The sequence below is a fragment of the Poecile atricapillus genome, chromosome 1, assembly GCF_030490865.1.
Source record: "Poecile atricapillus isolate bPoeAtr1 chromosome 1, bPoeAtr1.hap1, whole genome shotgun sequence".
In the NCBI taxonomy this organism is placed as follows: Eukaryota; Metazoa; Chordata; class Aves; order Passeriformes; family Paridae; genus Poecile; species Poecile atricapillus.
The window spans coordinates 135424479-135496567 of record NC_081249.1 but is presented as its reverse complement, the minus strand read 5'-3'; the positions used below and the strand labels follow the sequence as shown (position 1 = coordinate 135496567).

The 72089-nt window shown below is 39.9% G+C and overlaps 1 protein-coding gene across 1 annotated transcript; it reads left to right on the top strand.

Annotated features, from left to right (window-relative positions):
* The first annotated feature begins 14043 nt into the window (after nt 1-14043).
* On the top strand, nt 14044-70752 carry MUC2 (mucin 2, oligomeric mucus/gel-forming). Its single transcript, XM_058848310.1, has 63 exons — nt 14044-14113; nt 15728-15992; nt 18414-18528; nt 18672-18762; nt 19141-19250; nt 19471-19687; nt 20112-20237; nt 20928-21045; nt 21368-21506; nt 22046-22156; nt 23152-23221; nt 23586-23723; nt 24115-24279; nt 24849-24943; nt 25819-25949; nt 26604-26855; nt 27412-27464; nt 27736-27845; nt 28256-28407; nt 28840-28978; nt 29391-29501; nt 29806-29985; nt 30977-31216; nt 32467-32623; nt 33431-33559; nt 35459-35609; nt 36305-36348; nt 36922-37122; nt 37472-37501; nt 37866-38271; nt 39627-39844; nt 40914-41072; nt 41820-42428; nt 43080-43310; nt 45285-45899; nt 46563-46793; nt 48146-48283; nt 49431-49658; nt 50738-50896; nt 51644-52134; nt 53296-53401; nt 54044-54184; nt 55323-55505; nt 56253-56432; nt 57486-58303; nt 59462-59636; nt 60505-60752; nt 61894-62077; nt 62200-62404; nt 63042-63220; nt 63458-63460; nt 63846-63915; nt 64229-64329; nt 64489-64520; nt 64695-64869; nt 65500-65604; nt 66186-66226; nt 66820-66942; nt 67407-67505; nt 68159-68287; nt 68950-68989; nt 69265-69394; nt 70497-70752. The coding sequence occupies exons 1-63, from the start codon at nt 14044-14046 to the stop codon at nt 70750-70752; spliced, it is 11118 nt and encodes a 3705-aa protein (XP_058704293.1).
* Nucleotides 70753-72089: the final 1337 nt, after the last annotated feature.

Genomic DNA, 72089 nt, shown 5'->3' with positions numbered 1-72089 from the left:
AGTGCTGAGTATTGGTGCATTTCTCCCTTCCTACAAAATACGTTGTTTTTCTTTATATCCAAAAGAAATTTTCTTTTTTTTTCTCTGCACTGAGTAGTGTCTGCAACTAAGCAGAAAACACTGTGCTAACAGAATTCACTGTAGTAGCTATAGACTCAAAATCCCATCCTGTTGCACTGTGTTAGGAACGGTGATAGTGACAACACAGACTCTCAGCTTAGTTGCAAAGAGAGAGTCTTTTTATTCTTCCAGCTCTTCTTTTATAGACAGTTCCGAGAAGGTCCGAAAAGGTAAAGTGAAAGCGATCAAAATAGGTCATCAAACCAACACATCACCGTCATTGGACAGTTAGGAACAACACCCCTTGACTATTTCTTGCAAGTAAATAACAAGGAGACAGACAACACATGCAAAGGCTGTTTTCCTTCTGTAAGGCCTGTTTGGATTCTTCCTTATGATTTCACTTTCCAGACTGAGAAAGTTGTGTATTTGACTTTCCTACAGGCTCAAGCTAGTGCCTGAAGCCTACAAATCTGTTATTTGACCACTGTCAGCTCCCACACAATCCTACTTTAGGGAAAATGTTGGTTACATGTTAAGAGGAGGTCAGTGCACTTTTTATTATTCAAGCAATACAGGAAAAGTTGGAAGTGGAGGAAGTAGTCCAGAAAAGGAAAGAAGATATGGCTATGAGAACAGAGTATGTGTCTGCTTAGCAGTATCCATGCACAGCAGTTAAATGTTCAAAAGAGCTATGTCTTTATTTTCTCACAATGTTTTTTCAAAGATGCTGGAATAGACTCTTGAAAACAACCACCTGGGAAGAAAAAACACCCTCACCCCCCAAAATCTTTTAAGGTTGTTTGAAAAAATTTTTTGCTGATCAAATTGAAATGAAAATGATGAAAAAAATGATTCTTTCTGGAAAATATCCACCTTGTCTGTGACTTCTCAAGTCACTCAGACAACTGTGGGACAGGACTGCACTCACCTGGTAGCAGCCTTCCAGTAGGTAAAGGGGCCTACTGAAAGACTGAAGTGGGACTTTTCACAAGGGCATGTGGTGTCAGAACAAAAGGGGAATGGCCTTTACGTGAAGAAAAGTAGGTGTAAATTAGATAATAGGAAAGAACGTTTTACTGCGAGGATGGTGAGGCACTGGAATATATTGCCAAGACACATTGTGGACTTCCTGTCCCTGGAGGTGTTCAAGGCCAGGCTGGATGGGGCACTAAATAACCTTGTCTAGTGAAATGTATTCCTGTCCATGGCAGGGGGGTTAGAAGTACATGATCTTCCCTTCCAACCCAACCATTCTATGAGTCCACAATTTGCCCAAACTCGTGTTTGTGTTCAGCACCATGGCCAGGGCAAAAGGTAGGGGATATGTAACAAGGACAACAGGAGTATATAAATAAGTATAATAAAAAGTAACCTTTCTGTGGATGTGTTGGTGGGTGTGTATTCAGTAGATGATCAGCGAGATCTACCAGGCATAAAACTGCTTGATTTCCTCCTTCTCTTGATAGTCAGTCATTAACTCTATGTTTGTTTCTCCTGTAAGTCAGAGCTGACAGTAAGGTAAATGGCACCAAATTTAGAACTCTTAATCAGAAGTGAAAGACAATAATGCCCAAAAGGAACTATGGCCATGTCCCCTTCAATAGTGCCTTACTTAGCTTCCTCTTTAGCACCTCAAGTAAGGAGTTTAAATGTTTATTATAAGGAGCATATTCCAAGTATGAGAAAAACACAGGAAGTGCAAGAAACTCAAAACTGAATCTGAAGATGTAGTTTTGCTTTAGGTAATGAATAAATAATATTAAGGATGTGCGTGATTATGCTTCTCTTTCTGCCTCTGTATCAAATATAAATATGATCTTCATAACTCATGCCCTTCCCCACCCTGCCCATTGTTTAGTAATCAATGGCATATCCCCTGCAAGAAAACATTTGTAATAAAACTATGTGTGGAATCTTTTGGAAAAGGAGAGCGATTCTTATTTACAAAACTTCTAAATGAGTTTATTTTATTGTCTTCATTCCTTCTCTACTGAATTTCACTTAGTTGCCCTTTCACACCCACATTTTGGAAGCATTGAGCTTGGGTTGCCAAGTTTTACCAGGTTTGGCCAGGATTGTTGATGTGCAAAGCAGAGGACAAGAGACATTGCTGTCAATGTCCATTGCATTTATTATTTTTCCTTGATTGGTGGTGACAAACTACTTAGTACAGATCTGTATATTCTTTTGTAGTCTTTGGCTGTTAAGACATGATCATTTGTTGCAGAATATGGCTTATTTCACTTTTCTGAAATCTTAGATCTGATTGCTGCTCATTGTCTGTTTCCCCCCAGTTAAGTTATATGTCTTTAGTCTGTTTTCTTGGTGAACTAATGGAAAAGGAATGGAATATGTGACATGGTGCTACTTATTTCCATCCTGATCTCAGGATGCAGATCTTCCACTGTCAAGTCATCTGTGCTGTGGTCTTAGCAGAGTGCAGGCCTTTTTTTCCCTGGAGGTAAACAACACAATTCCACTTTATCCCTGGTAGCAGCATCTTGAAAAAAGTGTTCTTAATCATAATTTTGGGCTGTTCTTTCAATCCTAGTTCTACCACTTCTTCCAATGCTTACACACATACACGTTCTTTTTCATATACATTCACATTCCTACCACCATCATCTAGGTATGGGGCTAGTTCTAAAAATCACTGATTTTTAATGTGTGACCCACACTCAATGGCACCTCATATATAAGATATACACTTAGCAATGGAAAAAGTGGTGTAGGAAAATACGGACAGCCATAGTCATCCATAATGTCAATAGCTGTTCATATTCAATCAATGAGAGGCATCTGAAGACATCCAGGGTCCTTATAAGTGGTTAACAGAACTAGAATATTACAGGTGAACATTCTGACCTTTTATAGAAAGAAAATATGCTTCTTGGAATGGAATGACCAGAATAAGGATTGTCTCTATTACTGCTATGCTTAGCCATGCTGCTTTTTTTCTCATTCCTAGTCCTTTTAGGTCTATTTTGGTTTGTACTATTCACCTATTTGAGACTTTAATACGGTATATGTAAGCAGCTACAAGATCACTCCTTATTTTGATTTAATTTGATTTTTTCATGGGCATTTCCCATTTTTAAAGTTAAATATTAATCTGATGTTAATGGCTTTATTACTCTCACAGGTATTGAATTATGTACATTAAAGCATTATTAAAGTATTTCATATCTCCACTCCTACATGTAGCAGATGAGTCTCCACAGGAATACATTGCAGACCCAGTTCTCTGTGCTTGATACTCAGATTTCCAACATTGCAGTTCTGGTAGTCTCTGCCTTAGTGAAAATCTTATTCTTAGCTAATGTCCATGGACAAGAAAAACAAAACAAAAAATCTCTCCAAACAACCCCAACCTCTAGCAATTAAAGAAAAATGAACTGTCATTGCTATAAATGTATTGTTGAGAATCTACACAGCAAGTAGCTTCTACAAAAATGTTGATAATGTAGCTAAAAATGCCTCCTTGACCCTGCTGTTTTGGTAGCTGAACAATTTACATCCCACAAGGATAAGCCTTTAACTTGTAACAGACAGCTGTTCTGAAGTCGGTGTGTAACATATGGATCAAGGTGTTGAGCCTGTAGGTGCTCCAAGGTCTAATTGTCCTTTCTAACACTGTGTCTCTGTGAGGTATTACAGAGGAGGTTGCAAGCTCAGTCATGGAACTGGGGAGGTATAGAGAGATCAGGCTCTGTCTCACAGAAATATATTTGTGACTAGCAATGCTCATGATCTTGTGAATCTTTTCATTAGGATTTCCATAGAATCAAGATAAGGTTCCCAGGAAACCGTACTGGTTTTGTCTGGGATAGACTGAATTTTCTTCGTAGTGTCTGGTATGGGGCTGTGTTTAGGATCTGTGCTGAAAACAGTTGATAACACAGGGATGTTTTAGTTATCCCTGAGCAGGGATACACACAGAGTCCAGGCCTTTTCTGCTTCTCGCCCATCAATGTGGAGACTAGGGTCCACAAGGAGTTGTGAGGGAACACAGCCAGGACAGCTGACCCCAGCTGACCAAAGCAATATTCCAGGCTATATGGCTTCATGCTCAGAAATGTAAAGTTGGGGGAAGAAGAAGAAGAAAGAGAGGGATACATTTAAAGTGTGGGCATTTTGTCTTACCAAGTAACCGTTGCATGTAAGGTAGTCCTGCTTTACTATTGGTTCACAGAATTTTACAGTACTGAACTTTTTCTTTTTCTTTTTCTTTTTTTAAAATAGCTTTTGTTTTTTTACTGTCCTTTTGGTATTTAGTGATTTTTGTATTGACACAGTTTCAGACAGGAAGTAGTTTTAGTGAGATGCATTTGACTTCTACATAGGGTAATGATAAATGAGAATATGAATGGTGGCAATGAAAGATACTAAGTGTTTTTTTTCTTTTTTTTTTAATCCAAATTACAGTATTTAGGCAATTCTTGTTCTGACATACAAGTCTTGGATTTAATGCAAATATCTGACATGGATTCTGTATAGAGTTAGAAACTGAAGTGTTTTATTCTTTTAATATTAATGATGTATTCATGTCACTATTTTGCTCTCTTCTAGCTAATCAAACTAGAAAGCTTTTTCTTAAGTTTCATGTAGACTGTGCATGTACTCTCACCTAACTCATGCTCATGACTCAGTAGCACGCAGTAATCTTCAGTTCACATCAGACTCCTTTTATATTTTTTACATTTACTTTGTGAAATGGGAGTTGCCAGATTGTATGGGAGTTTCTCAGTAATCACACAAAGAGGATACACCTCCTTAGTCAATTGGAGAATTTATTATGAAGGTAAATGCCAAAAGTTAAGCATCAATCACTTCCAAGTTCATCCAGGTGTGCTTTGTTTGCTGGCCCACTTTAATACTATTTATATAATCGGAGTCAAGATAACATGCAGGATTATATATAATTACTGTTTAGCTTCATAAAACCAAATTCTGTTAGTTCAAAATTTGTGAATTATTGCCAGCACCTTTCATGAAAATGTGATCTAGTCATTGACATATAGGATGACGTAAATTTCTCTTTTTGCATGCACTTCCCCCTCAGTTAAAAATTATTCCTTTTGTATTTGTGGTTTATTTTGGCTCAGTTCCACATACTAGCTTACATGAGAGAGACCTAACAAGTGCAGGGTCATGCCATGAAAATGGCATTTTCAGCCAAAGAGGGAGATTTTTCTAGGACAGCTACAAAGTAGCTCCTATTAAAACTTGAATGATCCATATTTGTAATCTGTATTTCCATTTATATTCTGAGTGTTTAACATAGGTTTGTGTATAATAAATACTGTCATTTGTATAAGTAGTAGCAAAATAAAATCTAGTTCATCAGTCAGTTCAGGAGTATTTTTTACTTTGATTTGGATGACTCAATCTGAAGCATGTGATGACTAAACAAAGCAAAAAAAAAAATCCCAAATTTAGGGAATGAAATTAAAGAGTTGAAAAACAGGCTTTTCTTTGACATATCTGTATCACCATAAATTTCTTGCAAAGAAAGGGAAAAGTCCACTTCCAAATGCATGTAACATTAACAGAAAACATTAATTTTTCAGGTAAAGCCTAGAAGTATGATTTACATTTTGTTTTATTTTATTATAATACTCTTCTTCAAGAGCTCATGTGCCTGTCTCAGTCTTTCAATTTCTGTAATATCCTAAGCTATGTTGAGCACTTTGTAATAAATCTACATTAAAGTCTGACCATTTTTTAATAATTTTTGTTGTTTTAAGCACTTTTTCTGAAGGATAGATGATTTACAGAAGAATGTTCCCCTCTTGTCAGAGAGTGCTTGGATTCAATACCTTCAGAATAAATTCCTAATTGCATTGTTACGGACAAGCATGTTCAGTCTGGCCTAAAATACCAGAAAAAGATTTTTATTAATCATATGGCCTTCTGAGAGAGTGAACAGATGTTTCTGTAATAATTTATGTACAGGTGTGTGGTACATGGTAAGATTTTGGTAGCAGGGGAGCTGTATGGGGGTCTCTGTAGGAAGAGACTTGTACAGCCCTGTGCAGGACACAGGCACTGGCCAGCTGGCTCCAGACCTAGCATAACACACAGCTGAACCCATCAGCCACACTGGTGGCTTGGAAATATATTTATGTGTTTTGAAATCTTTTAAGAAAGATTGGAAATATATTTAAGAAAGGTTAAAATGCTCTGTAGCAATTAGAGAGAGGAGGGAGAAATGTTCTGTCGATGAGAGGGAGTGAGATAGCTGCTGGCTGAGGGTTTGCAGTCAGCCAAGCTGAACCCATCATAGCTGGAAAAATGAAGATTCTTTGTGTCTAATTACAGATTTGCTAAACTACAGTGACACTTAATGCAGCATTGGTGAAGCACTGTTCTGAACCTGAAACTTTACTCTAGTCTCTGTCTTGGGAAAGTACAGGTAAGATATTATCATTTATCTCACAGACTTGCTTTAGAGTTAATATTCTTATTAAGCTATTTGCCTTCAGCAAACATCTCTTACAGAGTTTTTATGATATTCTTTTCCTCTATAATGTTTCTAACCTACGTAAGCATTGCCAGAAAAATAACTGTTCTTCAGACTGGGCTGAGAAAGGGGATTGTACTCTGTTATCCATGTTCTCCATGTTTGTTCACATCAGCAATATTTTGTTGTGTTATGTTGTTATGTAAAGTCTTACTGTCCAGGTCAAAATAAGAATTCAGCTTTATTTTTTTATAATGTTTTTCTTTCCATAATCTGAGAAGCCTCTTTAAAGGTAGATAGCCTTAAAAAATTTGGGCTTATATCCATTCCAAAGTTTCTGTTTCCATGAGCTATATCAAATGTTTGGATTAAATGCAATCACATCTCTCCTCCCTTTTCTCATCAGTGATTCCCTCTAATTTCTGCATTGTACAGTCATGCTCATTCCTGCTTACCCGGTCTTTGGAAAAGTGACAAAAGATATTCTGTGCAAAACTGAAGTGTTTCAAAATTAGGAGAGAGCCTTAGAGCCCAGGGATTCAGGTATTAAAACAGAATTGATCAGTTATAAGGGACCTACAACAAACATCTGGTCCAACTGTATTCTCACAGGAAGTTATAGAGTCATAGAATGGTTTGGGTAGGAAGAGACCTTAGAGATCATTTGCTTACAATCCCCTTACCATGGGCAGGGACAACTCTCACTAGACCAGGTTGCTCAAAGGTTGCTATTTAACCTGGCTTTGAACATGCACAGCGATGGGGCATCCACAGCTTATCTGGACAACCTACCCCAATTTCTCATCCAGTTTCTCACACCCCTTAAAGTAATGAATTTCTTTCCAGTGTCTAATCTAAATCTACCCTCCTTCAGCTTAAAGTCATTCCCTTTTGTCCTATCACTACATGCCCTTCTAAAAAGTCTCTCTCCAACTTTCTTGTAGGTCCCTTTTCAGTATTGGAAGATGCTTTAAGGTCTCTCAAGAGTTTTCTCGCAGCTGCTTTTTTTTTTTTTTTTAAGATTTTCCTTTTGCCTGGTGCAGACATCTCCTTATTCAGAATGCTGGATGTGTTATACATATTGGGACAGGAGTTTTGTGGAGGTGCATATATCAAAACTCTGAGATAGTCTAATGCTCTGGGTAAAAGCTCTTTTGAACATTAATTACCCATAATCTGAAGTTATAATCAGATTTTTTATACAGCCCTTACAAAATTGGAATATAAGTAGACGCAGTAGGTGTAATGGACTGAATAGCACGGACTGTCAGTCTCACTACTGGCATTTCATAGTGCAGATAATTGACTTCTGAGAACTGACATTTGAAAAAGCAGCAGCTGAAAAGGAGAATCATGAAGAAATGCCCAAAGTATTTTTTAGTTTTGCTTTCCTTTTCTTCCCTTTCAAAACATACCTTAGAGTAATCTGATTCAAATTTTGAAAGTGCATGGCAAATAAAGAGTGCAAAATATCATGGAAGTGTGTAAAGGAAATTTTTTCTCAGGTTGTCTAATTCATCAGCTCACAAAATATTCTTCTATATACATTGTTATAGTCACAATGTTGCTCTGTTAAAGTGCTGTATTGACAATATTGTCTTTTTGATGACTCAAATTTTAGTTATAAAGTGATGTTGTTAGGAAATGTGCATGGCAGCTGGAAGACTTGGATATGAGTCAGACGTATTCTCACATTTGACGCAGTTATTCCCTGTCTTGCAATACAGAAGGCACTATTAACTACGTAACTGCCGACTTACATAACAGAAAAAAGTTAAACTTTACCATAACTGTGGCAAGTTTGCTCTTCTTTTGCAGGCACAGCAAATTATACCAGCAGGATTGCAGAATTCAAGAAAAGGAAGACTAAAGATTCTTAGCAATTTGTACTTCAAATGAGCTCAACTTTTCATAATGTCCTGTGGAACCATCACCATACCTTTACCATGACTCAGAATGTTGTTTATCTAAGCTGTTTGATACTAAATCTTAAACTTATAAAAATCTGTCACTTCAGTAGAGCTGTTGACTGTGGGCCATAAACTAAGCTATTCCATTAAGAATTGGGGAAAAATGTGAAAAGTTTAATCTATCAGCCAGGTGACTAGGTTGGGCATGCTGAAAAGTACAAGAATATACTGTGTTGAGCAGTAATATTTGAAGTGTCTTTCATAAATCCTTGTTTTGAAAACTGAAAAATAACTTATAGCAAACATTGACTTGGAGGCAATATTGATAATGCTGCTGCAGGAAGAGAGAGTGAAAGGTTCGGTCTCCAATTTTTTGAGACAGTGAGTCTGATTTTCCATATAAAAATATTAAGTAAATGCAAATTTACTTCAGTTCCACCTTCAGTGTTCCACATCTCCTTGATATGTGAGCTCCAATGAGAGAGCACAGGTTTAGGTACTCAAGTTTTGTCTGGAATATTTTCTAGCATCTTAGTGAACTGTATTTTCAGAAAAAATCGTCTCCAGAAGACAGAGGGGAAGAAAAGCACATTTTGCAAATATTTTTTTTTTCCCCACTTTTTCCTGCAGAGAAAATAAAAGATTTGGAAAATCCTGATCTCCTGGGGCAAAATTACCAGAGTATGGTATGTGTATTACTAGAGTAAGGTATGTGAAATGTAATTCCCTTGATGCCTTTTCCATGCCATCTCTTCTTGGCTCAGTCCATTTCCCTGTAGTAAATCTCACAGATCCTTGAGCAAAGCAGAACTGCTCTAATATTATTTTAAGTTGGAAAATATTTTTCCTTGTGTATTGATGTAGAAGCCTCTGTGCAGAGGCAATTTGAAGACTAAAATTTTCTAGAAGTCGAGTGTTGGTAGGAAAGCTTACTAATTGAAGTTATTTCCTACATCTCTTCCTAATCTTCAGTAATTGTGTGTCACATGTTTATCCCCATTTGTATCTAACTGGAAGAGAAGGAAATGTTTTGCAATTTTATTCTCAGAGGATGAGATGCTGACTTCCAAAGAAGGAAGTACTATGAGTGGAAAATGGATGCTATTCTTAAAATTTCTATGCCAAACCACTTAAGGAAGGGCATGTGAGAACATTATACTGCAGCCAGCATCAGCAGATACCTTACAATATTGTATTTGTTGGAATGAAAAGTAATGCCCATAACCCAAAGGCTGCTCAATGTTACAGTGATGAAATTAATTCTGTATCAGGTTTACATCCATTTAAATGTTGACTCCTTTTCTGTTGATAATTTTGGATTAATCTGTTGGCAGTGTGCATGTCAAAATGAAATTCACCCACATTACTTCTATGTCATTGCTTTAACAGTTTCATTCACTGTTCAGCCTTCTGCTGCCTGTCTCTGTTGCTTGTTAAGTTTTTGTCAAGATGTGCTGTAGAAGGCTTAAATGCCTCAGTGAAGGAAATACAGTGATTGTGTATGATACATCTCTGAATTCATAATTTGGCTAGATTTTACCAGAGCTATTTTAGAATCACTGCGAAGAGAGTTCCAGCAACCCAGTTCAGACAATCTGTGCTTGAAACAAAAGGAGTGATGTGTATATTTTGCAGTTGTATGGTCATGTGTAAGGCTGTGTGTGCTCTGGTGAAATTCTGAGGGTGGAAGAACACTGTGGCCACTTCTGCAGAACAGCATTACTGATAGAACATTGCTGCTTGGTTTGGCAGCCTGTGATCAGCAAGTCAGGACTACAAAAGCAGATATGGAAAGGATCTCAGTCACCAAGTGTAATTGTACTTTTTGAGGTATTTGTGCAGTGGTCCTCCTGCGATTGCTGTGGCAAGACTGCAATTAGATTTCCTCTTGGTATGTTAACTAATAGAAACAGACCCCACATTCTTTAAAATTTGTTTATTCTTCCTAAAACAATAAACCAAATCAGGTCTCAGCTGAATTCTATCTTAAAGTTATATAAATTATAATATAGGCCCTTTTCTTCTGCAGTGTGATTCAGAATGAAGATAATCTTCCATGTAGAATCTCATTTTAAAAACAAGTATATTGCAAAATAAATTTACCCTGTAACTAAATGAACGTTAAAGATTAGCTATGTTGATGGAACGATTGAAAATAGTGTCATAAAAGTTTAAGGGTAGGGAAACAATGCATTGACATAACCATGACTCAAAACACATCTTTTATCTCTGTTTCTGCATCTGCTGCTATAACAAACACACTTGACATGCAACCAACTTTTCTTTTTTATGCTTTGGAATTTAGCAGTGATTGTTGTAGCACTAGTGTTGGGGCTCCTAAGTCAGACATATAGTGAAAGCTTATGGGAAGCTGTACTGCTACTCACGGGTTTCAGGAATTTTAAGAAACTGTTAATACTCAGCTGTGGAACCTAAATATGAAAATCCTTCTTCTCGTCACTAGTTCTGCTGCCTCTTGCATAGTGACAGCATGCAGAATTATAAGTAATATGTTTGGTAATAAAAGCACCTGAACACCTGAAATTGGAAAGAGGAAGGTGACTTCTGATTAAGATGACTAGAAGCAGGCATGGCATGAAGTTCCACAGAATGGTCAGCTCAGGTATAGATAACTTATATAAGCTTGAGGCAAAAATAATAATGATGAAGTGGAATTAGCTTTGCTGCAAAATGGTTGGTTACTTCAGGTTGTCAAATAATTTATGGTAAATACATTAATGCATACATACAGATGTTATCTGTGTATTACCAGTAAGGTTCTTCTGGATTAAAAACCTTTAAGGTAGCTGAGCAAGAAATAAACCAGGCTCTGATGTCTACCTCAAAGACTGATTATTTCTGAAAGACATATAAAACAGATGGTAGACAGGATCATTACCCTTCTGTCAATAAGGAAACAGAGACAGTATAGTTTAGGACACCTTCTAATGCTAGCAAAAGTACAAATACCTAAGATTTCTGGAGATAAGAATCTGTCTTTATTTCTCTTCAGATCATCACAGCCATGTAAGCTCAAGTGTGAATTCTGTAAGAGTGGTCTGACTCCTTAAAGATATGTTGATGTTCCTCATTCCCCAGTTTGGGATGTCACAGCTGGCCACATATATGTCAGAACAATGGACAGTGGGAAGTTGTTGGTCACTCTGAGAAGCAAAGACTGCAGAAGGAAAATTGTCCTGTGTAACTTTATAGCTCAAGAAGGAATCATGCTTCCTGTACAGGCAGGACAAAGCTGGAGCAGAGTAAATCAGTCTAAAATTTAGAGGTGCTTAGGTAAAAATAGCTCTTCTCCTACACAGAATATATAAAAATGATAAAAATACCGGCACATTGAACTGAGATATGGTGCAACTTCAGTTGAAGGATGATGACCTTTCCCAGTCCTGACAAATGAATGAGACTGGTTCCATCGGGATCTAGAAGTTTTGTGGCAAAGAAACCTGAATAGAAAATATACAAGTTTCTAACTTACATCTGTCAGCATACACATCCATTTTAATCTAAAAAGGGTTCAGGTTTGCTGTGTACATGGAGTTGCTGTATAGGAATTAAGTCATGGAAACCCTTTTTCTTCTGAGGTGATAGTTCTAGCCAGGAGACTACCTAGAAAAACACGGGGAGGAAAAGAAAAGCTCAAAATACAGTCCTTTGGGAATCTCCTAAGTGTTTTTAGAAAACACTTCCAAACTAAGATTTTTGGTGGCATGAAAGACAGAAAATTCCAAGTTGGGAGATGTCTCTGAGATATCATAACAACTTAAGTCTGGTAAAGTAACCACTGAGGAAAGATCTCTGTAGACTGTGTTTTTAATTTGTTTTCTATGAGTGGTTGTCTCTAACCAACCATTACTATTGTAATTATTACTATTATTATTACATATTATTACTATGTGTAATTATTGTAATTATTACTATTGCTAATTATTATTGGGTTTATTTTTGTTTTCCAAGAAGGAAAATAAAGTTATAATCTTCCAGTGTTAGATTCATGAGGGAGAAAAGGGCTACTACTTAATTTCAGCCAGGATTATTGAGTGATACACTATGTAAGGGTAAGAGAAGTGCAAATTTGTATTCTCAAACAGAGAAAGAAAAAAATCTAAAACCTTCTGAGATGTATTGAAGGAAAACAGGAAGATGTTCAGATAGAGTCTAGGCTATAGTTGAGATAAAATTATTAAATAAAAAAATCAGCTAAAGAATATGCTTTTATGATGAGGATGTTTCTAGTTGACTAGAGCAGTCAAAAGGGCTAAGTAAAGAGTTTCCTTGATGTTTTGAAAAATATAAAAGTTCTACTTGTAATATAATTAATGAAAGTAAGAAATATTTTAAAGGATCAAGAGGATTACAGATTTCTGTTCACTGCATTGAAATTTTTTTGACAAGAAAATGTAGAGACTGGGCTGGGAGCTTTAAGAAGTAAACCCTGTTAATGCTGTGAAGTAGATGTGTTACAAGATGTCTTGAAGGAAGTGTGCTTAACCTCAAGGAGCCTGTCTTTTGTATTCTGAAGAGAGTTGCAGAAAGACCTTCTCAAAGGAACTTTTCAGCACAAAATCATGTGCATGTGAAAATCTGCTATTTCTGAAGCAGCATTCTGAACTGGTTCCTGATTCTGTTTTCTACTTTCTTCTACCAATGACCCTCCCATCTTTCTCTGCACAAAGCAAAGCTGATCCTATAGCTTTTGTAGGATCTGATGTGTGACAGCAGACTGTAAATTTATCATTTATGTAAAAAGTAAGCCAGAATGAAGAAGAATGTTTAGTGGGATTAAGGACAGTAATATTTTCCATTTTTCCTTCTTTTTTTCGCTTTTTCTCTAAAGCTAATACTATGTGAGAATCTCTCCAACTTTGATGGAGATTCTGTTGCACCATGATAGGGTTTGAAGGAGCACCTCTTTTACTGTAAAATTCTTGAACTTACTGTGTCACCCAGTCTCAATTATGTTTTGGGCAAAATATGCAGTATGAGCAGTATTTTGGTTTAAATGTTCCCAAGAGCTTTTAAAATTGAAGAAATCCAATAAATGCCTGCAAAATAATTTTACAACACATGATGTGCCATTTTATTTGTAAGGGTTACTGTTAATTACTAAGAGCTTCACAAGCATCAATTAATTTTTTACAGAAATCATTCTATGTGATGATGAAAAATGAAAAAATTCTTTGATTTTGAAGCCTTTATTTTAGGGTCTCACCTTAAAATGTCTTCAAGCGATTTCTTTGTTCAGCCACCCCAAAATTCACTGTTTGTTATGGGAGTTGCTGAGGGTTAAACTTGGCGTGAACATTTGAAGGATTTAAAAGCACAGCATCCTGTAGATGAAATAGAGCAATAAAAAATTACATGATTACTGAATCAATATTTTACTATTTCCTTATGCTGAAATCCTTCATTTATGGTGAAAAATGATTGTCTGTTTACTTCTTATCTTCTGCAAATATCACATCTGTTTTTTCACCCCTCCTCTTGCCTCCTCCCTTTGAATCTCCTCCCTGTGATAGAATCAATTGCCTCAGTGGGTATTATAAAAAGCCAAGTTTCCAGTGGAGTTCCCATTCACCCTCCTTAGCCACCATGGGGCTAAGAGTGGCCAGCCTCTTCCTCCTCTGGCTGGCTCTTTCCTCTGCTAATGAAATAAAGAAAGGTAAGTTCTAGAGATGGAATGGTAGCAGATTGCCTCCTGGGAAAGGGAGAGAGTTAAAATATCGCTGTGGAGCTGGAATGAGGCAGTCCGTTTAAATAATATTCTGGAGTTTGAGGACGCCTTAAATTGCTTAAGCTTTCAAATATTGAGGCTGCATTGCGTGGACCAAATTGGTAGATACTACTTTCTTTGGAGAAGTTAGTGCCTGTATCTACTGCATTGATTTCTAGTTTGATATGCTTGGAAAATACTTTCAGAGTTGCTTTTCTTTCCATGCATTGAGTCTTTACTAGGTATGGCAACAACTTGACAGAAAGGAACTGTAAGACTTTGAGAGGTTCATTTTTAAAGCAATGAAGGAAATGGATGATTGTGTCTTCTGTTACTTTGGAACAACATAAGCTGGTCTTCAAAAATGAATGTAATAACATTGAAAAAAGCTAATTTTGTCATTTAGGACATTTTAAATCCTTTTCCAAAAGCTCTAACTTACTGTATTTGCCGTAAAATTTGAAATAATGGAATGGAGCACTCGTACTGAAAACTGCTTTTTAGAGAAAATGGTGATGAACTATATCCAGTGATCAGGTTTGGGCTATTGAACTTGGTCTGTTGTGTCTTGAATTCAGCAGTGAATTCAACCAATGAAAGCTTTACCTTGGATTTGGTCTTCCAGCTGTGAGCTCAAGGGAGGATCTCTGTGTAGCCTTCCTTCTGGGGAGGGAAACATTCCTGCTTGGCTGGATGTATCTGGTATGATTGATACCGTCAAAGTATAGTTACCTAGAGGTGTTCTTAGTAGTTTTGCTTTCTCATGTTAAATGATCCAAGAAAATCTTGTGAAGATGAGAGATATATCAAGATTCCCAAGGAGGCTCAGCTTTTATGATTTGCCCCTAACTTACAGTATCTGGAGATTCATCAGATATTGTGTTAATTTGTATTATTTGTTGGTATAGATGGCAGGGAAAGGAACAAATCATCTTCATATTTTGCTATTGCAAAAACTTTTTTATTTTTCTCCTCCTACTATGGCTATTTTCTGACCTATCTTCTGAAAAATTTCTGTCTTGCAGCAATAGGAATCACTATTGCTTTTAGGAAAATAAATAATTCAATGAAATCTCCTGTTGTGCACAAGCCCTTTCATAACCTTTAAACTATTTGCCTTCCAGAGTAGGTAGTACTTTCTTCGTTTCCCACCTGTTTTGTTTCTAGTACATGTTGCACCAGGGAAGAAGATGGTTCTTGGAAAAATTTAATATTGATAAAAATAATACTGTGATTCAGAAAAAAATCATATGCTTGGCACAGAAACCAAGTTAGTGGTCAGTATTAAGTTTCCTCACCTCATGCAGATAAGTTCCTTCTCCTTAGTGAGGATTATAGGATATACCCTGGTCTCAGAATTATTTACTAATATCTTATTCACCTTTAAAGATTTTAATATTTTTTGTTGACCTGGCAGATACTTGATCAGGCTTGAAATCTATGGAATCACTGTGCACATAATTGCAAGTGGCTCCTACTGTAAAATGAAACACTTACCTTTTTTAACACTAGAGCATTTCTTGCACTTCTTTTCATCTCTATTTCTTTTTCATCACTTAACAGGAAGGACAAGAAGCCATGGCCACTATGTCTGCAGCACTTGGGGAAACAACCATTTCAAAACTTTTGATGGAGACGTCTACCAGTTCCCTGGCATTTGCGAGTACAATTTTGTTTCCGACTGTCGAGAGGCTTACAAGGAATTCTCTGTCCACATCCAGCGTGCTCTCAACAGCAATGGCCATCCTGAGATCCAGTATATTCTGATGAAAATCAAGGATATAATGGTCTACCTCAAACCAAACCTGGTTGTAGTGGAAGGGCGGATGTAAGTTCTTTTACTATAATGGTGTTCAGAGAAATGTGCTGGGAAGATAAAAGCAGAATTGATTCTTTATACAACTGTCTGTGTACCATTGGAGAAACTGCTACAAAGGATTTCCAGAGACAAACAAAAAAAAAATCTTTTTGAAAGTCAGCATTAAAATTGCTTTGGCGAGGGGCTTTAGTTTTAATTGTCATTTCTACACTGGCATAAGGGATTATTTAAATGCAAGTCAGGAATAGGTTTGAGTGAATTGTTCTTCCAGTTGTGCAGAAAACAGTGCAGATTATGAGCCAGATTTTTCACTGTTTTAAAATTACATAACTTCATTTTATTAACAGCATCATCTTGAGTTTTACCTTAGCAGATGGTCTAGCAAATCCTTGAAAAGTAAATGCATTTCTCTGTGTTTTTTTCCTTTTATTTTCTGAGAGAAGAGGGTAGTTTTTTCTGATCTTCATTAATAATTCTTTAAGATCTGATGGCCATTTCTCAAGGGAGTTTAATAGATATATCACAGGTCAAAATTTACACTAATTTATCTGTGGCAATATGTACTTTTTTCAGACTAAGCAGTGTTATTTTTCTCCTTCTATAACATGATTAAACAAGAAACTTGTCTGACACCGTTACTGATGCTAAGTAGTGTCTTCACCTAGTCTTTCCTATCATTAATGTATCCTTGTAGTGTGTGCATTTATACTCTGAAGCAACTCATGAGTTGCTTCATGAGTTAATTAGTATGTTTTAGCATAATTGAAAAAAAGAGAGCTTTTTATTTGTCATTGGAGAACTCAGTTTTGCCCAAAATTCAACTTTTGCTCTAAAGTTCGCAAGCCACTGCAATGAAAATATGTTCAAAGGTTGAAGGTAACATTCAGTTTTCCAAAAATCATGTTAGAATGCATGACAAAATGAAAGAAAGTTACAAAAAATTAATTCTTGCCTCAAATTGAAAAAGCTCTTAATTGTGTACTCAAGTCTTAAAAAGAACTCCATGAAAAACAAGTTAGAAGTCCTTTTAAAATTGTTTCTCTTAAACCGAGCCATTTTTGTCTAGATAAATTTTACTGTCATAAAACAACAGATCCCTGCTGAACAGGTTTTTCTGCTTGGATTGAATTTATTTTTTTGTAGAACTTAATTTTCCGTATTGATCCTGAAATGATAAATGATCAAATGTCATGTAAAATAGCATTTTGCAGTGCTGAAGTGAAAACTGTGAAGTAAAAAAGTGTATGGATTAGCCTTCAGGTACCTGATCCACTGATTGATTGAATGTCCTACTATTAGAAAAAAAGATAAATATTCCATTCTGTGATATTTAAAAGCTGAAAAGATGTCCAAGATTTTATGCTCCCCCTCAAGAAACATAATCTATCAAGACTTCATTGTTTATTGATGAACAATGCCGTCAAAAGCAGAAATAATGATCTCTGAGTTTTTACCTAGATGTGTAAGTCATTTGGACACGTTAAAAAATGTCTGATGTAAATAGCTGTAAAAACCCTAGTGACAAAAAATTAGGAGATAAAGCTCTCCCAGTCAAGAGATTAGTTAAGAGATGTGCATACACATGCATGAATCCTGATGGATAGAAATTACATTGATTAATCTGTACAAAATTAACCACTTATTTTGATTGGATTCCAGTTTACATTACTGCTGTTTGAACAGACTCTAGTCCTCTAGATTTTATAGGATAAGACTGCCTGCCACAATCCTTTTATTGCTGAATGAAATTCAGCAGTTCGATTTACTTGTAAGACATGAATTGTTATCACAGAAAAATATCTACGCTCAGCCCTCTGCAAACTGTCTTCTGTCACCATTAATAAGCTCAGTCCTGTACACTTAAAACTAAGTAGCTAACTACTGAAAGAGCTACTGAATTCCTCTTAACATTCTCCTTTCTTTTCAAAATTTTTTTGGCAGTCCCTGTAACTGCCATTGCATTCTGAACTCTCTCTTAAGGAGGCAGTTCCTTGCAATGGAACATTGATTCTCTCTGAATTGGCTGAGATATTTTGGTAAAGAAACACTGTAAATTATGTTGTAGCTTGTTTCATTGATGTAAATTATTAGTGAGTGTTTGAACATCCTCTGTTAATACCACAGTGATGATAGTTTTTCTTTGATTAATTTAAAGACGTCTGACATTTTGGGTTTTTTTGAGTTAAAGAGCCCGAAGTGTTGGGTAAGCTTTTCCTCTTAAATTGCTTTGCCTTTTAAATGAGTTTTTGCAATGAGTTATTGTCCCAAGTGTCAGAAAGAGAAGACTTTATGCCTCATTAAAACAAGGCATCCTGTGCAGTTAGGATCAGCTAGTCAGACTAGTTTCTCTATTCCTTGTGGTATTTGGCTTCTTACAGACATTCACCTTTAGGTTTCCTAACTAATGCAAGGTCTGTGATTTTCTTCTAGTGTGAAGACACCTTACTACACCTCTGGTGTCCTTATTGAGAGCAATGAAATTTACACCAAGATTTATGCCAAATTAGGCATGGTTTTGATGTGGAACCAGCAGGATGCCCTGATGGTATGTATGATCAAAGTATTTTTAATTGGTATTTCCTGGGTTTCCTGGGATATTTCTCTATCTCAGTAGGAAAAAAAAAAAAAGGGAGGGGAGAAAAGGAGGTAAAAAAGTTTACGTTTTTCTTTTTTCTTGTTGTTATTTAGGTGGAGCTGGACAACAAATTTAATAACCATACCTGTGGTCTCTGTGGGGATTACAATGGAATTCAAATCTACAATGAGTTCATCAGTGGAGGTGTGTCATCCCACCATACTGACAGCTGTCACTGAAGATAGGCTGACAAGCCCTGTGCATGGAAACACAGGAGAGCAAATTTCACTTGAGAAGTTTCTGTGATTGCCCCAGACTAAACATTAAGTTCCAGTGCTGCATTCCTGATCTAAATTTATTCTGTTCCAGATTAATCTTTTTGTTCTTTACTAGCCTTCTTTTCCTGTTTCCCCTTTACATTTTTGAGCACAGTTAGACATCATTCGGAGCAGGTACCTGTGTCTGACAGGCATCTTTGGTATCATAGTAACTGTTTCCCTTAATCAATAGAGTTTCAGGAATCAGGTGCTCCTTGTCAATTTTTGGAGCTCAGAAAGTTCTCTTTATGTTTTTTTCTCATAGATGCAAGCTACAACTCAATTACATATGGGAACATGCAGAAGATCAGCAAACCCAATGCCAAATGTGAAGATCCAGATGAAACTCAGGCTCTTCCAAGCTGTAATGAGCATGTAGGTATTTCTTGTGGTGAACTTTATTTACATGGGCACATGGAGACATCCTTGTGCAGCAGGGAGTTAGTTGCAAGGAGCTGGAAGGACTCTCCCTTCCAGGATAAATGGTTACTTTTTCTTAGCTGTTCAGAAGATAACAGGTTTTTTTCAAGATAAGAAATGTCCAGAAGCTCAAATGCTTAAAAATCTCTTAAACATTATTCACCTTCCTCCTCAGCGTGATGAGTGTCAGAGGTTGCTGACTTCCCCTGCATTTGCTGACTGTCGGCTACGTCTAAATTTGGAAATGTACATCCAAGCCTGCATGCAGGACAAGTGTGCCTGTAATGGGAAGGAGGACTCCTTCTGCCTCTGCAGCACCATCTCTGAGTATTCCCGCCAGTGTTCACACGCAGGTGGCCGCCCAGGAGAATGGAGGACACAGAACTTTTGCCGTAAGCAGCTACACAAATTTTACAAAGATCCAAATGTTTCATGCATGTAGAACCATGAAATTTAAATTCATTACTTCTTCGCAAAACTGTTGGCATGTATTATAAATTTCATACTGGTAGTGCTAAAAATATGATGTTCTCCCTTTTTTTTCCTTCTGTTACTTTTGCTATTAAGAAATATTTTTCAGCACATTCTGCTCCCATTAAAAAAAGTTAAGATTTGATGCTGCAGGAGATGGGAATAATTTGATCAATTTGAAAGCAAAAGAAGTAAATATAAAAACCAGTTCAGAACTAGATGAACATGCTTTTCCATGTGGAGTCTGGCTTGAGACACCACTGACTTGAAGGGCGTATGATTTGTGGGTTTCAGGAATGATGGACTTAAGTCAAATAACTCATGGTGTCTTTCTTATTCTTTCAGCCAAGAGCTGTCCTGCTACTATGGTCTATAGAGAAAGCAGCTCACCCTGCATGGATACTTGCTCACACTTGGAGATCAGCAGCCTTTGTGAGGAGCACTACATGGATGGCTGTTTCTGCCCTGAAGGCAAGTGCTATTCTAGCTGTTGCATCTGGGACAAAAGCAAGAGCCCTGGCTAAAGGAGTCATACTAAAATACTACATGTAGTCAAATAATATCTTAGAAACGAGAAGTGATACTCCTTATTTCCCCCCCTAGAGGAACATAACTGTAAAATTTTCTAAGGAGGTAGTAATTGATTAATTAATCAATTATTTTTTAGTTCAAACATATGAACACATTAAAAACCTGCTTTTTAATTCTCAACTAGTGGGATTTTGATACTATATAGTAAATAATGCATTTTAAATTGAATAGTTCTGAGACAAAGGAGACAATGGACATAATTTGCCCAGAGAGTGGCAATGAGGGACAGCAAGTAAAATTCTCAGGCTTGCCGTCAATCTTAACTTTAGGAGAGAAGATTGCAGTGGTAATCTTCACAGACAAAAAGACTAAAAATCTAAACATATGACATTCTGAGATTGTTCTTATATGCTTGCAATAACCTTTTTATCTATGTATAGTTATAAATAAACAGGCTTGGATTTTCAAAGCTGAATAGAAGTGCTTTCCATCTGTCTTATATTAAAAAAAATAGAGACAGTATTCTTCACAATTTAGATAAACTCAGCCTGTGTGGAAAATTAGAGTTTTTCCTCTGTGGAAATTGCTTATTTGAAAAAGAGCTGCAATATTTGATGTTGTATTTTATAGGAACTGTGTATGATGATATCAGTGAAAAAGGCTGCATCCCTGTTAGCCAGTGCCACTGCAAACACGGTGGAAAGGCGTATGCACCTGGAGAAAGCATTTCCAAAGAATGTGAAGAATGGTAAGGATTCTAGTTGTTTGACGCATGTCTTTGAATGATTGTAAATGGGTTTGCATTTTTCAAATTACCAGTTGGTCATAACAAATGGCCTGAAAAGACTCTGAATTTGATGTTTATGTTGCATGTCTACAGAACAAAATTTCTGAAAAGTTTTCTTGATTCTATGGCATATGTCAGAGGGAAAATCTCAAGGAAATGGTCAAGGATACAGTTCTAAAACACCTGGGAATAGCTTGCTGGTTGCCAGATACACAGATACTTTCAGTGATGCCAGCTCCTGTAACAACTACAAGCATTTTTTGTATTATTTGTCTGTTTATAGCACCTGTAATTCAGGCAGATGGACCTGCAAAGATTTACCCTGCCCAGGCACATGCTCAGTGGAAGGAGGTTCCCATATTACCACCTTTGATGGGAAGAAGTACACCTTCCATGGAGACTGCTATTATGTGTTGGCCAAGGTACTGTGTACTGTGTACTGTGTACTGTGTACTGTGTACTGTGTACTGTGTACTGTGTACTGTGTACTGTGGGGATGCTCTCTTGTAGAATGAAGCACATTCCATAAGGCCACTTCCATAAGGCAAGGAAAGCAGAAATGCTGGAAGTTGTACAAGAAAATTCGGGATTTAGCTGTAATAGCCCTAAGGGGAAGCTGGGGACTTACTGCGATGGGTGATGAACTCAGTGAAATAGAAGACTGCCTATGCAGTCATTATCCAGCGGAGTCCTTTGTATTTAAGAAGTCAAAAGGTGTCAGGATTAGACGTTCTTGGCCACTTCTGTAATACCTATTTCTGAGTCAAAGTCAGGGAGGGAAAAGAGGTAGGCAGCTGTTTCATTCATCCCTAAAATATCTGGTGTCCATTCTCCTAGAGAATGAGGAAAATCTTGAGCGAAGAAGGTTATAATATGACTGATGAATTTAGTCTTCGTTGTGGAAATCATCTCATGAGATTTTTAATTTGACAAATGGAAACTTCTTTCCCTGTGACTGTAGGATACTGCAAATGAAAGTTATGCTCTCCTGGCAGAGCTGGCTCCCTGTGGTTCCACGGACAAGCAGACCTGCTTAAAGAATGTTGTGCTGTTAGTGGATAACAAAAAGAATGTAAGTGCTGTTCTGTGGATTCTGCTAGATATGTTGGAAATTAGCGTATTTCCCTTAATGTGGGTGAATACTTTTTTCTTCTGGAGTCATTACTGTGGAGAGATAAGGAACCTCAGGCAGGTTGACAAACAGCTCAGGTTTCTGCCTTGAGAATTCAAAATAAACCTAAACTTAAGTAAAGATAAGACTCAAAACAACTGACATTTCCCCTCCCTCTTTCCTCTGCTCTGTGCAATATGATTATTCTCACAAAATTCCAGGTGTCTGCAGAGAAGAGTAGCATTCTTCTCTCCCTCATAGTTTTTTTCTTAATTCGGATATGATTTTGTAGATCTAATTGAGTCTTTTTCAGAAGAAAAAGACTGTCTTTGAACGGTGATACAATCCAACCTTCTCAAATATTCACTTTAGTATTCTTTGTTTATGAGAATATATAGACTATATGTGTAATTTACATACATATACACATGATTTTCTTCACATATTTATGGATTTCCTTGTTCTTGCTGGCATTAATAGAACATAAGAAAACCAAATCAGGATCCAATAATTTTATGTTTCTATATGTACAGAGTAGCATCCGAGGAAGTTTAATAAACTGCTTTCTTACCATGTCAGAATCATATTAACCATCACACAGAAGCTGTAGCACATGCTTTAATAAGGAATAGGAACTTGCTACAGATTCTGAAGACCTAATATTTTCTTTTACCTGCTGAAACCAAAATTCCCATTATAAATGAGTTTTTCCTTCCATTATTGCTGTGAATTCTTGTAGGCAGATGTAAGAGAAACACTGAATAGCAAGACGAAACCTTACATATACCCTCTAGGGCTGCTTCCAGGTTCAATTTTCAGATAGATTTTTCCTTTCAAAAATTTGGAGTTCTAGATAAAGCCTAAATGTGTCAAATGCACTTCCTGTTAATTTTCTTTGTATTGGTTCATTTTCCTCAGTCCCTGAAACCTCATTGATTCTGTTTGCCATTACACAGGTGGTGGTTTTCAGATCAGACGGTAGCGTGCTCCTGAATGAGATGACAGTCAATGTGCCTCATGTGTCAGGTAAGGGACACAGCCTTGTATGTCAAGTGGCACACACCCGACTTCTCATGTAGGGATGTATTTTTACAGAGGCAAAAGTGGAATAGAGGTATTTAGCACTTTCCAAACCTGGTTACATGGCGTGGACTTTCTCATTTGGTTCTGATCCCATAGATCAGTCAATATAAGAAATAAACTTGTTAAATTTGTGAGGACCAGCATCATATCCAGTTGGTCAGTGATTTTTAAAGGAAAATAATTATTAATGTGATCCTGGTATCAGAGATTTCATACTGGGTGATACATGAGAATCTAATAAGAAGTGCTTTGGCTTTTGGCAGCCTGTGTGTCTGTTTACTACAACAGTTCATGTTTTGTTTTTCAGCCAGCTTCTCAGTATTCAAGCCATCTTCCAGCTACCTTGTTGTACAAACTTCTTTTGGGCTTCAGATGCAGATCCAGCTGTTTCAAGTCATGCAGCTGTTTGTGACTGTGGATCAATCAGTTAAAGGAAAACTTCAAGGCAAGTGTCTATGCAAATGCGAAGCAAAGCTGTGCTGTTTCACAGCTGAATAATCACTCTTTATGAAGGATTACTCATGCTACTTGTTGATTCAAGGGGAGAAAACTGAAAGAAAATTGAATCAAGCAGACTAGAAATGGGTTTTTATTTTTTGATATTGAAATTACCTATCACTCTGGTGTCAGTACATAGATGTTTTTTAGAATATTCCTTACTTTTGTATTCAGTTTAAATTTTAACTATCCACAAAACGAATTTTTTGGTGTACTTTGTGGTTTCAACATCATCAGAAAGCATAAAAAATATGGGCTAGGATAGTAATCTCTTGAAGCACAGATATAGTATGGAATAAGTAATGCTTATGTGAAATTTTTACCTTGTTCTCAAATAGGTCTTTGTGGAAACTTCAATGGAATGGAAGGTGATGACTTTAGAACAACTAGTGGTCTGATTGAGGCTACAGGATCTGCCTTTGCTAACACATGGAAGGCTCAGTCCACCTGCACAGACCAGGTAGAAAAGCTGGAAGACCCCTGCAGTCTCAGCATTGAAAGTGGTAAGCACATTTAATAAGTCAGATGGTCGTCTTCTGCCAGGATGAGCAGTGTCTGCTATGCGTTACTGCAACAGGCGTGTAAGAGTTGTAGTGGGACATTGAAGATTTTTTTACAGGACTGTAAAATTATTAATATATGCAAGTAGGTATACATACAAGCACTTCATCAAACTAACGTGAATATTTAAGGGGTAATTGTAAAAGAATCCTTGGGTGGAAGAATGAGAAAAACAATCATTAATTTGTCTTTTCTGCAAAGACAGGTTGTATCTCCTAGCATTATCTATCTTTATGTTTAACTTAGCTTTATGGTCCCCAAATGGAAGAAGTTGTACACAATTCCATGTGTACAAGTTGCAAAAGTATGGTGCAATTTTTGATTTTATGATTGCATGTCTCTGAATGAAGGATTAGAAGTACATGTATGGTGATTGCATGTAGTTTCTCCACTACCCAAAATGCACACAGTTCTCTCATTTGTATTGTTGCACTCCATTTATGTGTCAGCGTAAGTAGGCTTGGCACAAAGAAGATAAGGAAAGGTGATGAAATTATCTTTTTTTTTTCAGCAAATTATGCTGAGCATTGGTGCTCTTTGCTGAGAAACCCAAAGGGTCCTTTTGCAAGATGTCACTTAGCCATTGATCCTTCAGAATACTATAAGGTACTGTAATTTTACACTCTTTTAGTACTACATTATTTCAGATAGTTAAGTGTAGATATTTATCATTGTTTGAACATTTGAAATATCAGTGGGTATCTTGTCCATAAGAGATGCTGAAGTTTTTGCATTGACAGATTCAAGCAGCATAGCATCCAAAGTATCTAATATGATGAGATCCTTATGGGCTGCTGCTGAATAAAAATGTACATTTTTTTCTTTTGCTTTCTTATGTTTTGTATTTCATGTACACTTTTATTATCTTGGATATTTGGACTGAAAAGAAGATTCAAGAGTTGCACATGTACACAGTCTAAGCCTACCCTTAAACATTAGTTTCTGTAAAGTTGAGGGGAACATTCCAACGACATACTGGTTGGAATGTAACACCAAATCATTTTCATGATTTCCATGCTCATCTCTGTTGAGCAGTAAGTGAGGCTTACCTGAGGAAAAGGAATTCCAAAATCATTGCTTATACTTGGAAGTCAGTGTAAGTTCAAACTTTGTAAAGGTCTTCATAGACCTGGTTAATATTTTGCCTTTATTATTCTAGTTTTTGTGGATCTCTGCATTTCTAATTAGTAACTGAGAACAAATGGTATCAATATCCTTTAAAAAAGGTGCTCTTAGGAGGCTGACTAATTTTTAAAGATTGAAGAGGCTTGGCTTATGTTAGAATGAACATCCAAATATTTTCATTGTGTATTAAATAAAGCAGCACTTTAACTTTCTGGTCTTTCTCCATTCCTTCCATTGTTCTCTGGTCATGGGAATTAATACAAACAACATCAGGAAAACAGGACATTTTGTAGCAATCAAGTTGCAATTGCCCATTGATTTAATGACTTAAAGACCCTTTTGTTCTTTTTTATCAGAAATGTAAATATGACACCTGCCTCTGTGAAGACAATGAAGAATGTTTGTGTGCTGCCCTATCCTCTTACTCAAGAGCCTGTGCTTTCAAAGGGATCATACTGGGAGACTGGAGAAAGAGTGTCTGCAGTAAGTAGTGGAAGAGTAATCCCTGTAGAAATAATTAACCATGAGAAATAAGAGGCTCTCTCTTAATTTGTTTGTCAGCGATCTCACTGTTAAGGGATTTGGAGTATCTTAGAAATGTCTAAGGGACCTAAAAAAGACAATGCTGATAAAGTTTACTCATTCATGTTATATTCTTCAGATGTAATTTGGAAGTTTTATACTTAAAAGTAGAAATCAATATTTTTACCTTTCACCTTCTTTCCCCAGTCTTTCTATTATAATTCCATTTATTAATGGAATCCCAGCCATCAGGGCTTTTACCATGCATTTGTTTATCAATGTCTTTCTTTCTGATCATGCTTGCTTTTCATCAACAATTCAGTATGTTTGAGACTGGAAGTTTATTGTATTGTGCTCTGTATCTGATTATCAGTATGTGAAATAAATAGGGGTATGAAAGTAGAAACTGTTAGTAGCAGTTAAAATTAGGTCTTCAACTGGTAAAATTAGATTAGTGTTACTTGTGACTTCTGATAATTTTGTACTTTAATAAGGTCTAAGGGAATGTTTTTATCACTACATTCAGCACAGCCAAAGAAACCAAAATGGAAATTTCAATGCCAAATTGTCCATCCTGCATTCTTTAATTATCAGTTTGTCTTTTTTCCCCTCCAGGCAGTGAAGCATCTTCTTGCCCAGGAAATCAAGTCTTCCTTTACAATCTTACAATGTGCCAGCAAACCTGTCGTTCCCTTGCTGATGGTGAAAAGTATTGTTTGCAAGACTTTGCTCCTGTGGATGGCTGTGGCTGCCCACCCAATACGTACTTGGATAAGCATGATAACTGTGTGCCCATCTCCCAGTGCCCATGTTATTACAAGGGATCATACCTGGAACCTGGTGAATATTTCACAAAAGATGGAGAACGCTGGTATGTTTTATTTTGGCTTCTTGTTTGTGGAGAAAAAGCCCTTTAAAATTGCTTATTAGGTGTAAGGTGCTTAGGTTTTTTGGTACTTTAATGGGTATTTGTAATGCATTTCACAGCATCTTTTTGCTGAGCAAAGCATTATCCTGTTGCAATGCAATGTATCAATAATTGAGATGTGCAACTTGCTTTGGAGGTGTGAGTACTAGCCTTCACAGATAAATGTTATTCTGAACCTGCAGTGTTAATAAGGCTTTTTATATAAACTAATAATAAATTATATATATAATTATATATAATTATATTTATAATTATATATAATATAATATAATATATAATATATAATATATAATATATAATATATAATATATAATATATATTATATATTTTATATTATATATTATATATTAGATATTATATATTATATATTATATATTATATATTATATATTATATATTATATATAAATATATAAATTTATATAAACAAATCCTTAGACTTAAATTTAACATCTTGATCTTGCTTTTTTTTTTTAATTTCTACTTACTTCACTTTTCTAGTGTTTGCCGAAATGCGAAGATCCAGTGCACTTCAGTGAAAATAAGAATGAGAAGTAAGTGACATTCTATAAACTAAACTAGAATAAAACCCATGATGAACGTCCCAACCCAAACCTTCTTTCCTTTTGAATTTTCCATTTACTTGTTTTGTGTGTTTTTTTCTCTTTATGTAAAACAGTAACACATTCTCACTTTGTTCTCTCTTCAATGAGCCTACTTTTCTCATAAGGATAGACTGAGATTTCTGTCTCAGAAACTACCACCTTTCACTCACATTACTTTTGCATTGTCTTGGTTGATCTAAAGCAACAATGTACCTTTCAGGTGGAAAAGAATGTTCTTCCAACAAGACATACTTTGACTGCAATGCATCCTCAAAGTGGACGTCGCAAACACCTCTACAACTTAGCTGTCATACTCCTCAAACTGATCATGTAAGTATTCAACTTTTCTTTGTGTCTTGCTTTGTTTATTCTGTAGTCTTTACACATGGTGCTACACAGCAAATACAGTTGTAACTAACCATTTATTTCTCTTTGGTTTAATCTACCCTTCTTTTCTCCCCCATTATATTAATCTGTTGCCATTTTCACAATGATTCCACTTATGGTTTCCCTATCCTCTTACTTTTTACTGTCTTTAGTAGAGTCATCATTTCCAACTGAAAAAGAATGTGGGTTCTTAGACAATCAAAAAAGAAAAGAAAAAAAAAGAACCTTATAAAACTAATCAATATTAGACTGTGTGGTTGTAAACAGAGTTTATTTAAAGACTGCTTGTGAAGAAGTGGAATTAAGATGCAGTGCTTTGTCATAAGATAACCATTTCTCCTTATATTCCTTAGTTCCAGACGGAGTGTGTCTCAGGCTGTGTGTGTCCTGAAGGTCTATTTGATGATGGCAGAGGGGGCTGTGTTGAGCAAAAAGATTGCCCATGCATTCATAACAATGAGTGGTATTCTTCTGGAGGCAAGATAAAAGTGGACTGCAATACCTGGTGGGTTATAAGTGAATGCTCTCTTCTCAAATATATTCTATGCAGTATATTCATAGTCCTGTCTAGGCTTATGTACTACAGTAGCTGCAAAAGCTGGAAGTATCATCCTTAATTTTAAGGAATACTTATTGCTATCTTTGAAAATACAAATTCTGCTGAAAGTATGGGAGTAGGAGTTACGTCTGTTTACAGTAGGCATCTCTTGTTGGGAAAACTAATTTTTAAAAAATAAATGCTATCAGATCTAAAGATTGTAGTTCAACAGAGTAAAAATCATGGCTTAAAGGCTTAAAAACAGGCTAAACAATTGAAGCTTGGATATTTTGTACATTATTAATGTTATATCAGACAGCTGCTTGGTTTGTTCTGCAGTTTTTCAAACCACACACTCTTGGCGACGTCTGAAAATTCGACTTCTCTGCTCTCTTCTAGCACCTGCCATAAAGGGGTTTGGGAATGCACTGATGATGTGTGCTATGGGACTTGTATGATATATGGAAGTGGCCACTATAACACTTTCGATGGGAAATTCTATGACTTTGATGGGAGCTGTGAATATGTGGCTACTCAGGTAATTCTCATCAGGAGGGCTGCAAAGGAATTTGATTGCCTTGAAAATCTACTTTTCTTTTTGATTTTGTCACTCCTTATTGCCTGCCACTGTTGTTCCCAAGGTATTCTCACATTCTGCCAGGATAAATTGTGTATTTTCAGTGCAGGCAAGCTGTGTGAATGTGGATTCTTTTTTACTAGGCTGAGACTGTGTTAACTGTTTATATGTATGCATAGAAGTGTACATATATGGTTGTGCATCTGTAAAAATATGTGTGTGTAGGATCTCACATTTGAAGGAGCAGTAACTTTTTATACATTGTGAAGATTTAAATTATTTCAGTTTTTATGAGAGTGAACTACAATGAAATATGCTACCTCATTTCTCATGTTCTTTATTTTTTTTTAATTTTTCTTTTCTTTTTCAATAGGACTTCTGTGGTGCCAAAAATTCCAGTGGTTCATTCAGTATCATCACAGAGAATGTCCCCTGTGGAACTACAGGAGTCACATGCTCAAAGGCTATCAAAATGTTCCTAGGGGTGAGTGATGATAGTCAGCACAAATCAGTAATCAAGTATTACCAAAAATATAATGTTCCGAAGTCATGCCCCTAAAACCAGCTGTAACAAGCATTAGAGGCCCTATCAAATTATTCTCTAAAGGTGTCGGTTCTCAGGTGATGAAAACTCTCAAACAGAAGTACTACACCACTCCCTGCAATCTTGAAAGTCATCTCAGAGTTTGAGCTATTGGTTTCAGAATAAGTTGCATCGTTACAAGTATCTAATATTTTATCTCATCATAGAAGTTAGTGTTATAATACTTCTCTCTTTTATCTTTCAGAAAACTGAACTGAAATTGGAGAACAAAGAGTACAAAGAAATTCAGCGAGATGTTGGTGATGATGTGCAGTATTGGAACAGGACAGTCGGCCTGTACCTGGTTATTGAGGCTAGCAACGGTGTGATGCTGATCTGGGACAAGAAGACTACTGTTTTCATCAAGCTGAGCCCTGATTACAAAGTCAGTGCCTTTCTGTCTTTTTCTGAAGCAGTATTATGGATAGACAAGGAAATGTAAATGTGCTTTTATTCTGACTCCACGTCTATATCCATTCCTATATCCTCTGTGCGCTGATGATTAGCTTGCATTATTACCATCACAGCTTGCAGAAGTGTTTCCGGGGTTTCTTACAGTCTATCACAACGCATTGCACAGAATGCATAGGATGTTTTTCCAATAGAGATAAACATCTCAGGAAATACTCCTGAGTTTGTGAGTATTTATAGCCAATCATCCAGAATAATTTAGGGGATGTGAACTGACTGCACATGTGCTTCGAAACCTACGTGCAATCTCAGCCCTGTGTTAAAACCAAACTCCCTATACCATGTATGGCCATGGTTCTGGTTCTTGAAATTCAGCATGCTGAATTGGAGAATATTGAGGCATTGTACAAACAGTGACATACTGTTTCTTGAGGGGACTGGTGGACCTTAAATAACACTACCAAAAATTCACCATTGAGGGCAGACTGATACATTTTCTTTCAAGAAAAATGGGTCCCTGTAATTTCTTTTTTAAGAATGAAGAAATGGTGCTCATTATGTTAGAAACTTTTAATAAAAACAGCTTTGAGCAGAAATGTTTTACCTTAGGCTTATATTAATAGGTGAGTTATGATAAAATGAGAAGAATGGGGAATAAATAATTCTTCTCTGTAAGCTGTAAGAGGCTTGGACACCCTTTAATATTTTAAGTTGAATATGGAAATAGAGATATGGAAATACACCAGATATAATTGATTTCAAGGAGAGAAGACATGGCAGCTGAATAATTTGCTGAGGACAGACAAAGATTTATTTTCAGTACAAATGATTTGACAGTAAAGATGAAAGTCATCCTTTACACAGACAGTCATTTGTCATTTTTCATGTCAATGTTTTGCTCTTATTTTACCAGAGCCTGTTTCTCACTTCCATGGTATATTTAAAAACTCAATTTTCTTTTCCAGGGCAAAGTGTGTGGTCTGTGTGGCAACTTTGATGACAAGGCAAACAATGACTTTACAACAAGGAGTGGACTGCAGGAGACTAATCCTCTGGATTTTGGAAATTCCTGGAAACAATCTCCCATGTGCCCAGATGTCACAGAAGAGATTAAGCCCTGTGATCTGAAACCACACCGGAAGTCCTGGGCAGAGAAAGAATGCAGCATCATCCAGAGTGAAGTCTTCAAAATTTGTCACTCCAAGGTTTGTAGAAGACAGTAGGTGATGGGACAGCACAGTGCATTTCTGATAATGCAGAGCCAAAAAGACCATCAGAAATGAATGAAGAGATAAATAGAGTGATCTTCAATTAAGTCTTCAGTACATCTACAGGTGTCAGCACATTTCATGTGGCCTTGGTCAAAGTAGTCTCCATCTCTGTGGTAATGGGCCCGTGTCAGTGGTGGTGGCAGCCCCAGCTGTACAAAGCCATATTCATTACCACAGTTTCACTGCTACTGCTCTGCAAGTTAGCTTCAGAAATGTATCCTGGACAGGTCTGTGTGTACTGCAGTAGCACCATCTCTTGTTGAGAGACAGTCAGTATTACAAGTACTGAAGGACTACAATCATCCTATCAGACCTATCTCCAGATGGAAATTCATACTAAACATGAAAGGTGGCTATTGAAGAGGCTACTACTTCTTGTAGTATTCAATCCACAAAATGATCTTCTTAGGCACCACTGACATCACATAGTTTAGACAGAGAGCTACTGGTACTGTGCCTCTGAATTGCCACAGCAAACACTGTGACAGCCCACAGCTTCCAGAGTACAGTGGACAGAGAGCACTTCTCTTTATTTCTCATCTCTTTTCTGATGTATGGTAATACTAACAACAGTTTGCTCCCAACTCACAGTGGAAAAGTCACAAAGAATTTTTAATTTAATTAATTTTCTATATGTTTCCACATGGTTTACTTCAGCAGCAAAAATCCAGTCTTAGTTTCTCCTCTTGCAGACTCAAACAGAAAAACAAAAAAACTAAAAAAACCAACAAAAAAGCGCTTTTTTTAATGTGTCATTGGATAAACTCCAAAAACTGACAGGCACAAAATGATATGCTTCATATTTGCTGTGAATGCAGCCTTTCTGACATTGTTTACCATTTGGTTGGCAAAGGTTGCTGGAAAATAAGACTTTGCTGGCATCAATTCAACTTGGGTTTTGGGAGCACTAAAATGGAATTCTATTAGGAAATGTGAGCACTGCCAAGGACTCTTATTTTGTTTTTTCAGTCATAGCAACTTATGAAGGAACTGTATTATTTTAAGTCTATTATTCGCCAGAATATATTGAGCAGCTTCAAGCTTGTAAATGTTTGTGACTTGATGACTCTTAGACACTGTCTCATTCCTGGCCAGCTCAATTCCCATATATCAAGAGATCTCAAATGTATTAGTTTGAAAACTAATTTGGAGATGAACTAGGGCATCATTTCTTTCCCTGACAGGTGAACCCACATCCTTTCTATGAAGCTTGTGTTCATGATGCCTGCTCTTGTGACAGCGGTGGAGACTGTGAGTGCTTCTGCTCTGCAGTTGCAGCATACGCCCAAGAGTGCATCAAGGCTGAGGCCTGTGTTTTCTGGAGAACTCCTGATATCTGCCGTGAGTAACAGATAAACACAACTGTATCTTTCTAGCTGCTGTCAAAAAGCCAGTCAAATAAATCATTAGTACTGTCACTGCAAGGTCATGCTGGCTACTTGGTGAAATCTTTTCTCAGAATATCAGGGAACAAACAGGGCTAGTAAATTTGTGTATTTCAACTCTCTTTTGTTCAGCCTGGCTTCTCTTCTCTTCTCTTCTCTTCTCTTCTCTTCTCTTCTCTTCTCTTCTCTTCTCTTCTCTTCTCTTCTCTTCTCTTCTCTTCTCTTCTCTTCTCTTCTCTTCTCTTCTCTTCTCTTCTCTTCTCTTCTCTTCTCTTCTCTTCTCTTCTCTTCTCTTCTCTTCTCTTCTCTTCTCTTCTCTTCTCTTCTCTTCTCTTCTCTTCTCTTCTCTTCTCTTCTCTTCTCTTCTCTTCTCTTCTCTTCTCTTCTCTTCTCTTCTCTTCTCTTCTCTTCTCTTCTCTTCTCTTCTCTTCTCTTCTCTTCTCTTCTCTTCTCTTCTCTTCTCTTCTCTTCTCTTCTCTTCTCTTCTCTTCTCTTCTCTTCTCTTCTCTTCTCTTCTCTTCTCTTCTCTCTCATCATCTATCTCTCTCTTCTCTCAGTTCTTAAAATTACTCAGAAAGTCTTGGGTACCAGTGTTTTGAAGTATCCTAAGTTTAAGCAAAGTCTGCTTAAGTCCAGGTCTTTTACCTCAAGAGAAATTTGGCCAGCTTAACTTATAGATTGAATAGCTTGTACCTTTAAAGGCCTGCTCAGAGCTGCATTCTGGCAACCTTGATTTTAATCAGCTTCTCTCTTTTCTCATCAGCAATATTCTGTGACTACTACAATCCTCGCAATGAGTGTGACTGGCACTATGAGCCTTGTGGCAGTAATATCACGACCTGCAGGATGATCAATAATGTCAGCACCAACTTTACAGTACCACTACTGGAAGGTAATAAAATCCTTGCCATTTTATGTTGTGTTTTGCATAACTTTGTTCAGATATCTTTTAATAATTATGGACTAGTCAGTCAACTTGATGAGATGTTCCTAAATCTGCTATGTTGAGTTCGCCTCCAGTCTTACATAAATGTTTCCTATAATGTAATTTATTATTTATTACCATCAATAGGTGATAGTTACATTGCTGTCAGGCACAAAACTAGGACTGTGCTTGGATAATATCCTGGAACATGCATTATTATTACATCATGGTTATTTTGAATCCCATCCAAAAGTATTTCAAAAGCAGGAAAATATTTGATATGGCAAAGAAGCAAATCACTGAGAGTTGGGTGTTTTGACCCTGATCATTTTTTATGTACCAGATCATATTGCCTTTACTAGATAATTGTGCAACATCCACTTACCTTTACACTGGAAAATATCTTTCATAGCAGACACATGGATGCTGCTATATATTGGATTCTTAATGGAGATTCTGTTTCCTTTGTAGATGAGATATTAGTAGGTGACAGTCCTTGTGGTTGATAATGGAACAGGAATTTCACGTTAAAAGGACTGCAATGATCCCAGAATGGGAAAGTGTACAAGTATACAAGTGTACAAGTTCACAAGCATACTTGTGCACTGTAGTTACTGTAGTAACTACATTATGTAGACATAAGTACTGTCTCTACAAAGTAAAGCTGGAGAAAAAAGCTGTATTTTTAGCCATAAAGTTTTTTTCGGCTGGACTGGAAGCACTCCAGTTTAGGGATTGGCAAGAAATGCCTTGAGTTTGACTTTGCTTTGAACTGCTATTAAAAAAATTAAAAGGAAAAAATCAAACAAACCAAAACTCAAGAGAAACAAAACCAAACAAAAGAAAATACCACCAAAAAACTCTACTAAAAAAATCAACAAAAATCCTTAATCAAAATATTTTTTAAAACCCAACAAACCTCTGTGTTTTAAAATATATTGCCTTATGTTATTAGAAAGATTTGGGAAGTGTCAGAAGGCAGATTATTATATAGCCAATTATCTTTCTGAATTATTTTTGTTGTTTAATTTCAATAGAAATAAAGAGCACACCTATTTTTCTTAGGACATCTTAAGTCCAGTCTGGCAGTATAAAGTGACTTTTAAGTATCAGTTACTTACATGGTTCTTCAGTTTAAAGGCTATTTAGAACTCCAGTACAGTATAAAGAGGACTTCATGTCATTAATAATTGGACTTAATAAGTGGTTATTTGGAGGAAGGAGATACAGTAGTAATAATAATAACAGGATAATATTTTTAAGTGTGTTTACATGAAAAATGGAAAAAAAATTGACAGACAATTAATCCCTTGCAGTGAAGTTTGGATCACTGCCCACGGGTAAGGAAAAACTGAGGTAGAGCTACCTGGTGCATTCAAGGCATATAAACAAGGTCTAATGTTCAAGAAATGTAGTAAAGAACCTGTTTGTTAGTGAATCTGCTTCCATATTCCTCAGAAAATTATTATTGATATAGTGATCTATACAAAAATTGGGGTGTATTTTTGTCTTAAAATTACTAGCTGTCCATAGGAGTATAAATTTGGGGTTTCTCCAAGGTACTGAACTAAGAAAAAGAAACTTCACTAGTTTTCATAAAAACCTCTTACTTAATCCTCCTCACCTCAGTATTATCAATGAGAACTGTTGAAGTCTTCTGGAAAGACCAATTGCCTATGGTTTGTTTTGAATGGGAAGTTTTACTTTGATTTGAATGAGAAGTTTTACTTTCTTCTATTTCTTTCACTATGCTTCATTCAGTGAGAATAATTTACTTTCAGAAGATAATATATTACTGAGTTAACTTTTTGTACTTTTTTTGTACTTTTTCTTCATCCTGTATTCTGTTCTACCTGTCATCAATAGGTTGCTACCCCAGATGCCCTAAGGACAAGCCTATTTATAATGAAGAGACAAAGGAATGTGTAACTGAAGATCAATGTGGATGTTACCTTGAGGATGGAACCCATATACAACCTGGGCAAGAAGTACCCACAGAAGAAAACTGTACAATATGGTATATAAAAATTACTTGCAGTAATTCAGGAAATAATTTGTGTATGCTGAGTCCCTCATTTACTTTATTGGGCCTCAAACAAGTAGAGATGCAACTTCAACTGAAGAGCTGGTATATTCTTGCATTTCATAATTTTCCATACTCATAATAATCCAGATTTCAGGTTGGTAGTGTTAATATAATAAGTGTACTAGCAAATTCACTAATTATATCTGTCAATTGTTGTAAATTATATATTGGAACTGGGGTGAACTTCTAAAAGAACCTTTCAATTCTCGGGACTTTTTGGGAAGAGAGGGGCTACTCTGCCTTGCATTCTCACTTAAAACTGGGACTTCAAAATCACTGTAATCTGAAATACTCTTGCTCTGAATGAGATGAATCACAATTGTTTGCTTAGACTGTTAGTAATGACAGCACTTACTCTGGCTTAACATGTTGACCAGAGAATAATCTGATCTAGCTGTAAGTTCACTCTGTTAAACAGTTGTTATTGCAACTTGCAATTGTACTGAAAGTGGTGACTTAGTTTGAAAGAAAAATGGTAGGCAATACTAGAAAAGACACCCAGAAAAATATCCAGTAGTATGAATGAAAATCAAGTGACAAATACTGATGTTTCTCTGCTCTTGATTCTGCTAACAGGTGTCATAACACATAAGCAACATTTTAATTTTTGAAAATTTTTCTTTTAGTGTCTGTGTCCCATCAGGATCCATACAGTGTAAACCACTCCCAGGTAAATAGCATTTGGGTTTTTCTGGCAACAGAAGGAAGAAACAAAAAAAAATATAGAACTACTCTGCCTGGCTCTACAAAAGACTTAGTATTGATTTAGAATAATTCTTTTCAGTGCTAGTGAAAGTTGTGACTAAAGAAAATTTGGCAGTAGTTTCATCGAACCTTGTTGTTAGTACTTCTGGTTCAACCTTTTTCTCATGTCCCTTCAGTCTTTCTCCTTATGTCCCACACCCAAACTAATGTATTTCACTATGAGTCTGCACTTCCTGAACATGTAGTTTTTAATATAAAAATGTCAGATAGTAAATTGAAATTATTATTTCTCTCAGAACATTTTAAAACCTACTTTCTAAGTCTGTACCACCAGGCATTTTATTCAGGACTTGATTAAACATGTTCTAATGTTGCTTTAAATGTAAAGATAAATTAGCACAATATAGTAGATCTAAGCTCCAGGTACAGCTCTGAAACACATGCATTATTCATGTAAATGCTCTCTTGTCCATAAGTATTTTGCCTCTGCCTCTTACGTGGTAGTAGAAAAATTGCACAGTAAAGCTCTTTCTTTCAGGGTGTCCTTGTGTCATCAATGGAACGAGTTACGAAGTGGGTACTGTTGTGGGACAAGTACAGGATGGTGACATATGTATAATATACATCTGTGCAGAAAATGGTTCTGTAGTTCCTGGTGAAGTCTATCCTTGTCCAACATCTTCACCTACAACCATTTCAACCTCCTTCCCTTCCAGTACTCTTACCACCACTACCACAGGTAAATCATCAATACAGATATGATCTAAAAATTGTTTTCTTTAAGGAAAATATTTTAAATATAGAAAGTACAATTATATGGGATTATAGTTGACACAGAGCAATATTTGTGGATTTTTTTTATCACACCACACTAAGAAAGAATTTTAGCCTTTTAAGTTGATTTATTTCTCATGAAAGGAATTGTAAGTATAAATGTACAGGATGCCTTCCTATTTCTGAAAAGGACATGTTCACATATCAATATCCTAATGGGATAGTAGAAATAATGTTAGAGTGTCCAAAAAAAAAAAAAATACTATTATATTTATTTTGAAATGATAGAGTAATCTCTTTTTGTTCTATTTCAGTTTCCACTACAAGACATCCAGTAACTACAAGTAAGTTAAAAATGCAAAACAAGGTTGTTAAAAATGTCAAAGGAATATTTAAAGGAGGAGTAAATGAAAGACAATCAATGCAGAAAAATATATTTTAAACAAAAATTAATATTTTTTTAGAATTTCAAAAGTGCCATTAGTATAGAGAGAAGAAAGACCTTTAAAGGCTTCAGCTTCGTAATTTTATTTTGATGTAAAACATCTAATTTAAAGACCTGGTAATACAGAACTGATTTTAGAACTCCTTTCTTTGGAAAGATGACAAATTGCAATGCAGTCCTCTAGTCCTTAATAGAAGAAAATAAAAAAGGGATCTTTTCAGGACGTTCTCTGTAAAGTCTGAAATTTCTGTCTTTTCCTGCAGCTCCTTGCTTTGGACTAATCTGTGATTGGACTGAGTGGTTTGATGTTAGTAAACCTGAAGAAGCTGGCGGTGACTATGAAACATATGATGAAATAAGAAAACATGGATACAAGATATGTACAGCTCCTGAAGAAATTGAATGCAGGGCTAAGGATAAACCTGATGTGAGCTTAGATGATCTTGGTCAGAAAGTAGAGTGTAATGTTAAATATGGGCTTATCTGCAAAAATGATGAGCAAGATGTAACTATGTGGCCACTTTGCTATAATTATGAAATCAGAGTAAACTGTTGTGAGTGGCAAGAAATTCCTTGTGGGTCTACAATTACACCTACAATATCACAAACTCCAACCACCACCAAGACAACAATACCCACAACCACGACTTCAACAGAGATTACCACCACGCCACCTGTACATATCCATTCCACAACAAGTGAGTATACACCATCAGTCCTCACTCCAGTAATTTCAACATCTACACCTAACAAATTTACTTTGCCTTTGAAGAAATAAAGGGCTATTGGCTTCTAAAGGCAGGTCACAATCATAGAGAATGTTGATCTACAAGGAAGTCTTACTTAGGAGGGTTTGGACTTCTAAGTTTCTGCTGGAGAAAATATGCTCAGAAGTCCCTGGTGTAGAGAAAAGTGTAGGCCATGCTTCAAGCTTTTGTTGGTAGAGGAATTTTCTGGATGGGGCTGTGCAGGCATCCTTCTTCAGGTTAACATTACCTTTCTGATTTTGTGAGAAGCACTTTCCAGCACCATGCCTATTCACTTCACTACGGAGAGAGGGCCCTTTACACTCTATATGCATGGACGTCAAGAATTCTGCTTTCTGGGGCTGGCCCTAGAGACCGTTGCAATGCCTTCTGGAACCCTTGGCTTCCAGAAAGCCAGAGCCCATCTCAGTTCCTTTTCATGCTCAACTTAGACAGATGGTGAACTGATGGAAAACCTTGATTTTCCTGCTGTTGGACCTTGTCCTTCAGCTGGCCAGAATCTAGTCACTGGACCCATGCATGGTGGGCAACTGGAGTGGGGCTTTTTAGTCTGTGACACTCTCATTCTAGGAACAACTGGGCAGACTTTCTTCCCTTTCTCCTCCTCCTTTGGCATGTCAGTGCAAGTCATTGCCAATGGTTCTAGATCTTAGAAGCAAGGATTACACTGGGAGGCATTTGGAACAGTTTTGCACTGAAGAACTCCACTTGTTGCGAACTGTAGCCTTTTGCTGATGACATCTGCTAGAACTCTGGGAGGCCCTTCAGCAGGCTAACATTCCACCAGGGGGAAATTTCATGACAGTCAGGCAGGAACTTCCTCTTCACTCTTCCATCTCTGACCATGGAGTCACCACCACACAACTCTTACTCCTGAGATTTGTGAGATGTTCAGGTAAAGAGGCAGAGGTAGAAGGCCCCAGACAGATCCAAAGCATTGCTCCTACTCATCTCTTCCCTGTTGGTAGGTCTCTCTGGTTTGGTGAGAAGCACTTTCCAGACTATCCCCAGTATCTTCACTAGGCAAGGAGGGCTGTGACCTTGCATGTGCATGACTTTTAAGGGTTCTGCTTTCTGGGGTCAGAAAGGAAGGGCTGGTCCTAGGGACCTTTGCAATGCGAAGGATGGGCTGACCTCTCTAGCTCTGTGGCAACTGCCTCATGCACAGCTCCTGTTCTTTTCACATGGCATCCCACTCATGCATTTGTGCCTTTGTCTGTTTTCTCTCTCCCTGCTGTTTCTAACAGGCACACCGAGCACAACATCCCCTACATCGGAATTTCCAACCACTTCCACGTCGCCAGAGACTCCCAGCACCACCACCACCACCACCACCACCACTACACTGCCCCCCAGCACCACCCCCAGCCCTCCGAGCACGACCACAACTGCTCCTATCTCAACAACACCCATGTCAACTACTTCAAGCAAATCCACGCCCACACCAACATACACCACCACCACACCAACTCCAGGTACTTTTCTGGACTAGCCTCTGATGTGTTCTTTTGCTATGGGAGAAATGAAGGTGCCTTAGTACCTCATTTAATTTGTCTCCATGGGGTTGCCGACTGGAGGAATTACTGTTCATTGCCTAAAATGCCCTGTGCTCAAAGCTGTTGTTGGCTGGCTGGTTTAGAAGAACAAGTATTTAGGGGTGCTAGGGTAAAGGTCTGGGCTTCCCTGGCTGAAAAGGCTCCCAGGAGAATTTTCATGCTGATGCCCAACTTAGACAGATGGTGAACTGATGGAAATCCTTGATTTTCCTGCTGTTGGACCTTGTCCTTCAGCTGGCCAGAATCTAGTCACTGGACCCATGCATGGTGGGCAACTGGAGTGGGGCTTTTTAGTCTGTGACACTCTCATTCTAGGAACAACTGGGCAGACTTTCTTCCCTTTCTCCTCCTCCTTTGGCATGTCAGTGCAAGTCATTGCCAATGGTTCTAGATCTTAGAAGCAAGGATTACACTGGGAGGCATTTGGAACAGTTTTGCACTGAAGAACTCCACTTGTTGCGAACTGTAGCCTTTTGCTGATGACATCTGCTAGAACTCTGGGAGGCCCTTCAGCAGGCTAGCATTCCACCAGGGGGAAATTTCATGACAGTCAGGCAGGAACTTCCTCTTCACTCTTCCATCTCTGACCATGGAGTCACCACCACACAGCTCTTACTCCTGAGATTTGTGAGGTGTTCAGGTAAAGAGGCAGAGGTAGAAGGCCCCAGACAGATCCAAAGCATTGCTCCTACTCATCTCTTCCCTGTTGGTAGGTCTCTCTGGTTTGGTGAGAAGCACTTTCCAGACTATCCCCAGTATCTTCACTAGGCAAGGAGGGCTGTGACCTTGCATGTGCATGACTTTTAAGGGTTCTGCTTTCTGGGGTCAGAAAGGAAGGGCTGGTCCTAGGGACCTTTGCAATGCGAAGGATGGGCTGACCTCTCTAGCTCTGTGGCAACTGCCTCATGCACAGCTCCTGTTCTTTTCACATGGCATCCCACTCATGCATTTGTGCCTTTGTTTTCTCTCTCCCTGCTGTTTCTAACAGGCACACCGAGCACAACATCCCCTACATCGGAATTTCCAACCACTTCCACGTCGCCAGAGACTCCCAGCACCACCACCACCACCACCACCACCACAACCACCACCACCACCACCACCAGATCACCTGCAACATCAACACCTGTTACACCAACTACTGTCTGTACGTTCCAAAACTAAATAATTCCCTCCAGAAGCCCTGTGTCTCCCATTGGAGTGCCAACAAATAATTCTCTGGTTCTGTTGTCATTTCTGGCCTAGCTGCAGGAGTAGGAAAGGTCCATGAGCACTTCCATTTGTGGCTCTAGATGGAATCAGAGATGGCTGTAAATTCTGGGCCTTTTGACAGACACAAACTCTGAGTAGCTGGATTCTACCAGCATTCCTGTTGGTGCTTGTCTCCAGCTATCCATGAGCTGCTGGGAAGCAGCTGAGGCTTTGTCAGCAGTGTGTGCCGTGTGCCTGCTTTCCCTGTGGTTGGGTGCCTTTCTAGTGGTTGGTTTCTCCATGAGATATTGAGATGGTGTGCATGGCCCAAGAAGTTGAGAGAGTGGCAGGAGTGTTTGTTTAGCCCTGCTCTGCCTCCTGTGTGGGACTTATGTGAGTGGCTTTTTGCACACAAGAGTCCCTACAGAGCAGTGTGACCCAGCTCTGGGGGGCACACACCAAACTCATCAGTGCCTGTGTCTTGATTTGGGCCTGGAGTGGGTTGTAGGACCAAGAAGGTTGTAGGGCCTGGCCATAACACTGAGCTTTCTTGTGGCCAGTGTTGGCTGAGTGCAGTAGCAGCCTGAGGGGCACCACTGAGTGCAGGGGGTGCCCAGAGCATCACCTGTGTGTGAGCTGGTGGCCTGCATTGTTGTCTGTGTCCTGTCTGTTTCTAATTGTTTGTCTTCTTGTCACCTCGCAGCCTGTGAGTGCATCTGGTCTGACTGGATTGATGTGACTTACCCAGACGGTTCCAACAAGGACAGTGGTGACTACGAAACCTTTGAGAACATTTGGAAGCACTACCCCTCCTGGGAGTGTGCCAAAGTTGAGAATATTTCATGCCGAGCAGAGAAATTCCCTAACACGCCCATTGCAGATTTAGGGCAGAAAGTGCAATGTAATGTTGACGTAGGGCTCATCTGTAACAATAAAGATCAGCAGATAGGAGGTATAGTACCGATGCCAGTCTGCCTCAACTACGAGATCAGTGTCTGCTGCACCCCGAACAGACCAGAGTGTCTTTCACCTCCAAGCACCACGAGCACCACAACTTCCACAGCTTCAACCACAACGAGCAGTGTGTCCCCTCCAATATCAACAACCACTCCAACAACAACAACAGAGAAGACTCCCACCAGTACCACCCCTACCACCACCCCAACAACCACCACCACCACGCTGCCCCCCAGCACCACCACCAGACCTCCGAGCACAACCACAACAGTTCCTGTCTCAACAACACCCATGTCAACTACTTCAAGCACATCCACGCCCACACCAACATATACCACCACCACACCAACTCCAGGTATTTCTCTGATCTGTGCTCTCGTGTGTTGCCTTGCTGTGGGAAATTGAAGGTCTCTGAGCACCTCTATTTGTGCCTCTCTATGGGATCTGAGATTGTACTGATTGCAGTGTATCCCCTGAAACGGCCTTTACCCAAAGGTTGCCCTTGGGCTAGTTGTTCCAGAAGGAGCGAGGATACAGGGGACTATGTTCTCCTCTCCTGTGGAGACACTGCTCATCTTGCTACTGTGCATACATCCTTCCCTGACCAGACATTCCCATCTCAGCTCTTGCTCCATGAGTTAATGAGGTGTTCAGGTAAAAAGGCAGAGATGGAAAGCCCCAGAGAGATTAAAAGCTTTATACCTCCTCCTGTCTTCCCTGTTGGTAGATTTCTCTGGTTTGGTGAGAAGCACTTTCCAGACTATCCCCAGTATCTTCACTAGGCAAGGAGGGCTGTGACCTTGCATGTGCATGACTTTTAAGGATTCTGATTTCTGGGGCCAGAAAGGATGGGCTGGTCCTAGGGACCTTTGCAATATAAAGGAAGGGCTGACCTCTCTAGCTCTGTGGCAACTGCCTTATGCACAGCTCCTGTTCTTTTCACATGGCATCCCACTCATGCATTTGTGCCTTTGTCTGTTTTCTCTCTCCCTGCTGTTTCTAACAGGCACACCGAGCACAACATCCCCTACATCGGAATTTCCAACCACTTCCACGTCGCCAGAGACTCCCAGCACCACCACCACCACCACCACCACCACCACTACACTGCCCCCCAGCACCACCCCCAGCCCTCCGAGCACGACCACAACTGCTCCTATCTCAACAACACCCATGTCAACTACTTCAAGCAAATCCACGCCCACACCAACATACACCACCACCACACCAACTCCAGGTACTTTTCTGGACTAGCCTCTGATGTGTTCTTTTGCTATGGGAGAAATGAAGGTGCCTTAGTACCTCATTTAATTTGTCTCCATGGGGTTGCCGACTGGAGGAATTACTGTTCATTGCCTAAAATGCCCTGTGCTCAAAGCTGTTGTTGGCTGGCTGGTTTAGAAGAACAAGTATTTAGGGGTGCTAGGGTAAAGGTCTGGGCTTCCCTGGCTGAAAAGGCTCCCAGGAGAATTTTCATGCTGATGCCCAACTTAGACAGATGGTGAACTGATGGAAAACCTTGATTTTCCTGCTGTTGGACCTTGTCCTTCAGCTGGCCAGAATCTAGTCACTGGACCCATGCATGGTGGGCAACTGGAGTGGGGCTTTTTAGTCTGTGACACTCTCATTCTAGGAACAACTGGGCAGACTTTCTTCCCTTTCTCCTCCTCCTTTGGCATGTCAGTGCAAGTCATTGCCAATGGTTCTAGATCTTAGAAGCAAGGATTACACTGGGAGGCATTTGGAACAGTTTTGCACTGAAGAACTCCACTTGTTGCAAACTGTAGCCTTTTGCTGATGACATCTGCTAGAACTCTGGGAGGCCCTTCAGCAGGCTAACATTCCACCAGGGGGAAATTTCATGACAGTCAGGCAGGAACTTCCTCTTCACTCTTCCATCTCTGACCATGGAGTCACCACCACACAGCTCTTACTCCTGAGATTTGTGAGATGTTCAGGTAAAGAGGCAGAGGTAGAAGGCCCCAGACAGATCCAAAGCATTGCTCCTACTCATCTCTTCCCTGTTGGTAGGTCTCTCTGGTTTGGTGAGAAGCACTTTCCAGACTATCCCCAGTATCTTCACTAGGCAAGGAGGGCTGTGACCTTGCATGTGCATGACTTTTAAGGGTTCTGCTTTCTGGGGTCAGAAAGGAAGGGCTGGTCCTAGGGACCTTTGCAATGCGAAGGATGGGCTGACATCTCTAGCTCTGTGGCAACTGCCTCATGCACAGCTCCTGTTCTTTTCACATGGCATCCCACTCATGCATTTGTGCCTTTGTTTTCTCTCTCCCTGCTGTTTCTAACAGGCACACCGAGCACAACATCCCCTACATCGGAATTTCCAACCACTTCCACGTCGCCAGAGACTCCCAGCACCACCACCACCACCACCACCACCACAACCACCACCACCACCACCACCACCAGATCACCTGCAACATCAACACCTGTTACACCAACTACTGTCTGTACGTTCCAAAACTAAATAATTCCCTCCAGAAGCCCTGTGTCTCCCATTGGAGTGCCAACAAATAATTCTCTGGTTCTGTTGTCATTTCTGGCCTAGCTGCAGGAGTAGGAAAGGTCCATGAGCACTTCCATTTGTGGCTCTAGATGGGATCAGAGATGGCTGTTCTGGGCCTTTTGACAGACACAAACTCTGAGTAGCTGGATTCTACCAGCATTCCTGTTGGTGCTTGTCTCCAGCTATCCGTGAGCTGCTGGGAAGCAGCTGAGGCTTTGTCAGCAGCGTGTGCCGTGTGCCTGCTTTCCCTGTGGTTGGGTGCCTTCCCAGTGGTTGGTTTCTCCATGAGATATTGAGATGGTGTGCATGGCCCGAGAAGTTGAGAGAGTGGCAGGAGTGTTTGTTTAGCCCTGCTCTGCCTCCTGTGTGGGTCTTACGTGAGTGGCTTTTTGCACACAAGAGTCCCTACAGAGCAGTGTGACCCAGCTCTGGGGGGCACACACCAAACTCATCAGTGCCTGTGTCCTGATTTGGGCCTGGAGTGGGTTGTAGGACCAAGAAGGTTGTAGGGCCTGGCCATAACACTGAGCTTTCTTGTGGCCAGTGTTGGCTGAGTGCAGGAGCAGCCTGAGGGGCACCACTGAGTGCAGGGGGTGCCCAGAGCATCACCTGTGTGTGAGCTGGTGGCCTGCATTGTTGTCTGTGTCCTGTCTGTTTCTAATTGTTTGTCTTCTTGTCACCTCGCAGCCTGTGAGTGCATCTGGTCTGACTGGATTGATGTGACTTACCCAGACGGTTCCAACAAGGACAGTGGTGACTACGAAACCTTTGAGAACATTTGGAAGCACTACCCCTCCTGGGAGTGTGCCAAAGTTGAGAATATTTCATGCCGAGCAGAGAAATTCCCTAACACGCCCATTGCAGATTTAGGGCAGAAAGTGCAATGTAATGTTGACGTAGGGCTCATCTGTAACAATAAAGATCAGCAGATAGGAGGTATAGTACCGATGCCAGTCTGCCTCAACTACGAGATCAGTGTCTGCTGCACCCCGAACAGACCAGAGTGTCTTTCACCTCCAAGCACCACGAGCACCACAACTTCCACAGCTTCAACCACAACGAGCAGTGTGTCCCCTCCAATATCAACAACCACTCCAACAACAACAACAGAGAAGACTCCCACCAGTACCACCCCTACCACCACCCCAACAACCACCACCACCACCACCACGCTGCCCCCCAGCACCACCACCAGACCTCCGAGCACAACCACAACAGTTCCTGTCTCAACAACACCCATGTCAACTACTTCAAGCACATCCACGCCCACACCAACATATACCACCACCACACCAACTCCAGGTATTTCTCTGATCTGTGCTCTCGTGTGTTGCCTTGCTGTGGGAAATTGAAGGTCTCTGAGCACCTCTATTTGTGCCTCTCTATGGGATCTGAGATTGTACTGATTGCAGTGTATCCCCTGAAACGGCCTTTACCCAGAGGTTGCCCTTGGGCTAGTTGTTCCAGAAGGAGCGAGGATACAGGGGACTATGTTCTCCTCTCCTGTGGAGACACTGCTCATCTTGCTACTGTGCATAAATCCTTCCCTGACCAGACATTCCCATCTCAGCTCTTGCTCCATGAGTTAGTGTGGTGTTCAGGTAAAAAGGCAGAGATGGGAAACCTCAAAACTCATCTATCTCAGTAGATGAAAAGTCTTACTCCTCGTCCTTTCTTCCCTGTTGGTAGATTTCTCTGGGTTGGTGAGAAGCACCTTCCAACACTATCCCCAGTATCTTCACTAGGCAAGGAGAGCTGTGACCCTGTGTGTGCATGGCTTTTAAGGATTCTTCTTTCTGGGGCCAGAAAGGATGGGCTGGTGCTAGGAACCTTTGCAATGCTAGGGTTGGGCTGATCTATGTCTGTGTCAGCTGCCTGATGTGCAGCTTCTGTTGAATTCACGTTGGGTCCCACTGATACCTTTGTGCCTTTGTCTGTTTTCTCTGTCCCTGCTGTTTCTAACAGGCACACCTCCATCCACACCGAGGACAGTACCCACTCCATCAGAATCGCCAAGGACTCCCTTGCCACCAGAGACTCCCGCCAGCACTGCCAGTACTACACTGCTCTCCAGCACCACCACCAGCATCAGCACCCCGAGCACTACAAGTATTACTGGATCACCAACACCCGTTTCAACTACTCCAAGCACATCATCTCCCACACCAACATATACCACCACTACGCCAACTCCAGGTACTTCTACATTTTGTGTTCTTACATTTCCCCCTGTTTTTGGAGCAATGAAGGTCCACAGGCACCTCTTTTTGCCTCTCTGTGGGACCAGGCATGGGTGTAATTCCCAGATATTCCAGGAAATTACCTGTTCCCAACCTGGTCTTTTAGGCTGGCTGTTTCATAAGGAACAAGAATTCAGGGGTCATGGGGACAAGGTCTTGGCTTTCCTGACTCAACCAGTCTCCAAAGAGTCATTTCACACTGGTTCCCAGCTTATAAAGATGCTGAACTGATGATAAATGTTTTTTCTGGCTTTGGACCTTATGCTTCTGCAGGCCAGAACAGCGTCACTGGGGACATGGAGTTCAACTGGAGTGGGGCTTGGTCTGGTGGCACAGTGGTATATCAGGCTTTGTTTGGACACAGCTGTGCCAATTTTTTCCCTTTCACCTTTCCCTTTGTCCTATCAGTGATAACAGTTGGCAGTTGTAATAGATGTTGGAAGGAAGGATTCCCCTACCAGGCTTTTGCGAATAATTTCTTTCTGCAGACTGCCCCTTGCTTTGAACTGTGGCCTTTGATGAAATTCACTAGTGCCCAGGGAAGTTGTTCATCAGGCCTTCATTGTACTACAGGGATATCACATGACAATGAGGCAGGAAGGTATTCACAGAATCAGTTACGTTGGAAAAGATCTCTTGTCCAACCTTTGCCTGAATGCCACCACGTTAACTAGACCATGGCACTAAGTGCCACCTGCACTTTTGTCTTAAAAGCCACCAGACACTGTGGCTCTGGCACCTCCTTGGGCAGTCCATTGCAGTGTCTAATCACTTGTTGTCTGGAGAAATTCCTCTTAATGTCCAACTTAAACCTTCCCATCACAGGACATTAAGCCTCCCCTGGCACAACTTGAGACTATGTCCTTCTGTCCTGTCCTGTCAGTGCTCCTTCCTGGGCATGCTTCCTTTCCTTACCAGAGCTTCCCATCCCAGTTCTTGTTCCAGGATTTAGTTAGGGTTCTAGGTAATGAGGCAGAGATAGAAAGCCTTAGCCAGATGGAATGCATTGCTCCTCCTCATCTCTTACTTGTTGGTAGTCTCTCTGATTTTGTGAGAGACATCTTCCAGCACTATCCCCAGTCTCTTCACTAGGCAGAGGGCCATGACCCTCTCTGTGCTTGGATTTCACAGTCTTCTTTCTGGGGCCAGAAACAGAGGGTTGGTGCTCAGGACCTTTGCTATGCTAAGAGTGGGCTGACCTCTTTAGGTCTGTGGCAGCTACCTCATGCACAGCTTCTGTTCAGTTCCTATTGAATCCCACTGATGCCTTTGTGTCTTTGTTTTCTCCGTCCCTGCTGTTTCTAACAGGCACACCTCCGTCCACACTGAGCACACCAAAATCAACAACCACTCCTTTGTCGCCAGAGACTCCCACCACCACCACCAGCCCTTCGAGCACAACAACCACTGCTCCTGGATCAACAACTACCATCTCAACTCCTGGAAGTATGTTCCCAAAAGCAATAATTCTTACCAAAACCCCATGCCCCCAGGAACAGAACCAACAAAAAATTCTTTGGTTCTGTTGTCATTTCTGGCCTTGCTGTGGGAGTAGTGTAGGTCCATGAACACCTCCATATGTGTCTCTAGATGGGATCAGGGACGGGTGTAACTTCTGGGAATCCCAGGAAAAGTTCTGTGGCCAAATCTGACCCTTGGACTGGCTATTTCATAAGGAACAAGGATTTAGGGGTTCATGGGGGAAGGTCCTGTCTTTTCCTGACTCATCAGTGCTTCAAGGAGGTATTTCATGCTGGTGCCCAGCTAAGATAGATGCTAAACCAATGGGTAACATTGCTTTTGCAGCTGTTAGACTGTGTCCTTCATCTGGCCAGAATGCAGTCACTGGACCCATGAAGTGCAATTGGAGTGGGATTTGGTCTTGTGGCAGTGACATTTCAGGCTGTGTTTGGGCTCAGACCTTTCTCCTCTTCCTATGCCCTCTCAGTGTTAGTGTTTGTTAGCTGTTAGACATGTAAGAAGGAAGGATTCTCCTGGCAGCCTTTGAGGGAAGAGTTTCACTCTGCAGACTGCCTCTTGCTGTGCACTTTTGGTCTTTGGCTGACGCTTCACCTGGTGAGATCCACTAGTGCACAGGGAAGCCCTTCATCAGGCTGACATTGAAATACAGGGGGAATCAGGTGCCAATCAGGCAGGAACATAACTCCTGGGCATGGTTTCTTCCCTGAGCCCAGCTTCCACTCTTATCTCCTATTCCATGAATTAGTGAGGTGTTCAAGTAATGAGGCAGAGATAGAAAGCACCAGCTAGATCCAAAGCATTGCTCCTCCTCATCTCTTACCTATTGGATGATCTCTCTGATTTTGTGAGAAGCACCTTCCAGCACCATCCCTAATCTCTTCACTAGGAAAGGAGGGACATGACACTTTCTGTGGATGGATATCAAGCAGTCTTCTTTCTGGGGCCAGAAAGGAAGGGCTGGTGTTAGGGACCTTTGCTGTGCTAGGGTAGGCTGACCTCTCTAGATCTGTGGCAGCTGCCTCATGTGCAGCTTCCACTGAGTGAATTCCTGTTGTGTCCCATTCATGCATTTGTGCCTTTTTGTTTACTCTGTCCCTGCTGTTTCTAACAGCCCCACCTACGAAGACACCGAGAACACCAGAAACACCAACTACTCCCACACCAACAGCATCTGAAATTCCCATCATCACTGCCAGCACCACGTTGTCCTCCAGCACCAGCACCAGCATCAGCACCCCTAAGACAACAACGACTACTACTGGCTCATCAACAACCTCCTCAACTACTTCAAGCACATCCACACCCATACCAGAACATACAACCACCCTATCAACTCCAGGTACTTCTGCCTTGTCTCATCTTGTATTCCCTTTGGATCCTTTGGGAGTAATGAAGATCTGTTAGCACTTCCATTTGTGCCTCAGTATGGAATTGGGGATAGGTGTAACTGCTGTGCATTCCATGAAATGTCATTTGCCCAAAGCTAGAACTTTGGCTGGCTGTTTCAGAAGAGATGAGAATTCAGGGGTCCTTGTGAGAAGCTTTTGGCTTCCATTACTCAGCAAGAGTCTAAGAAGGTATTTCATGCTGGTACTCCTGCTGGGCTTAGAGAGATGCTAAATTGATGGGAAATATTGTGTTCTTGTTGGACCTTGTCCATCATTTGTCAAGAATGTCATCACTGGACTTAAGGTCTGAAATAACAGAGGGTATTACACTTGTGGCACTGTAATTTCAGGTGCTTTCTGGGAAAAATATTTCAGACTCTTCACTACCATCTTCTCCTTTGCAATGTCAGTGATAGTGGATACCAGTGTTTATAGATGCAGAAAGCAAGGATTTCTTTAACAGGCTTTTGGGAACAGTTCCACTCAGCAGACTGTTAATTCCTCTGAAGTGTGGTCTTTGGCCGATCAGATTCACTAATCCTCTGGGAAGCCCATCAGAGGGCTAAAATTGAATCAGTGCAACTCTTATGACAATGAGGCATGAACATATTCTTGTGTGTGCTTCATTCTCGAGCCACACATTCCCATCTCAGCTCTCTCCCCTGGATTTAATGAGGTGGTCAGGTAAAGAGGCAGAGGTAGAAGGCCCCAGACAGATCCAAAGCGTTACTCATCTTCATCTCTCGCTCGGTCTTTCCCATTTTGTGAGAAGCACCTTCCAGAGCCATCGCCAGGCTCTTCACAAGAAAATAAGGGACATGACCATTTCTGTGCATGGATGTCAAGGATTCTGCTTTCTGAGGCCAGAAAGGAAGGGCTGGTCCTAGGGACCTTTGCAATGCGAAGGATGGGCTGACCTCTCTAGCTCTGTGGCAACTGCCTCATGCACAGCTCCTGTTCTGTTCACATGGCATCCCACTCATGCATTTGTGCCTTTGTCTGTTTTCTCTCTCCCTGCTGTTTCTAACAGGCACACCGAGCACAGCATCCCCTACATCGGAATTTCCAACCACTTCCACGTCGCCAGAGACTCCCAGCACCACCAGCACCACCACCACAACCACCACCACAACCACCACCACCACCAGATCACCTGCAACATCAACACCTGTTACACCAACTACTGTCTGTACGTTCCAAAACTAAATAATTCCCTCCAGAAGCCCTGTGTCTCCCACTGGAGTGCCAACAAATAATTCTCTGGCTCTGTTGTCATTTCTGGCCTAGCTGCAAGAGTAGGAAAGGTCCATGAGCACTTCCATTTGTGGCTCTAGATGGGATCAGAGATGGCTGTAAATTCTGGGCCTTTTGACAGACACAAACTCTGAGTAGCTGGATTCTACCAGCATTCCTGTTGGTGCTTGTCTCCAGCTATCCGTGAGCTGCTGGGAAGCAGCTGAGGCTTTGTCAGCAGTGTGTGCCGTGTGCCTGCTTTCCCTGTGGTTGGGTGCCTTCCCAGTGGTTGGTTTCTCCATGAGATATTGAGATGGTGTGCATGGCCCAAGAAGTTGAGAGAGTGGCAGGAGTGTTTGTTTAGCCCTGCTCTGCCTCCTGTGTGGGTCTTACGTGAGTGGCTTTTTGCACACAAGAGTCCCTACAGAGCAGTGTGACCCAGCTCTGGGGGGCACACACCAAACTCATCAGTGCCTGTGTCCTGATTTGGGCCTGGAGTGGGTTGTAGGACCAAGAAGGTTGTAGGGCCTGGCCATAACACTGAGCTTTCTTGTGGCCAGTGTTGGCTGAGTGCAGTAGCAGCCTGAGGGGCACCACTGAGTGCAGGGGGTGCCCAGAGCATCACCTGTGTGTGAGCTGGTGGCCTGCATTGTTGTCTGTGTCCTGTCTGTTTCTAATTGTTTGTCTTCTTGTCACCTCGCAGCCTGTGAGTGCATCTGGTCTGACTGGATTGATGTGACTTACCCAGACGGTTCCAACAAGGACAGTGGTGACTACGAAACCTTTGAGAACATTTGGAAGCACTACCCCTCCTGGGAGTGTGCCAAAGTTGAGAATATTTCATGCCGAGCAGAGAAATTCCCTAACACGCCCATTGCAGATTTAGGGCAGAAAGTGCAATGTAATGTTGACGTAGGGCTCATCTGTAACAATAAAGATCAGCAGATAGGAGGTATAGTACCGATGCCAGTCTGCCTCAACTACGAGATCAGTGTCTGCTGCACCCCGAACAGACCAGAGTGTCTTTCACCTCCAAGCACCACGAGCACCACAACTTCCACAGCTTCAACCACAACGAGCAGTGTGTCCCCTCCAATATCAACAACCACTCCAACAACAGAGAAGACTCCCACCAGTACCACCCCTACCACCACCCCAACAACCACCACCACCACCACCACGCTGCCCCCCAGCACCACCACCAGCAGCAGCACCACCTTACAGACAACAACAGTTCCTGTCTCAACAACACCCATGTCAACTACTTCAAGCACATCCACGCCCACACCAACATATACCACCACCACACCAACTCCAGGTATTTCTCTGATCTGTGCTCTCGTGTGTTGCCTTGCTGTGGGAAATTGAAGGTCTCTGAGCACCTCTATTTGTGCCTCTCTATGGGATCTGAGATTGTACTGATTGCAGTGTATCCCCTGAAACGGCCTTTACCCAAAGGTTGCCCTTGGGCTAGTTGTTCCAGAAGGAGCGAGGATACAGGGGACTATGTTCTCCTCTCCTGTGGAGACACTGCTCATCTTGCTACTGTGCATACATCCTTCCCTGACCAGACATTCCCATCTCAGCTCTTGCTCCATGAGTTAGTGTGGTGTTCAGGTAAAAAGGCAGAGATGGGAAACCTCAAAACTCATCTATCTCAGTAGATGAACAGCCTTACTCCTCGTCCTGTCTTCCCTGTTGGGAGATCTCTCTGGTTTGGTGAGAAGCACCTTCCAATACTATCCCCAGTATCTTCACTAGGTAAGGAGAGCTGTGACCCTGTGTGTGCATGGCTTTTAAGGATTCTTCTTTCTGGGGCCAGAAAGGAAGGGCTGGTGCTAGGAACCTTTGCTGTGCTAGGGGTGGGCTGATCTATGTCTGTGTCAGCTGCCTGATGTGCAGCTTCTGTTGAATTCACGTTGGGTCCCACTGATACCTTTGTGCCTTTGTCTGTTTTCTCTGTCCCTGCTGTTTCTAACAGGCACACCTCCATCCACACCGAGGACAGTACCCACTCCATCAGAATCGCCAAGGACTCCCTTGCCACCAGAGACTCTCAGCTCCACCACCACCACAACCACCACCACCACTACCACCACCACCACCAGCACTTCTCCAACCACAACCACAACTGTTACTGGATCACCAACACCCACCTCAACTACTTCTAGCACATCTTCTGCCACACCAACATACACCACCTCCACACCAACTCCAGGTACTTCTAAGTTTTGTAGTCTCATATGTTATTTGCCTTTGGAAGTACTGAGGGTCTGTGAACATCTTTTTTGTCTCTGTATGGCATCAAGAATGGGTTAACTTCTGGACAGCCCCTGAAACAGCCTTTTCCTATAGCTGGCTCTTCAGCTTGGTTTCAGAGGACATAAAGACTTAGTAGCTTTTGCTACTGTTGGACTTTGTGTTTCAACTCGCCAGAGTGGCGTCACTGGACGCATTGAGTGTAATGGAGTAGGGCTTGACTTTGTGACTCTTGCATTTCAAGCTATCTTTAGGCACAGATGTGTAGACTTTCTTGCTTCTCTCCTGCTCCTTTGCTATGTCTGCCATGCTTTTGGAAACAGTTTCACTCTGCAAACTGTGACTTTCTGTGAACTCTGATCTTTGCCTGACGAGGTTCACTAATACTCTGGGAACTTCTGATATCAGAAAACCACATGCCAATCAGCCAGGAACATATTTTTGTGCTTGCTTTCTTCCCTGATCAGCTCTTACCCCAGGATTTAGTGAGGTGTTCTAGCTAATGAGGCAGAGACAGAAAGCTCCAGCATGATCAAAAGCATTGCTCCTTCTTAACTCTTACCTATTGGTAGGTCTTTCTGATTTTGTGAGAAGCACCTTCCAACACTGTCCCCAGTCTCTCTATTAGGAGAGGAGGGCCATGACCCTCTGCATGCCAAATTTCAAGTTTACTTTCTGGGGCCAGAAAGGAAGTGCTTGTACTAGGGGTCTTTGCTGTGCTAGGGGTGGCCTGACCTCTCTAGGCCTGTGGCAGCTGCCTCATGTGCAGCTTCTGTTCAGTTCCTATTGAGTCCCACTCATACCTTTGTGTCTTTGTTTTCTGTGTCCTTGCTGTTTCTAACAGGCACACCTCCATCCACACTGAGCACACCAAAATCAACAACCACTCCCTCACCACCAGTGACTTCCACCACCACCACCACCAGCCCTCCGAGCACAACAACTACTGTTACTGGATCAACAACAACCATCTCAACTCCTGAAAGTATGTTCCCAATGCTAGTAATTCACATAAAAGCTACTCTGCCTCTAACCACAAAACCAACAAAAAATTCTCTGGTTCTTTCATCATTTTCGGTCTTTCCATGGGAGTAATGAAAGTCTGTGAGTACATCCATTTGTGGCTCTGTGTGGGCTCAAGGATGTGTGTAACTTTTGGGCATTCCAGGAAATGAGTTGTGCCCAAAATTCATTTGGGCTGTTTTAAAAGTGATGAAGATTCAGGGGTCCTGGGAAGCAGGTCTTGTCTTTCTTGATACAACAGTGTTCTCAGGAGGTATTTCATATTCCTATGCAGCTAAGACAGATACTGATCTGATGGAAGCTTCTAATACAGATGTTGAACTGATGGAAAATGTTGCTTTTTCAGCTGTTGGACCATGTCCTTCAGCTGAGCAGAATATAGCCACGGAACCCATGATGTGCAGTTAGACAATGACTTTGGTTTTTGGCACTGACATTTCAGGCACTGCTTTAGGCTCAGCTGTAGAGAGTTTTTTTCTCTCCTCCTTCTTGGCTGTATCTGTGCTAATGCTTGTCAGTGGTTATAGATGTAGGAAGGAAGGATTCACCTGCCATGCTTTTGGCTACATACTACCTCTTATGGTATACTGTGGTCTTTGGCTGACGAGATCCACTAGTATTCTGTCATGTCCTTTATAAAGATGATATTGGAAAAATCACATGACTATCAGGCAGAAACATGTTCTGGTGCATGATCCATTCCCAGACTACAGATTCCTCTCAGCTCTTATTCCATGAATTAGTGGGGTGTTTAATTAATATGGCAGAGATAGAAAGCCCCAGCCAGATCCAAAACATTACTCCTCCTCCTCTCTTCCATACTGCTAGGTCTCTCTAATTTTATGAAAAGCACCTTCCAGTACCATCTCCAATCACATCACTAGGAAAGGAGACCCATGACCTTCTCTGTACATAGATGTCAGATGTCCCTTTCTGCACTGAGAATGGGAAGGCTGGTGCTAGGGACCATTGCTGTTCTAAGCTGACCTCTCTAGCTCTGTGCCACCTGCCTCATGCACAGCTGCTGTTCAGTTCACACTGAGTCCCACTCATGCATTTGTGCTTTTGTCTGTTTTCTCTGTCCCTGCCATTTCAAACAGTCCCACCTTCATCCACACCGAGCACACCAAAATCGACAACCACTCCCTCTCCACCAAAGACTCCCATCACCACCAGCCCTCTGAGCACAGCCACAGTTATTATTGGATCACCAACACCCACCTCAACTACTTCAAGCACATCCTCACCGATACCAACATATACCACCACCACACCAACTCCAGGTAATTCTCTGGCCTGTGCTGTTTTTTGTTACCTCCCTGTGGTTGCTCTGAAAGTACTTGAGCATCTCAAATTGTGCCTCTCAGTGGGATCAGGGATGGGTGTAACTGCAGAGCATCCCTGGAGCAGTCTTTACTTAAAACTTGCCTTTCATCTGACTGTTTAAGAAGGAACAAGGTTTTGGGTTCTGGGGAAGAAGTCTTGGCTTCTCTGACAGAATACCTTACAAGGAGAAATTTCGTGCTGCTGCATAGCTTACAGAGATCTTGAACTGATGGAAATCTTGCCTTTTTTGCTGCTTGACCTCATCCCTCAGCTGGCCAGAACATATGCACTGGACATATGTGCAATTGTGGCATGGCTTTGGGTTTTTTTGGTACTGACATTTTAGGCACTGATTTGACATAACTGTGTAGGTCTTCCTCCCTCTCTCCTGTTCCTTTGGCCTGTCAGTGCTAATGCTTGTCAGCTGTTATAGATGTAGAAGGATGGATATACTTTTGGGAATAGTTTCACTCTGCAGACTGTGACTTTCTGTGAACTGTGGTCTTTGGCTGACATGTGCCTAAGTGCATGGATTTCAAATATTGTGCTTTTTGGGGCCAGAAAGGAAGGGCTGGTGCCATGTAGGCTGACCTCTCTAGCTCTGTACCAGCTGCTTCATGTGCAGCTTCTGTTCAGTTCCTATTGAGTCCCACTCATCCCTTTGTGCCTTTGTCTGTTTTCTCCGTCCCTGCTGTTTCTAACAGGCACACCTCCATCCACACTGAGCACATCAAAATCAACAACCACTCCTGTGCCACCAGAGACTTCCACCACCACCACCAGCCCTTCGAGCACAACCACCACTGTTCCTGGATACCCATCTACCATCTCAACTCCTGAAATTATTACCAAAACCCCGACGGCTCCACCCACTGAAGCAATAAGTAATTCCCAGGGTTTCATGTCCTTTGCTGGTTTTAGAAAGCAGGGTTAATTGGGAGCTTAACATGTGTTTTAGTTTCTGTACTCTGCACTAATGTAGTTGATTATATTTCAAAAACATTCCAGCTAACCTTTCAGCAGCAGTGTCATATCCCCTACTGTCCCAGTTCATCTGCCTCTTTTAAGGGAGATGAAGTATGTGAAGTAGTTTGCCTGTCCTCACCCAAACATGAATTCATTTATGTTGAAGGACTGTCCTCGTGGGCTGCCTGAGCAGAACCAGTGTCTCTTAATTCCTCTAGCATTATTACTGCACTCTTATTAGGTACACAGTGCTTCCCTCTCTACCATATGTCACTTCTGCTAAAAAAAAACATATATAGATGGTTTTGAGGCTGGCCTGTGAGAATCATGAACACATTTTAATATACTAATGAAAAACTATTTTAAAGGAGTCTCCATTAGCAACCATAATGAAAACTGTCCATGTGAAAAAGCAGGAAAGTGTATTTGGGGTTCGTAGCATCCCAAAATAGCTTGTGTGTGAGTAGTCTTAAAGGCCTGGGCATTAGAAATGAAACACAGGCTGCTCCAGCAACTGCTCATTTTCTGTAGAATCAAATGACTCTGAGCATAATCAATGGTGGTATGAACGTGCCACATGAAGCAGCATAGGGAATAATGGTCTTTCCATACAATATAATATGATGGCAATACAGTATTAACCAGAGTTCATTGATCTACTCAGTGGATTTCCCTGGATCTAGGACTGCTGAACTCTTCTCTGCAATATAAAGTTTTAACACTGCAGATGTTCCCTCTGACACTGATTGTTAAAGTGTTTATATCGATGAGTGCTATGCAAGACATAGAAGATTTTGTTAATAATCCCTCAGTGATGCAAAAACCACTAATAAACAATTTCTGCTTTATTTCTGTCTAAAGTGCCTATGCTTAGGCTTGTTGAGCTACATATGCTTAGTAGAAAATGAGATGACATTAGGAAGAAAACGCAATTTCCCTACTTAAAATACTGTATTCTCTCTGTCTTAAAGAGACACCAGAGACACCGACAGAGACAAACACTCCAGTTACTCATTCAGCTACCCCACTGCCAACAACAAGAACGACAGAAATAAGTACGTCTACTGCAAGCACCACTAGTCAACAGTCAACATCACCAGTGTCAACCAGCCCAGTGACAGCTACCACCTCTGAAGTCACTGAAACAGGATCAACCACCAAGACAACCACTTCAGGCCCCACACCCTCAAGGTCCACCAGCACCACACCAGTAACAGAAACACCTGTCCATGAGACCACTACCACCAGGGCCCCAAGCCCTCCAACAGGATCATCTCCCACCACTTCCAGCCCTGGCACCACCACAACCTCGGGACCAAGCAGCCCTACAGGAACACTACCAATATCAACAACTCCATTCACTCGAACAGGATCAACCACCAAGACAACCACTTCAGGTCCCACACTGTCAGTGTCCACTCCCTCCACCACCACAGTAGGAACAGAAACAAATACCCCAGGGACAACCTCTGCAACTGTTACTACTCTAACAACATCAACCCACTCTGTGTCAACCACCACCTCTGGTACTACTCCAACAGAAAGCTTTACCACCACTTCAGGAACCACCTCTAGTACTTTTATCACAGTCAATGCAACCACCACCTCCACCACCCTTCCCCCTGGCTCAACTACTACATCTGGGCCTACTGCAACATCAACTGCAGTCACCACTTCAGGAAGTTCTACACACAGTGTAACTCCTCCAGTTAATGGCTCAAGTACAACTACAGGTCTGATACCAACAACTAAAAAAACTTGTACTATTTTCCCTAATGAATCTTATGAGGTGAGTAGATTCCATGCTTTCATTGTGCTTTGGATGGAGAGTAGACACATAGCTTCAATGTTAGTAACCTAGAGAGTAGGCATTAATTTGGATAGGAAAGGTAGTATCAGTCTGTTCTGTTTGTTTAGTTTTCTTGGACATCAGCAGGACTTCTAATGATATTTGATTTATAGTTTATATATTGCCATTAGCTCTTCGAGGATAATTTTTAGAAAGCTTTCTGCAAGGAGCTAGATCACAGTTCTGTGTTTGTTGTAGGACAGCTCTGATGAAGAGGAAACCAAGAGCTAAGTGGTGCTAAGCTATCTTTTCTATTTCTGCTTTTGAATAAGTCCAAAGTGGGTAAAAGTTGCTTGTTTGTGTGTTTGCACAGCCCAACAAAAATCCACAGGGCTGAATTTGTTTGAGTTTGGAATGAGTCATACTTGTTCACAGACTGGTTTCAGGAGAGGACTGTGTAACAGATCACTGCATTCAAATGCTTGTGAAATTTGACTCAGACTTCCTTTTTTATTTTTTTCTTAATCCTCCACCTCTGACACAGGCAAGTTAGTGTCTTGTACATTTCTAAAGACTTCTCAAAGTTTAGACGCCTACCAACTTGCTCAGTAGATCTGCAGGAATAAAAAATTATACATGGATGAAAAACTGGTAGAAGAAGAAAAAAACTCATGCAATCACAATGCATGCACACAATCACCTTGGACATTTTTCTCTCAACTATTTATGTTCACTGTAGCTTTAGCTATTAATCTGTTCTAGGCATTCAAGTGAATTGAATATATTGGCCATTCATATTATCAGTGTCTTTCACTGTTCTTTAGAGAGGGTGTTAAGGTGATGAGATTAGATGAAACATCTCACTTCTAGATAGCTGAAACTAGAAAAGGTGATTCCCATTTTGGTGTACTGACTTGACTTTCATAAGTGAAAATGCTTTTCACTTAGCAGCTCTCAGCTGTTCTATCTTGCAGACCAAGATGGTGCTGACTGATGCAATTCCATCCTATTTTCAGATTTCTGGTGGGGGAAATGTTATCAATAGACATATGGCTTTTTAGAAACCTGAAGAAGATATTCAGGCATAACTATTGTCAGTCTCACTGCTTCCTAAGGTTTGTCTCCATCTCCTCCCTCCCCCTCTCTTTTCAAACACAGCAAGGTGAGTCATGGTGGCTCTGTAACTGCACTAAGGCAATATGTATAGAAGACAACATTGTCCAGGTGATTCCAGTAATCTGCAATCCACCTCCAAAACCAACGTGTGCCAATGGACTGTCTCCTGTGCCAGTCATTGATGAGGATGGATGCTGTTGGCACTGGGAGTGTGATTGTAAGTATATATTTTATATATTTTGTTGAAAATTTAATCTCCTGAGGGAACAATACTATTGTCAAGACCAACAATATTTATCAGGGCTCAAGTATCGTGCAAGGCTGTGATTCAGTCTTCTGGTGTTGGGTAGAGTGCTCTGTTGATTCTTTTTAGCTAATTGAGGGATTTGCTTAAGTTGCCATTATTACTATGTAACTGTTGTGATAGTGTTGCCGCTGAAGATGAATAGATCACATGGACACAGGTCGAGGTGTGGTGAAAGAAAGAGCAGAGTTTATTTTTCCTCCCAGGATTTATAGGCTTCTGACCACGGCCAGCGATTGGATGGTCAGGATAACACTTTCTCACTGCACTGGCCATGAGACATGCCCATCACAAGATGTGTAACAGAAAGAATGTACACATATCTATGTTTATAGTTACTGTCCTGGGAAAGTCCTTAGAAAACTATGTCAGCAAGCTCAGAAGCTGAGTTTTCAGGGCGACATGATAGTAGAGTAAATTGGTCTCCCAAAGTAGGATTTAAATGTCTAGATGCAGACATCTATAGGCTAGAAGCCTATATATATATATATATATATATATATATGTTAGTTGTTCAGACTACTGGTAAAGATATATCTATGTTACAGTTAATCCTATTCTCAGCTGTCTGTCATTAATGTCAGATGAACTGTGCATTGAAAGTGCCTGTTTTTTATGATGACTTCTAGCTAATGAGCTCCTGCATTGACATGTACACTTTATTAAAATTAAAACATCCAAAGTTCACAGAGGTGTTTTCCATATCTACAGATTTTGCTTGTAGTCTGATATGATTTTGTATGTTGCCATAAGAGCCTAACTTAGCTGTATGTTTTTTTAGGCTACTGCACTGGCTGGGGAGATCCACATTACATGACTTTTGATGGATTGTACTACAGCTATCAAGGGAATTGTACATATGTCCTTGTGGAAGAGATCAATAAGAAAGTCGACAACTTTGGTGTCTACATTGATAACTATCATTGTGATGTACGGGATGTAGTGTCCTGTCCTCGAACACTCATCGTGAGACATGAGACTCAGGAAGTGAGGCTAACAACAGCACAACCAAATACTCTACAAGTAGAGGTACTAAAGAATGATAACATTGATTTATTGATTCAGATATTAATACTGCATCAACAGGATAATGATATTAACAAGGTCTGGGGGAAAAAAATTCTGTGTTTTAGATTCAGTAACAGTTTAGATTATAACACTGGAGTGCTTCAAAGGACTTCAAAGGACCACTTCAAAGCATTTTTTTACTCTGAATGTGGGGGGAAAAAATTCTACAACTTCTTGTCTTTTTAATCTCAAATCTTTGCAGATCTCTCCTAAATACACAAGTGTGCACAAATTGCTAAGAGTTAAGGATATAAAATAATTTATAATTAGCATTAATGTAACAAAGGAAAACAATGTGGAATGGGATGAGATAATGTAAGGTAGACATAACAATGAAGTGCTGGCCTGAAACATTTTTTAAAAGTACCATTAGTAGCTTTGACTTGTGTCACCTTTTTAATTTTTCAGAATAGGGCAGCTATATGTTTATTCCATTGAAAAATGTGATGTGAGAGTTTTTAGGCTTCAAAATTAGTGAGAAGTGTTTGGGGCTTTTTGTAGCCTTTTACCATTTGTTTGGTTTATTTTTTACATGACTGTGTGAGAATATTGCAAGTTAGGTTGCAACATATTGTTGAAAATTTACAATATTTAGACCTCTTTTTTTTCTCTAAAGCAAAGAAATCTCCAATTGCTGAGTGAAAGTAGTAGTGTTAGTTTCACAAGTATACCATGGCTAGGGTATTTGAATAAGTAATACAGTTTTAGTCTTATTTCTGTTATTTAATTTTCCTATAAGCATGTGCCCTTTATGCCAAGAAACCTAAAACTTCATACCATATGAATTTAGGAGAATTTTATATTCCACTTTCAGGAGGACTCCTTGATGCCATAGTCACTTTAGTAAGTCTGTTGAGTGTTAAGATTTAGCTGGTTTAAACCTTGAATTTATATCCTCATTTGTCAGAGGTTGATGGGCTTTTTGTGGCTCAGAGAAGAAAAGTTTAACTTTCCACTAAGAAAAGGAACACAGAAACATTTGTTACAAATTAAAAGGATATTATTTACCTTTACATTCTCTCTGCAAAACAAAGGAACAGTCAATTGTTTTGAGAAGTCAAACTAAATTTATGCCTCTTTTCTGTTTTCCTTTATTTATTAGGTGACAGTAAACAACCAGCTTGTGGCTTTGCCTTATAAGAAGTTCGGTGTAAGCATCTATGAGTCAGGCATAAATCGTGTTGTGGAAATTCCTGAGCTGAAAATGAATGTGACCTACAATGGCTTGTCCTTTTCTATCAGAATGCCCTACAGCCTGTTTGGCAACAACACCCAGGGCCAATGCGGTAAGGCTTACTCTTCCAATTTTTGCACTCTCAGAAAACCACAATGACAGCCCTGCTGCAAAGATGAATAGAATTTCCTAACAAATCTGTGAGTGAATTATTTTTCCACTTACCACCCCTAGGTACTTGCAATAACAACACGGCAGATGACTGCATGCTGCCAAATGGAAACATTGCAGCAAACTGTGAAACCATGGCAGATCACTGGCAAGTTGTGGATCCATCCAAACCACAGTGCTCTCCAGGCCTAGTTCCTACAGGTTCACCTAGCACAACACCAATACAGCCTTGCAAAGAATCTTCCATCTGCGAGCTTCTTTTGGGAAGGTAACATTCCTCTTGCTTTTACAAGCCTTTGGTCTTTGATTCAAATGGAACTTTTAGGATTAATTTACCAATGGAAAATGTTTCTAACTATTGCTCCATTTCTTGTATCTTTATGGTTTGCTTCTACTCCTTTCACTTTTTCTAGTTTTTATTTTTTGCTGACAGTTTCTTTTAGCCCTCTGGCTGCCTCATTAACCTTTGTTGATGTTCCCACATTCTTCTACACTCTCTGTCCTCCCTTGTCCCATGTTCTTTCCTTTTCCCACTTTTACTTAGTAGAAAACAGTGTCGAAATGAAAACAAAGATCTTAATTTTTAGAACACCATGTCAGAATTGAAAATGAAAAAAAAAATCAAAATCACTTTAAAGAGCTAGCACATGGTTGCACCCAATAATATGCAGCTCCTGGACTCAAAACATTGCTGTCTAAGTGTTTTGTAGGTGAGGGAAGACTATTTATATATTGGAACGTTACTATCTGGATAAGTGCTCTTAGCACAAATCTCTCATCAGTAGTCTGCATCCACATCTCCTTAATCTCCCACATCCACTGTTGCCACATCATAACATGTTAAGCACATTGAAACATGTATGGATCATTCACTAACTAATAATGATAAATATTTCTGTTTCTAGTGTGTTCAAGCCATGCCATGCATTTGTCCAACCTGAAAAGTACTATGCAGCCTGTGTTTTTGATAGCTGTATACTTCCCAACCTAGACCTGGAATGCTCAAGTCTGCAGATCTACGCTGCCACCTGTGCCGATCAAGGCATGTGCATTGACTGGAGAAAACACACCAATGGTGTATGCTGTAAGTATGTGGTTATTCATCTTGAATTATTAAGGAAGATTATGTGGAACTGTTTTAGCAGTAATATCATCTGCTTTCTGAGTAATGAAGGCACCAATAAATCACAGCAGCTGCTCTCTTTAAATAATTTTGCAGGTAACATTTTTAACAATGGAAATGATGAATGGGCCTGCTAAAATATACATGTATTGACTGTGCCAGAAACATCTATATCAGTACATACGTTTTTGTATGCAGGCAGTTCTATGCTTGGCAGGCATCAGCAGATCACTCTCTATTTTGTGACATGTACATGACTTTTAATCTGTAGTAAGAGCTCAAAGGGAAGGAAGACATTCCCCTTTGAGAACCTGTGCAAAAGAGACTGAAATTATGGGAAAAAATTGTAATCAAGATGTACCACCTTAGTGTAAAGTACAGTACTATATCTCTGTCACTAAATTGCACAAAATTATTCCTTTTAGAGACATGAGTCTATCTGGGATTTTTTCCTCTTTGCTTCTCAAGATTGTCATGGATACATAGGAAAAGGAGTAAACAGTGTTTAAGTTCCTGGCAAAAGGTCACGTGGCTTTTATATGATATTGTTACTGAGCTGTTCCTCCTTTTTGTTCTTCCATTCCAGCTCATGAATGTCCTCCAGGTAAAGAATACAGAGCATGTGGTCCTATTAAAGAGATGACCTGCAAATCAAGGTAAAAAATTCCTTCACAGTTAGTTATAGCTTGTACAACTATTCAGTCATATCTTAGGCACAGGTGAAAAATCAACCTCCTCTCACATCTTAAACTGACTGTCAAATTTATTAGCACTGTTCTGTTGACCCTAAATCTGGGTGCCTGAACTGTTTCTTTTGTTTGGCTATATCAAACACAAGACACCGACAACCTCCAATCAAAAATGTGCAGATTATTTGCCACTGTATTTTCAATGAAAAGTTATTTGGCATAATCCTCCTGTATGTGCCTACAACATTAACGGTGTTCCTCTGTCCATTTTGTCTCACAGAGGACAGAACAACACATCAACTAAACAAGTGGAAGGCTGTTTCTGTCCTAATGGAACCATGCTGTATGACTCTGGAGTGGATGTCTGTGTGAAAACCTGTGGTGAGTTTTACTGCTCCACTTGGATGCATGTTTGTTTCCTCTTCACTTTCTTCCGTGTATGCAACATAGATTTAACTGTATGCAGTGCTCATACAATGTATAGTAGAGATGCCTCCTGTTATATGACTGGTAATGGAAATTTATTTTGGTATTTTCCAGGCTGTGTCGGAGTGGATATGATACCAAGAGAGGTATGATTCTGTATGTTTTTGGATATCAAGTAGAAGTTTGGGTGGGGAGAGGAGAGTGATCTCCACTGATACAATCTTGTTTTATCATCTCCAAACTTTGTATTCTTGGTTTTACTTCTGTTCCTTTTAATTGGTTACTATGCAATCATTCATTTTATTGTTTTTCAATGACAGTTTGGAGAAGAGTTTACAGTGGACTGTCAGGACTGTATTTGCCTGGAGGGTGAACATGGCATTGTGTGTAAGCCTCACATATGTGAACAAAAGAAGGTCACTTGTGATGGAGAAGGCTTCTATGAGGTCACTGAAGTCAATCCCAAAGACTCCTGCTGCCCTCTTTTCACTTGCAGTGAGTTTATACTTTTGTTTCTAGTCTTTCTACACCTCTTGGAAATAGAAAGGAAAAAAGACTGAGCTACCTTAGTACCAGAGATCTATAGCAGGGAGTCACAAAAGAGTGTCTTTCCTCATGCTTTTTAAAATCAACTTGCCCAGTGCTAGGGAAAATACATTTTAATATTGCAGTGATTCATTATAACTGAATTTACAGTTATGGGACTCAACATACCTTAAGCTATAGTTCTTGTCTTCAGGGCCACATTTTATTTAAGCAAAATGCAAAGAGATTACAGAATTCTCCATGGATTTTTATTTTCCAGCAGTTGCCTAAAATCCTGGAGACAGTAGGAGTTCCCTACTTCTTTGCATAGAATGGTGATACTTTATCAACACAGGATAATTGCACAGTAGAAAAATAATCATAAACTAATACAGCACGCCATATCCAGTGCCTGGATTTATGAGGAAAAACGTATTCCCTATCTGCAATTTGTTTCTTTGAAGAGAATCTGGACTGTTTCCTAGCAATGGAAGTTCATCCTAAGAGCTTTGATAAGTGCTTATTTCTAATAGCTGTGATTTAATGTATTTTCTGGCTTATTTTTTGTTTGTTTTTTGTTGTTTTTTTTTTTCTCCTCAGAATGCAATACAAGCTTGTGTACAGCTAAAGCCCCCAAGTGCTCACTGGGATTTGAAGTTCATTCTTATATTCCCAGTGGTCAGTGCTGTCCTGTATACCAATGTGGTAAGTCCCTTGGAAACATATTATAATGAATAGCCTTACAGTTTTATTTATTACATAATTTAGCATTACCCTTAATAAGACTGTATGCAATAGCCTGCTGAAAAAGGTGTTAAACACAGTCAGATTCTACAAATGCACTACTATTAAAATTGGTTATTAGTGCTATAGTTATAGGAAATCAGATATAGCTCAAATGACTCGAGTTCAATTTCCCGCTTATAAATACATATAATAACAGCTACAGAATTAACAGGGATGATGGTTTCAGCTTAATCTAGGAAAAAAAAAAAAAAAAGTCCCTAGAAGCATCCCCAGTAGAAGACAGATTTACAGTTCTTGGTAACCGAAACAAGGACATTCTTGGCTATGAACTGAACCATGTATTTTGGGACAAATCTTTTTCCCTTCTTGCACATGCAGTATTAGTTTTTATACATATCCTATCTATCTCATACCAGAACTGGGGGACAACCATATGAATTGTGATTCATTGTGGAAGAAATTATGTTGGTTAGAGTGAGTTGAAGGCATTTTTTATTCTTTTTTCCTATCTAAACATCTAACTCCTTGCTTATTAACAGTTCCCAAGGGGGTTTGCGTACACGAGAATGCTGAGTTCTTGGTAAGTTCCTGTTTCAACAGTCTTCTAAAAATGCTTAAAAAACAGTTAGTGTACTTGATCAGAAGTTCTATGAAAAAGTTTAACCAGTACAACAAATATTTTAGAAATTTTCAAATTTCTGTCAGATGTTTATCAATTTCACACAGCCTAAACCTCTTCTGAAAAGTTTCCTGTGTAGGAATGAAATTGAAGAGCTACATGTATGTCAGTATCATAGAGGAATTTGGGTTAAGTGTGCTGGAATTTAAAAAAGTCAGTCCACATTTACTGACAGCATATTATTGCAGTTAAAATTAAAAGACATAGAAATAAGTATTATTCTAACCAAACCTAGATTTCTAATAAATTCTCTTGGGTCTAGTAATTGTACCTGTTCTTTTAATATCAGAGTTTGTCATTGCTATACAGGACTTCAATAAAGACACACATTAAATTATATTCAGTATTAAAATGTTGTCTTCATAAATGGCTAGCCAAATAGCTATCCAGTCATCTTTACAGTTTTTTTCCTTTTCCATTGCTTCATTTACAGATGTCTGTTAAACATGTAATATCTCAGTAATATGTGATTTTTTTTTTCCTTAAATATGTAGCCCAACTCCTCAGTCTTTGTTGACAAGTGTCAGAATTGTTTCTGCACAAATGATGTTAATGTCAGCACTCAACTGAATATCATCTCCTGTGAACGTGTCCCCTGCAACACATACTGTCAACCAGTAAGTGGCAAACTTAAAGAAACAAAAGAGCTCAAAATTCCCATATGTATGAACACCAGTTTGATCAATGAGTGGTATTAAGCAAAGGACAGTTGAAACTCAGAGACCAACTCCAGCATGGATATCAACAGTTCTTTGAGCAATCTACTGCCTGAGATTCACTGTGTAACTGTCAGCATTCCGCTCACACTGGCAGAATTAGCTGGGAAATTTCTGTAGACCACTATGTGGAGTGATATTTAATTATTATGCATATTTATTCTAGTGCTTTAATTTATTCCATTTATAACCTGGTTCTATTACTTGTCTTCTTTTTGTTGGAATACAAAAAATGCACAAATCTAGAGTGCACTTCAAAGCGTAATCAATTAATGGATTAGTATGTTTTCATTTATTTCTCAAAAAATCATCTATCATAGTGCTCTTGTTTTTAATTTAATTAATTAATTAATTTTAATTTTTAGGGATATGAAATTAAACCAGTGAAAGGTGAATGTTGTGGAAAATGTGTGCAGACCAAGTGTATTATACACACAGCAGACAATTCTGAACTCATCTTGAGTGTAAGTATACTCTATGTATTCTCTTTCTCCACCAAATATGTAAAGTTCCCAGTTCCAGAAAGGGAACATCTCCTTGCTAGAAATAAGGCTTTAGTTTGCACCTGAAAGATCAAAATCTCATCTAAAGCAAAACCTGGCTACAATTTTTTGACCTGAAGGTAGATCTCATGAAATAAAATTATCTGTAAGGCCATTCCTGGAATGAGAAATCCAATACCATTGGAAGGGTTTTTTTTCCAGTGTCTGGAAGCTTGGGCTTTTCTATGTTATATGATTTCTGTATGCTGAAAAACACTATTAAAGCCTGCATATGAAATAATTCTATTGCCCTAGTAGGATGAAGGCTTAGGGTTATTCTTAATTAACATAAAACAGTCTAGCTTTTTGAAGGCAAAATCTATTGGCATGGATGATTTTGTTAAGGTACTCTATGTACTTTAGAGACATTTTTCTTTCTCAAGGAAAATATCATAAACTGAAATTCTCTCCATGTAGGGCATACTGCAATACATGTCATGATCTGTATCTCAAATAGCTTTTAACCTAAAAATAATTGACTGGGAAACAAGAAAAAAGTCATTATGAGAGAGCAAGAAAATTTCTGTCTGAGCTCCCTTCAGCTTTCCTTATTACATTACGCATTTCACTTGCAGCCTGGAGACTTTAAAAATGATCCTCACAACAACTGCACCATTTATAGCTGTGTAGATGTCCACAACCAGCTTATTGCTTCCACATCTGAGATTACCTGTCCAGCATTCAATGAGGACAGCTGCAAACCTGTAAGTAAAAGTGGAAAATTTACCCTCTACTCCATAGATTACTTCAGTTTAGTTCAGCCGTCTAGCTAACAACAGAAGTAAAATTTAGCTCTGATGGCCTTTTGTTGTCCTAAGGGCAAGAGTTCCAGATGCATCTATGCACAGCCCTTTAGAGTGTATAAAATAAGATACCTGGATGAGAATTCAAGGTTTATAACTGGTAGCTGTCTCTCAGTAGCCAAAATACTGGTCGGCACTGAGATGCTGAATCTTTGCTGACTGCTTTGTTTGGAGCTCTGTTTCAGCAAGAACCAGGTTTCCTTGGATGTTACAGAAACACAAGCTATTCAGTCAGTAGACTGCCAGTAACACCTGCATAGTACCTATTCAAATACAGAGGACTCTGAGAAACCATTTGCTGGAATTGCTTCTGAGGAAAAATTGCTTGATGTTAACTGTAGACTTTCTTCAAAGAATTGGTTTCATTTTCACAGTCCTTTGTAAACTGACAGATTTCAAGTTGGGCAGAGGATGTTGTCTTTCCTTATTTAGACCAATGTCACAGTTTTCACTGGTTATTTCCAGCCATTGATGAATTGCTCTCCTCAGTTTTTTGCCTTAACGCCTATTTAATATAGAAAAATGATATAATGTAATTTTTTTCTGTTTCTTTTTTCTTTCAGGGAACTATTTCATTCTTACCTAACGGCTGTTGCAGAACCTGTAAGTATGCCAGTGTATCTGAATCAATAATACAGAGAATGAATTGTCCTCTTAAATCAGCCCATTTTTCCGATAAATTTGTATTTAAATAGATACTTTTATATTTATATTTGTCATTCCAAGCCTTCACTGTCCAATCTCTCTGGAGAAGTTTAAGCTGCAGCAGAAAGACCACTTAAGGCAATTGAGTGCACTGGTGAAGCCCAGGGAATGCTGGGGTGCGAGGGATTTCTGGATCTGTTTCACTGAAAGCATTTTCTGCTCTCTGCCTGTAGGTGCCCCTCTGGACAGCCGCACACCGTGCTCTGTGCGCCACAGACAAGACTTCATTGTCCACCGTGGCTGCCGCTCTGTGGACAGAGTCGACTTGACTGAATGTGAAGGAACATGTGGAACTTTCTCGCTGTAAGTAAACTCACCAGACAATGAGATTTAAGTCCTGGTAACACTGAGCTTGTTTATATAAAAGGAACAATAGTAGACTACACAATGGTAGAAGACCTGGAACTATCTGCTTCCTGAATCAAGGACATAAAATAATGGAATCTGTTACTGACCGGTTGATTTGTCATAATACAAAGCAGAAAAGCGTATTAAATTGTCTTTGGATTCAGACAGCTCTGATAAGACCTATTCATCCACTAAGAACTGGCTTTGTGTCAGACCACCTAGGCTAGAAACTGTCACAAAAGAACATGGTTTATTTCGTATAATGAGAACGAGCCCAGAGAGCAGCCAGACTTGACAACTGGAAGTGAAAAAGCTGCTTTTCAATAGTTAACTCCTAAAATAAAATACATATATATCTTTTAAAGGAAGATTCAAATATGCATATTTTTTTTACAGGGAAGAAATGAGAAAATGAATGCTTTAGGTGAGGTGTTAGTAGAGTAACTTGACTGTACATTTTTCTCTGAAATGAGAAAATATATTGAAAAGTGGCTATAAGGAAGTGGTTAGTAGGACACCTGGTAGTGAGCCACTAAAACACTGGAAAAACAGTGCTTAACTCTCCAGAGAAACTGTCACTTACTTCTATCACTAAGTCTGCCACAGTGTACCTTACATGGATGAAAACTGATCTTTAGTATCACATGGAACTCTGAGAAGCCAGGCAGTTTATTAGTATTTTGAAATTCCTGATCATCTTAGCATCTTGCTGTGATTGCTTCTACCAAATACAAGAAAAAGAAGGATGTTGTCACAGTTTATAGCCTGATATTGACAGATTCTTCAGGTTAGGAATGGTGCTTAGGAAGCTGATAAACACAAGGCTGCAAAAAATTCTTTGCTGTGAGACAGGAACAGAAAGAGCCACTGCTTCCCCTTCATGTTAATACTGCCCTGATTGGGTTATGCATTTTATAATCAGTGTTCTGTCAGAGAGCTTAACACTTCCATTAGCCACAACTGCAGCTCTTCTCACATGAGTTCTGTACCTGATTTCACTCTCTCCTGTACATTGACTTCTGGCACAGAGTAACGTTGCTGTTTTGCATGTTAACAGATACTCTGCTGAGGCCAATTCTATGGACCACAGCTGCTCCTGCTGCAGAGAAACAAGGACCACTGAGAAGCACGTGGTTCTGAGATGCCCCGGTGGGCACTCAAAGTCACACAAGTATGTCTACGTGGAGAGCTGCAGCTGTCAGGACACTGAATGCAGCAGGCCAAAGTCTAATGAGCTGCAGAACAACGAAGAAAATGACAAGGCAAGCACTCTGAACCGGATCAAGAGAGCCATCAGCTTAACATCAAAATGAAAGCAAGAAAAACCCTGGCATCATTAACTAAAAGGACTGTGAACCATTCTTACCTTCCTTGATTACTTTTGAACTTTACTTTTCCCAGTAACTGCCTCCTGTTTGTTCTCTAATTAATTTGACAGTGCCCTATTTATTTGTGCACAAAATAAGAACACAGATTTGTATTCTTACAAGTGCACAGCCTCTTGGGTCCTTTTCAAATCTACTTATTTTTCTGTGAATGATTAAAAGCACATCTCAAAAAGCTTGGCTTTTGTACTTATTCTTGTACACTCTTGATGAGTTTGAGTTTGAAGAGAGAAGAAAAGTTCTTTTTCAAGTTATAGGAAGTCAAGTGATTTCCTAAATTTTTGGGGTATCTACTCCTGGCTCTTTAAAAGCTGATCAGATTATGCTGTTCAAAAGACCCAATCTATAAGGTGAGAGAGAAGATGATGCTCTCTGCCAGAACAAAGGCAAAGATGAATAATGATCATGAAATTATTCAGATGACTCAGAGAAGCTTCTAGTTCAGCAACAGAACTTACTTTAGCGGGCTTCTGTACGTTAGAACTGTCTCAGTTAATCTCAAATATGTATTTTCACCAAAAAGGTAGCCCCTCAGCTATGTGAAGTTCACTCACAGTGCTTTCAGGACTTCTATTTACTACTGTAGTAAGAGCTCTCCAAATTCCAGCATTTTCAAAACAGATGCCCATCACTAAGCTAGTAATCCTAGGCCTTCTCTGCAGAAAACGGAAAGCATTAGCCATTTTAGATATTCATGTGTTTCACAACAAAGGACATATCTAAGGTACTGCCTGTTTATCTTCTTGTAAGGGGAGCTGAAGCAGGTAACTGGAAGATGTTAATTTCTCTTGAATCATCTTAGAGTACAATTAGGGTAAACCACACCTGTTGTAGTGAAAAAAAAAGTGCTTTTGGTTTATTTTGTCTTCATTAATGAAATCTTTATTGGCAATAGCCAGCCTCAATACTGGCATCTTTGCTACCTAGAGGATTGGTCGCACCATTTTTTGCTACTAGTAGTCTATCAAATATGCTGCAGCTTAAAAGGCAGGTAAGATTTCTGCCTTTTTATAAGACTGATCAGGATGTGCAGAAACTGAAACTCCACATTTATTTCAGCATTACAATACTATGATTGGAAAGCAGATTTCTCTGGAGTTGGAGTGGTAGCTGATCTAACAAGAAGGAAGTTTTGTCAGTTTACAGAGCAAGCTGCACAATTAATGAAGCCCAGTTTCTGCTTTAGTACAGGTTTCTAAGAATTTCTATCTCTATATTGAATGTAAGATGTGACTGAGAGTTTTCTCCCAGGGTACTTACAAAGT

Coding starts and splice junctions, on each gene's coding strand:
- MUC2 (XM_058848310.1), top strand. CDS start 14,044: ATGGGGCTAAGAGTGGCCAGCCTCTTCCTCCTCTGGCTGGCTCTTTCC. Junction 19,688..20,111: donor GAGGACACAGAACTTTTGCC/GTAAGCAGCTAC, acceptor TTATTCTTTCAG/CCAAGAGCTGTCCTGCTACT. Junction 45,900..46,562: donor CACCACCACACCAACTCCAG/GTATTTCTCTGA, acceptor TGTTTCTAACAG/GCACACCTCCATCCACACCG.